The sequence below is a fragment of the Oryctolagus cuniculus genome, chromosome 6 (assembly GCF_051225735.1).
Source record: "Oryctolagus cuniculus isolate XC-2025 breed Fujian yellow rabbit chromosome 6, ASM5122573v1, whole genome shotgun sequence".
NCBI classification, from domain to species: Eukaryota; Metazoa; Chordata; class Mammalia; order Lagomorpha; family Leporidae; genus Oryctolagus; species Oryctolagus cuniculus.
In genome coordinates this window covers 51,637,588-51,709,676 of record NC_142872.1, presented here as the reverse complement: position 1 = coordinate 51,709,676, position 72,089 = coordinate 51,637,588, and the positions used below count along the sequence as shown (strand labels likewise).

At 41.7% G+C, this 72,089-nt stretch overlaps 1 long non-coding RNA gene across 1 annotated transcript; it reads right to left on the bottom strand.

Annotated features, from left to right (window-relative positions):
• Positions 1-41,259: 41,259 nt before the first annotated feature.
• Positions 41,260-70,162, bottom strand: LOC149126139 (uncharacterized). Its single transcript, XR_016235467.1, has 3 exons — positions 60,373-70,162; positions 44,449-44,544; positions 41,260-41,595 (listed from the first exon to the last, which is right to left on the bottom strand). It is a non-coding gene; the product is annotated as an uncharacterized LOC149126139 (long non-coding RNA).
• Between the last annotated feature and the right edge of the window lie 1,927 nt (positions 70,163-72,089).

Sequence of the window (72,089 nt, the reverse complement as noted above, 5' to 3'; positions counted from 1 at the left end):
GAGCAGAAAAATCCTCCAATAGCAACAGCTTCTATTCCCACATCTGCCTGCCCTGAATAGTATCAGAACAGGGTGATGTACAAGGGTACTTCCAAAAGTTCGTGGAAAAATATAATTAAAAGACAAGTTTATTCTGATGTCAAAAACGTTTAAATTCATACACTCAAAGATCTTCAAAAAGTTCATGGACAATGAATGTTATGAAAAAGCCACTCACAGATTTAAAAAAAATTTTGCACCAAAATAAACTTAACTTTAATTCTATTTTCCATGAACTTTGTGAAGCACCCTCGTACATACATTTCAGCCTCAGTAAGACACACCAACCCCAAAATGGGTTATAAGTGCGGAACATCCCTGCATTTCCACAAGTCTTGGTCATTCTCCCTATAGAGCTGTTTTCATACTGATCCCTTGGTCCTCCAAACATTCTCATTAGGAATAAAGATAAAAATCACTTCCAAAAACAGCAGAGTCAGGGGAAGGCAAGTCAGCTGCAAAAAGGTGTAGCAAAGAGAAACATGTAGTGTTACTATTGGACACCACTTTCCAATGTGGCAGATGTCTCCAGTATTTTACCTGCTTTAAGAACATAACCAGGAGATGTTCTGGGGAGCAGAAAGCATTATTTTTTATTAATAGTGACAGAATGAATACATTCCAGAATGGTGGAGGAGACGCTATTTTTAAAAATGTGAAAATTTCCTTATTTCTGATTCTCACGTTCCATCCGCCTTCCTCCTAAGTTCAAGTGTGTTTTGGTGGAGCAAACACCATTTCTTAAGCACAATTTTCTTTCTGATAAAACTCTATTCTTATGCAGTTCCTTTGCTTCAGTTCTGATAAGACTCGAGTTAGTTCTATCTGAGTATACAATCCAATTTGAACTTTTAGTGATCGTGGAAATATAGATATTTCTTATTTTCAGTGATATCAGATTAAGCTGTCATACTTAAGCAGCCAAGGTGGAAGAATTAAAATCACATTATGAAATGCAGAAACTATTTATTCACTTGAACTCTTTCTCATGGATGCTTTAGAGACAAGTACATCAAAGTGTTGTTTATAATTAAAGAAAATTACCCCAAAAATACATCCTGTTGCACATGATTTGTTATGTCTCCTGATGTCTGTCTTTAAGAAAAAGTAATTAGGTTTATTTCAATAGACTTGCCTGCTTGCTGTGATGATGTATGCCAGTTGGAAGCTCAATTTTTAAGTTGATGGTGCTTAAATAAGAAGAATGTTGCCATGGTTCCAAGTCAAAAGGTTCAACCTGGGTCTTTTTTAAGATTTATTTATTTACTTACAAAGGGAGAGACAGGGAGAGAGGGTGCACTCACTCTTCCACCCTCAGGTTTATTCCCCAAACAGCTGCAATACTCCAGTATGCATGCCAAAGTCAGAAGTCAGGATCTCATTCTGGGTCTCCCCTGTGGTGGCATGGGAATAAGTACCTAGACTGTTTTTTGTTCCTTTCCCAGACACATTAGCAGGAAACCAAATTAGAAGCAGAGTAGCCAAGATGTGAATAGGCACTCTGTTAGGGGATGTTTAGCAGCTTAAGCCACTGCAACCACAATGCCTACCCCTTGGTTTGATTTGTTTTGTTTTATTTTGTTTTATTTGAGTTTTAGTTTTGGCTTTGACCTCAACAATGCAACACTTGCCAAAAAACTAAATGCCCCTTCTCATGACATAAACATTGGGCTCTGGTCTCCTCGGGATCAGAGTCAGACCAAAAAAAAAATAATAATAATAATAATCAAAACTAACAGAAATCCAGGGATGCATATTTGATCTGGCAGTTGAATAGCCACAGAGAATGCCACATCCTGCATCAAAGTGTTTGGGTTTGATTCCTGGCTCCAGCCACTAATTTTAGTTCTCTGCTAGTGTGGACCCTGGGAAACAGTGGTGATGACTCAAGTCTGGGTTTCTACCACCCACGTGGAAAATATGGATTGAGTTTCCAGGTCCCTGGCTTTAGCAGGCATTTGGGAAATGAACCAGTGGATGCAAGTTTGCTTTTTCTCTCCCAGTCTCTCTTTCTCCTGATTCCCTCTTTGTCTCATTCTCCCCTTCTCTTGCCCCAACTAAATAGTTTCAAAAACAAAACAAAAAAATAAGTCCAAGACTGAGGAGACCAAAGGACAAACATTTAGGAGTCTCATACTAACTAGTAGGCAGGAAAGAAAACAGAAGGAGTCTGTGTATTATGTGAACTTGACCATGTCTAAGACCAACTCTATGATTCTGAAGAGAGATCAAGAATGGCAGCAGGGAATCCAGGTTGATGCACTCTTGCAGCAACCCCTGAAAATGAGCCTTTATTATGAGAAGGGTCACATCAGAAAAGATAGGCTTATTTTCCCTACTCTGGCCCCTAGTGCTCTTCTCTAGGATAATTCCTGTGAAGATTAACAGTGATTCCCCTTCTTTTCACCTCTCACAGAATAGCCTTCTGGAACTGATTCCTAGAGGTCACAATAAATCCATTCAAAGTTGCTAAACTGCAACGGTTCTGAAAGTGACTATTATCTGCAAAGCATCCAGAAAATAAACCTCCTTCCAATAACAAAACAAGCAAGAGCTAACAATCTTTTCTTCCCCCTACCTCCCTTTTTAAGTTTTTTCTATATATTAGACAATGGTAAAAGAAAGTTCCACATTGGCTATTTTTGTCTATTAACACATCCTCTTCACCTCATTCCTTTGAGAAGCTGCTCTTATCTCCAATCATATGATAGTGATAGAACTCTCAGTCCCAATACCATGTGGCCAGGGCCATGATTAAGGGCAAGAAGATCAGATCTAAATAATTAGAGCAACCTATTCACCAGACCAAATCATTAGTTCAGAAGAGGATATGATAAAAGTAGAACTGGGGTGGGCATTTAGCCTAGTGATTAAGATAACTGCATCTCACACCAGAGCACCTGGGGCACCCGCAACACCAGCATCCCAGACGGGTGCCAATTCGAGCCCCAGCTATTCCACTTCTGGACCAGCTTCCTGCTAATGCACCTAGGAAAGCGGGGGAGAATGGCACAAGTTCTTAGGCCCCTGCACCCATGTGGGAGACCTGGGCAAATCTCCTGGCTCTTAGCTTTGGCCTGGCCCAGCTCTGGCCATTGCAGCCATTTGGGGTGTGAACCAGCAGATACAAGATTCTCTCTCTATCTCTCCCTCTCTCTCTCTGTAACTTTACCTTTCAAATAAGTAAAATAAAAATAAACAAAATATCTGGCTCTGATTTCTGCATTACTGGCATACAGCAGTGATGGCTCAAGTGATTAGATTGTTGCCATACTCACTAGATACCTGAATTAAATTACTAGCTCTCAGCTTTGGCTATGGCCCAGTTCTGCATGTTGCAGGCATTTAAGGAGTGGATCACCATACAGAGCTCTTTCTCTCTGGCTTTCTCATCCCTCAATATGTTTCTGTACCTCTCTAATAAATTTTTCAATTAAAAAAAAAAGTAGGCCAATTAACACTATGTCAACACAATTTTTTAAATCAATAAATCATTTACATTTCAAGTGCGAGAAAGTGATACATATAAAGTAGGGGCTGGCACATCATCTTCTCTGTAATGTATGCAAAAAAAAAAAAAAAAAAAGATTGAGCTAAGAGAAGAAGCAAACCAAAATAAGAGAACAAGATCATCATTTGAGTCCCTGTCAGACCTTTACGAACCACTTCTGGAGACTGTGATTAGATTAAATATGAATAGATATAGATGTATAGATAGACTTATTATATTTCTCTTTGGCTTCCTTCTCTTATTTGACTTACTTGCATAATCTAGAGCCCTGACTTAATGAGGTAGCTGCTATTATTTCTTCCTCTCAAAAATGAGAAAACTGAAACTTAGACTAAAATAACTAACCCAATGGCAAAACCTGGGTTCAAACCACATTCAGTAGGACTCCAGAGTCAAAGCTTTTAATCATTGAAAAATACGATCACACTATGTATTTTCAGAGCACAAGGAGAAACAAAATTTCTCTTAAATCATTCTGTAGGAGAAATAGTCAAGAATTAATAACACAGTGTAAATTTACAGGTTCAATGTGATTCCAATCAAAAGACCAATGACATTCTTCTCAGAACTAGAAAAAATGACGCTAAAATTCATATGGAAACAACAGACCCTGAATATAGATAAAGCAATCTTAGACAACAACAAAAAAGCCAGAGGCATCACAATATCAGATTTCAAGACATACTACAGGGCAGTTATAATCAAAAGAGCCTGGTACCAGGAAAAAAAAATAGACATGTAGAACAATGGAACAGAACAGAAACTCCAGAAATCAATCCACACATCTACAACCAACTTATCTTTGAAAAAGGAGTTAAAATCAATCCCTGGAGCAAGGACGCCTCTTCAACAAATGGTTCTGGGAAAACTGATCTCCACATGCAGAAGCATGAAACAAGGCCCCTACCTTACTCCTTACACAAGAATCCACTCAAAATGAATCAAGATCCTTAATCTATGTCCCGATATCAACAAATTATTAGAGGAGAACATTGAGGAAACTCTGCAAGACATTGGCATAGCAAAGACTTCTTGGGAAAGACCCCAGAAGCATGGTCAATCAGAGCCAAAGTTGATAAATGGGATTACATCAAGCTGAGAAGCTTCTGCACTGCAAAAGAAACATTCAGCAAAGTGAAGAGGTAATGGGAAGAAAGAAGCAGAACAGGAGAAAATACTTATAAACTATGCAACTGAAAAAGGATTAATATCCAGAATCTTGGGGCCGGCACTGTGGTGCAGTGGGTTAAAAGCCCTGGCCTGAAGCACCGGCATCCCATATGGGTGCCAGTTCTAGTCTCGGCTGCTCCTCTTCTGATCCAGCTCTCTGCTATGGCCTGGGAAAGCAGTAGAAGATGGCCCAAGTTCTTGGGCCCCCGCACCCACGTGGGAGACCTGGAGGAAGCTCCTGGCTCCCAGCTTCGGATCGGCACAGCTCCAGCTGTTGCAGCCATCAGGGGAGTGAACCAATGGATGGAAGACCTCTCTATCTCTCTTTCTCTGCTTCTCCTCTCTCTGTGTAACTCTGACTTTCAAATAAATAAATCTTTAAAAAAAATTTCAGAATCTATAAAGAGCTCAAGAAACTCCACAACAACAAAACAAATGATCCAGTTATGAAATGGGTAAAAGACTTGAACATACATTTTTCCAGGGATGAAATTCAAATAGCCAACAGACACATGAAAAATTGCTCAGCCATCAGGAAAATAAATATCAAAACCAGAATGAAGTTTCACATCCCCCCAGTTAGAATGGCTCTCATACAGAAATCAACACACAAATGCCTGTAAGGATGTGGGGGGGAAAGCCAGTCCCAGAAAGACACATACCATATGTTTCCCTGATCTGTGGTAACTAATAGATTACCTAAAATGTAATGCATTTGGAGTGAAATAGACATTTTGAGATTTGGTGAATATTTACAGCTCTTGTCCCTACTCTTGAGGAACACTGATTTTTTTCTTCATACTGTTTGTTGAACTCTTTACTTACTATGGAGTTAATCTTATGAGCATAAAATAAACTGAAAATAGATCTTTGTAAAAATTAAGAGTTTGAATAGGAGAAGAAGGAGGACGCATAGGGTAGGAACTATCAATATGTTCCTAAATCTGTATCTATGAAATACATTAAATTTGTATACCTTAAATGAAACTTTTTAAAAGAATAAATAGCACAGTACAAAGAACAGTATGCTATTAGTATGTATAGAGCATTTTTTAGTAATATATACTGTTCATTTTAGCATCTAATTTGTTCTTCCCTACAGTTCTGTGAAGTAGACAATGCAAGGTTTTTTATTACTCCAGTTTGCAGAGACAGACAGTATTTAAGAGTCATTTTAAGATCACCTAAGTATGTGATGAGTAAGGAATAAAGCCCAAGTACTCTAATACCCATATCTTACATCATTTCTTCTTCACCATACTAGTTTCTTACTATGGCTTAACTTGGGTAGGAGAAGCATTGTTATGGGGATTGGAGGAAGAGCTAAAATCACTCTCTCAGTGCTGAATTACTTGGGGAATATCTGAATAAAATTTTTAACAATATGGAATTTTTTTCCAAAGTAGTCCTTAGAGTCATGCAAACCTATGTACTCAGTAAATATAAGTAGAATCTTACATTCACCAATATATTCTTCCAGTTCTTTTATGACTTCTAAATTTGATTTGAAGCCATCTAGAACACATTCTGATGAAAATGTTTAATGAAACTGAATTTTCCCTATCCATTCAACTGATCAGTTTACCAGCATCATTTATAGGCTAATCTATTCTTTTTCCCAAGTAAATTCATATATAACCTGTTTTGTTTATACTGGGCTATTTCTGCAATCTTAGCAGGGAAGAGTATAAAAGACAAAACAATATGGGGAAATGGAGAATTTTACATCTGTGCAAGTATTCAAGTATCAATTGATAAATAAAAAAGATTTAGGTCAATGGACAAACTAGAAATATATGTAATACATGGCCAAAAATCTTAATTTGTAGGAATTGATACTAATACAGAAAAATAGATGTCCAAGTTAAAAAAAAAAAAAGACAATGATTAGTAATAGCCAATTCACAGAAAAAACACACACATTTGCAGAACACTTAATTTTTTTAACTTTTATTTAATGAACACTTAATTTAAAAAAAATAAGATTTATTTATTTGAAAGTCAGAGTTACACAGACAGAAGGAGAGGCAGAGAGAGAGAGAGAGAGGTCTTCATCCACTGCTTCACTCCCCAGTTGGCTGCAACAGCCAGAGTTGCGCCAATCCAAAGCCGGGAGCCAGGATCTTCTTCTGGGTCTCCCATGCGGATACAGGGATCCAAGGACTTAGGGCATCTTCTACTGCTTTCCCAAGCCATACCAGAGAGCTGGATTGGCAGTGGAGCAGCTGGGTCTCAAACCAGCACCCATATGGGATGTCAGCAGCACAGGCTGCAGCTTTACCCACTATGCCACAGCACCAGTGCCCATGAACAATTAATCTTATGATTGTATCTATGAATTACAGTCAAAAATAATAATAATAATAATAATGTTTTCTAATGAAAACATACTACAAAAGTAAAAAAAATGTCAATTTTGGCAATTATATAGGGAAATAAGCACTCTCATGTACTCCTAGAGACTGTGTAATAATAATTGGTACCTTTGAGGAAGACAATCTGTACCTAAAGCATTAAAGTACTCCTGTACCCAGAAAATCTATTAATTTTACTCTCAGGAATTTTTCTAAAGAGATAACTACAAATGTGAGCCATGCTATTTCACACATGTGAAATTGTTCATTATCCCATTTATCAGACCCAATTATGGCCAGCGCCGCAGCTCACTTGGCTAATCCTCCGCCTGCGGCACCGGCACCCCAGGTTCTAGTCCCAGTTGGGGTGCCAGATTCTATCCTGGTTGCTCCTCTTCCAGTCCAGCTCTTCGCTGTGGCCTGGGAAGGTAGTGGAGGATGGCCCAAGTGCTTGGGCCCTGCACCCGCATGGGAGACCAGGAGGAAGCTCCTGGCTCCTGGTTTCAGATCAGCGCAGCACACCGGCCGTAGTGGCCATTTGGAGGATGAACCAGCGGAAGGAAGACCTTTCTCTCTGTATCTCTCTCTCACTAACTCTGGCTGTCAAAAAAAAAAAAAAAAAAAAAGACCCAATTAGCAACCTCAAAACTGCCCTTTGGTTAGATAAGCAATTGTTTATGCTTACAATAGCATATTTTGCAGGACTGAAAACTTATCGTTCATTCATTCAAACCAAATTTCATGTAGCACTACTATGTGTCAAGCTTCATTCAGGGTCTTGGGAATACAGAGACCCAACTCTTAAGTACCTCCAAGGCTAGTGGGAGAGACAACCAAAAACCAGATCAGAACAAGAAGCTTCAACTGTGATCAGTGCCTAGATGGACAAGTACACTGAGCAATAAGTGCTTCCAATGGGGAATAGATAAGTCAGGTAGATCAGAAAAGGCCCTCAAAAGTAAGATATTCATAACTGAGGTCAGACAGATTTACCTGAGGGAAAGAAGTGGGGTCCAGACAAAGGAATTGGCACACAGCTGTCATGTTTTATGCTGTGTATGTTTGTTGAAGAAGGTACACAGATGTGGAAAAAGAAATTACTACAAGAGCTTATAACATTATACTACTTTTGTAAATGTGAATGTATATGTGTGTTACATGCACATGTACTTAAACACTAGAAGGACTATGAACAAAATACTAAGAGTGATAATATCATACTGGGCTGATGTTGTCCCTTTCTCCCTGTTTCTTGTGTTTTATTTTCTGTCTTAATTTTGTAAGTAAAAAAATAAAGTGTAAAGCAGAATAGAAAACTGCATATTTAGATAGTACTACTACCCCATCTCCAAGTATAGGCTGTCTTCATATCCAAGCCAAACCTACCAGCTCTAAGTTATCTTAACCAGAGAAGGTAAGAGAAGCTATAAACTCCAGGGTAAGTCGTGTTTTTTCACTTGCATATCTTTAGTTACAAATGACTATTTACCTGTCAGTTGGGCTGAGAACACCCATAGGTTTTCCTTTGAAGTGAACCTCTTGGATTTAAAGAGATTTTTTTTTAAGCTGTTGAAGTTTTGCTTGATCTAAAGTCTCGGGGACGTTTGAAGTTGTGACTTAATGGAAGATTATTTTTATTCACAGTGATCAAGCAGTTAATGAGATAAAGTAGTGAGGAGACAAGCTTAATAGAATATGTGGTTGCACCGCATGTTAATCTTTATAAAAGGCAGAATGAAAATAACAGGAAACCAGGAAGAAATTGGGACAGATGGCTGAACAGCTCAAAGATAGGAAAAACAACTCTTCCCCGCATAGGCCTTTCAAAAGCGAACCCCTCTTATGTTGAGTTCAATGGATTAAAAAGGCAACAAAGAATGAAAAGATGCAAAGCCAGGACTGAAATTTTCCTGGTGGCTCTTCTCCTGAGCCCTTCATCTAACCCTGCCTCAATCCCTTTCCACTCCACCCTCCTCTGAAGGGCAAAATGCATCTGAAGCAAATACAAGTTTTCAATATGGAAAGAACATAAACAATAAAGAAAGTCACCATCTGCATCAATGGCCCATTAGGCACCATTTTAACCTCCATAAGACATAACAAGATGAGGGGGAATCTCCAGTCTAGGCGGACTCAGCAGCAATGCACTGGGGAGGCTGTTGAAGCAGATGGCAGATAAGAGGGAAAGAATGCTACTTGCATTTGTTCTCGGTGTTGAGTCAGTATCCTTGTTCGGTGTTGGGGTTACTGACTGAGTTTTCTGTTTCCTTGTTTTGATTCGTTGTTGGGTTTTTAGTTTTGTTTTTGTTTTTTGTTTTGTGTTGTTTTGCTTGTTTTCAGTCCAGGGGAAAAGAAATTCAGACTACCTAATTATCAATTCAAGTCGGAAAACTGATAAGGTCTAAATAACCACAGGAAGAAGAGAAAAATCTATCATCAGCAGGTATCTGTTTAGGGCACTGATATGGAGGTGCAGCCAAGTGCAGATACCTTTACTATTTCTAAGGGCCAAAATGTGAACTAATTTTGTAAAAGTGGCAAAGCCATATATCCCATTGGGTCCTCCAAGAGTCCACTGCATGTTACTCTTCTGGGATGCTTATTTAAAGTGCAAATTCCTACTTGCTCTCCAGCTATTGATTCCTTAGGACTAGGGTATGTCACAGAATAATCTATGCTTTTCAAAGATTTTAAACATATTTACATTCTGTATCTCACACTGAGTGTCTTAAGTGTTTGGGAATCTGTATTTCTGCTTTGGGTCTTGTTACCAATGGTTTGAGAACTGAAGGTAATGTCAGAACGAGCTTTATAAGTAGAACTCAGAGACAGACACCTGGATGGAAGCAATAACCCCATAAGGAAAAAGCCTTGGTTTCTTGCCAGAATACCTAGGTTCGACCTCCCCAGGAATTCAGTTAGTTGGGTCTTTGTGGATCATGTGAGTAATATAAAGTCAAGAAAGGGCAACCCTGTCCAATAATCACAAGAGAGAATTCATTATCACCCCTTCTTGGAACTCAGACTAAGGTTAGCTCCTGGTCACTTCCCTTTGACAATAGAAGATTTTATTTTCTTTCTGTTTGCCTTTTTAATGGAGAAAAAAGCCCTTCCAGAGAAATCTATGTACAGGAGGTCTCAATTCCTATTCTTCACCTGAAGAGAACATCAGACCTTATCCTCCATCCCCCTGTAGGCTGGGGAGCAGGACTCTAGATTACTATCCCTCACTGCAACACAGTTTTAGTGCCCAATAACCCATCCACATTGCTGCTCCCCTTTCCAGTTTCTGACCCTGGGAATTTTCCTCTCTTTATCACAAGCTCAGTTATGCATTCTAATGATTTTTGCTATGTTTTATGCAGCATTTCTAGGGAGTCATGCAGTGGGAGGGTTTTTCAGGCTACGTTGCCTTATGGTTTCTGGAAATAGAAGTTCTCCCAACCACACCCTTAGCAAACACCAAAAATGATTCGTATCCACACACTAAAGTTTGAGGACATTGTAATCCTCAGCAAGTAATGAGACTTTGTTATATAACAGCAGTTAAAAAATATTTTCATATTTATTTATTTCATTTCATCCTTACAACAAGCTTGCAAAATAGGTAGAACCAGTACTTTAATTTTTCTGATGATAAAGCCTAGTTAGGCTGAATTTCTCGCCCACAGATATAAAAGTAGTTGAAAACAAAGAGCAAGGACTAGACCTCAGATCTTCTGACGCTTGATCATCTACATCATACTACATTGTGCCCAAGGTTATTATTTGGATTATCAGAAAATCATTATCTGTCACAAGACCCCAAATCAGAGATGTTCACATCATTTTGAAGGACTTAGAGTTATATTTTCTTTGAACCATTTGGTTCTGGGTTTTCCTTCTCATGTCAAACACTGAAGCCTTGTGTATGGCCACAGTTTTCTCTAAAAGCAGTTTCTCCAACTAAATACACATGACAATCAATTTTAAAATGATATCTATGGTGGGTTGATAAGATTTATAAGTATGCACTTTATTTGTAATAATTTTCCTCCAACTTTGTAGGAATCATATGTTGTTGTGTCCATGCATGCTCTCCCCAGGAGGGCTCTTCCGCAAGGAAACATTCCTGTCTTCTGCCTAACCGAAGGAGTTTTTGTAATCCTCAACTCTAGATTATGGGATTTACTTGGATTTGAAGATCACTTTTCAACACTTTCAGGAGCACCCAGTGGGCTGCCAACATCCTTCAGAGTTCATGGTTCAAGGAGTTGTGAACTCACCTGGAGACATCAGTGTGTCTTTGTTTCCGTGTCTACACTGCTGTTCATCCCACAACCACATCCAACTCACCAACGTCTGAGTACCTACGATGTGCCTGAAAATCAACCTTAAGATGTCTAATATTCAGTCTATATTTTCAGATTCTGTGGGGGAAATTTTACTATGCAATTAACATTGCAGAGTTTCAGACTGCTTCAAAGGGCCTTTTAGCAGACAATTATACAACTAAATTTTTTTTTGGCTCTGTCCAGTGTTAACAGAGCCTTCCTTTTCTACTTGGAGTTATCTCCTTGCCTCCTATCTTTAGGGTTTTCAGAGAATAACTGTCTTCCCTGTAGAAGACATGCCAAGAATTTTTGCTCAAGCATAAATTGCCATGAAAACTTAAAAGAATTTGTTTAAAGAGAAGTTAATTAATTTTATTTTAGCATTGTTGTTTGAATGCCTTTGAAATTGCTGCTTTCTTTTCCTGTAGGGCCACGCTGATTTCCTTCAGTCCCTTTACAATATGGTAATTTTCATGAAAGTAAAAACACTTCATCTGCATTAATATTCTAGAACTGTACTAGTCTATGCTGCCATGATTAAATGGGCCAGTAAACCTAAGTGCCCACCAGTACAAGGACAGGGGAACCTGTAACTGTACATCCATTCAACAGAAAACTCAACTACTACCCAAGAATGAGGTAAATTTATGCTGTGTGTGCTAACGTGGGAAGATCAAGTTATGATCAAAATCAAATTAAATTAAATGTAAGAACTATGAAAATATTTTAAAAATCAAATTCTGTAATGTGCAACAACATGAATAAAACTGGAGGACAAAAATGTTACATGAAATAAGTCATGCATACAAATACAAGTACTTCATGTTCTCACTTATATGTGGAAGCTAAAATTGAACACTAAGAAGTAGAGAATAGAATGGGGGCCAGGACCTGGAAAAGATATAGAAGAAAGTGATAAAAGAGGGTGGTTAACAAGTACAGTAGCACAGTCAGATGGAGGGAATAAGTTCTGAAGTTATACAGCACAGCAGGATATCTGTGAGTAAAAATAATTGAATTATTTCAAAATAACTACAAAAGAGAATTTTTTAATGTTCTCAACATTAAGAATTGACAGAAAATTCAGGGAAAATGGAATTAAAAGATAAGTTTATTTTAATGCCAAAAAAACTAGAAATCCCTGCATAGTTTTTATTCATAACAGACATTTTCCATAAACTTTTGGAAGTTCCCTCTTGTGTGTCTGAGGTAATATATATACCAATTGTCTTGATTTGATCATTACACACTGCATGTATGTATTGAAATGCTACACTATATCCCATAAATATGTAGACTTATTATGTGTCAATTAAAAATACACATATAATAAAAAAGAGGCACAATGTTTGCTTCCAATCACATAAATCTTAGAAGAGGAAGAAAGAATATAATCAATGCAGTAAGAGATTCCCACTTTTCAAAGATATGCAAACCTGGGGCCAGCACTGTAATGTAGCAGGTAAAGCTGCCACCTGCAGTGGCACCATCCCATATGGCTGCCAGTTCAAGTCCCAGCTGCTCCACTTCCGATCCAGCTCTCTGCTATTGCCTGGGAAAGCAGTAGAAAGTGACCCAAGTCCTTGGGCCCCTGTTGGGAGACCCAGGAGAAGTTCATGGCTCCTAGCTTCTGATCATCCCAGCTCTGGCCATCACAGCCATTTGGGGAGTGAATCAACAGATGGAAGATTTCTCTCTCCCTCTCCCTCTCCCTCTCCCTCTCCCTCTCCCTCTCCCTCTCCCTCTCCCTCTCCCTCTCCCTCTGCCTCTCTGTGACTCTTTTAAAGAAACAAATAAGTAAATCTTTTTAAAAACTATGCAAAACTACACCAGTGTATAAAGCAAAATCTGAAATCATTCAGGCACAATGTTTTTTTTAACTTTTATTTAATAAATATAAATTTTCAAAGTACAGCTTTTGGATTACAGTGGCTTTTCCCCCCATAACTTCCCTCCCACCCACAACCCTCCCAATTCCAGCTCCCTCTCCCATTCCATTCACATCAAGATTCATTTTCAATTATCTTTATATACAGAAGATCAATTTAGTATATATTAAGTAAAGATTTCAATTGTTTGCACCCACACAGAAACACAAAGTGTAAAGTACTGTTTGAGTACTAATTATAGCATTAATTCACATTGTACAACACATTAAGGACAGAGATCCTACATGAGGAGTAAGCACACAGTGACTCCTATTGTTGACTTAACAAATTGACACTCTTGTTTATGGAGTCAGTGATCTCCCTAGGCTCTTGTCATGAGTTGCCAAGGCTATGGAAGCCTTTTGAGTTCGCTGACTCCAATCTTATTTAGACAAGGCCATAGTCAAAGTGGAAGTTCTCTCCTCCCTTCAGAGAAAGGTACTGCCTTCTTTGATGCAGGCACAATGTTTTTTAACAATTGTATGTGAACCAAGATTTTCCATGGAACCTCTTGTCCTGGAATGAAAAAAATCCTCAGTGGAAAAGAATCAGCCTTTCTCTAGATATCTGGACTTTTGTCTGGCAGAAAGTTCTAAAAGTCAACAAGTTTTCCAAAAGTTATATTAAAAAAACATTTTTAGTAGTATAATAATTATGGCATCATGGATATAGCAATAACCTGATCCCTTCATTTTGAATATAATTACATTTAATCAACAACTTTATGGTCCTCCAATACAGTGTTTCAAAAATGATCTATCAGCTGGCACTGTGGCATAGTGGGTAAAGGCACCACCTGCAGTGCTGGCATCCCACATGGGTCCCAGTTGGAGTCCTGGCTGCTCCATGTCCAATCCAGCTCTCTGCTATGGCCTGGGAAGTAGAATATGAGCCAAGTGCTAGGCCGCCTGCACTTGCATGGGAGACCCAGAAGAAGCTCCTGACTTATGGCTTCGCATCAGCCCAGTTCCGGCAGTTGCAGCAAATTGGGGAGTAAACCAGCGGTTGGAAGACCTCTCTCTCTTTCTGCCTCTCCTTCTATCTCTGTGTAACTCTGACTTTCAAATAAATAAATAAATCTTTTAAAAAAAATAATCTGTGGTGATGAAGTTTTTGCTGTTTGTTTACTGAATTCCATTGTATCTGAGGCTGACGACAAAAAGTGGCTGTCCTAGCTCACCATGCAGGTTTTACATCAGAAAGCTGGAGTATAGATCTTGATCAACAAAAAAGGTTGCCTTATGTCTTATGAGGACATTAGAGCAGTAATACTTGCTCTAACAGTGTCTAAACACCAATTCTCAATTTCTGTTATTTTCTTGACCTAGACCAGTAACAAACATTGCTGGCCTACAGATCATGCATTTTCTTTCTTTAACTGTAACTTTAACCCTTTCTATGCCATGGAGTCATACCTATAACTGATAAACAATAGTCCTCTTGTCTTTTTCAAAAACTAAGAGAAAATAACAGGAAAAAAAATGAAACTACCACAGTCATTAATATAAATAGCTTAAAATCCACTGATCAAAAAATACACAATTTAAACAAAAATGTTTGCAGTTCCTTTTTTAATATTTTGGCTTGGTTTAATGTATAAGTTTTTTAACATAGCAAAGCTAATTGTTTTTAAAACTGTTACCATTCGCAACTACTTTGTGAATTTATAATTTTCTTGATTTACAAATTCAAATGTTCATTACAAGTAGATAAATAAATTACAATAAATCTATAAATGGAAGGTTACTCAGCAATAAAATGAATAAAGGAGGCTGGCGATGTGGCATAAAGCCACCACCTGCAGTGCTAACAACCCATATGTGTGTGTGCTGGTTTGAGATCCAGCTGCTCCACTTTCAAACTGGCTCTCTGCTATGGCCTGGGAAAGCATTAGACGATGGTCCAAGCACTTGGGTCCCTACAACCATATGGAAGACCTGGAAGAAACTACTGGCTCCTGACTTCAGATCAGCCCAACTCCAGCCGTTGTGGCCATTTGGGGAATGAACCAACAGATTGAGGACTTCTCTCTTTGCCTCTGCCTCTTTCTCTGCCTCTCTGTAACTCCACCTTTCAAATAAATAAATAAATCTTATAAAAAAAAAAGGATAAAATGTGGCCTTAACTAGAAAAACATGTTATTGTCACTTAGCATATAGCTGGTTAAATGTGGGGAAAAAAATCATGATTATCTGTTAATTCAGAAAACAACCTTCTAAAATTCAATATCCATTCAGGCATTAAATCTAAAGTAGCAAGATATTGGGTGGTTCAGTTGGCTTCATTTGGTCATTCCACAGTATATTCAAAAATCATAACACTTTGTAGCCCATAAATATGTACAGCTATGATTTGTAAATATATAAATAACATTAAAATTTTTCAGAAACTAAAGTAGCAATCCAGGAAAGAAAAAGATACTGCCTTAATCTGATAAATAGTATCTTCAAAAGAAAAACCTACAGCAGGCAGAATATTTAGTGATTAAAAAGTCAGAAGCATTTTCTTTCAAGTCAGAAGCAAGCCAAGGCTGTCTAACCACTAGTTACATCCAGCATTGAACTAGAGGGCAGACAACTCAATAAGAAATAAAATGCATAACTATTAGCTAGAAAGAATAACTGTAATTATTCATTGACAATGGCAGTATGCACATAAAAATCCAAAATATTCCATGGAGAAACTATTAAGACAAATAAAAATAATTGAAAAGGTTGCTAGATATAAGATCTTTTTTTCTAAAGTTATGCTACAATCTATCAACATACTATTAAAAAATTTCAAAGGAAATATACTATGGCTTCTGCCTCCTCCACCCCAAACAAATCAAGTGAGAGTGAGAGTATAGTCAGAGGAAAGGAATGAAAACTCGTCGTTCATGCATAAAAGTCAGACTTTTCTGAGGCCAACACCTTGGGCATCTGGAGGATAACTGGCAGATCTGTGTTTTTGGAAGTTCATTCTAACTGCAGTAGATTGGCAAGAGCAAGCAAGTCCACAAACTCCATCTGGGCTACGAATATATTTTTCAAACATCTTAAAAGCTGCTACTATCAAAACAATACACTGCTTAAACAGGATTAAAATTCCATTAACAAAAATAAAATTTCAGCTGGCGCCGCGGCTCAATAGGTTAATCCTCCACCTTGCGGCGCCGGCACACAAGGTTCTAGTCCCAGTCGGGGCGCCGGATTCTGTCCCGGTTGCCCCCTTCCAGTCCAGCTCTCTGCTGTGGCCAGGGAGTGCAGTGGAGGATGGCCCAGGTGCTTGTGCCCTGCACCCGCTTGGGAGACCAGGAGAAGCACCTGGCTCCTGGCTTCGGATCAGTGCGATGTGCCGGCCGCAGTGCGCTGGCCGCGGCGGCCATTGGAGGGTGAACCAACAGCAAAAGGAAGACCTTTCTCTCTGTCCTCTCTCTCACTGTCCACTCTGCCTGTCAAAAAAATAAATAAATAAAATAAAATTTCACCTTTTGATAAGATTAATACAACCACAAAACAGTAGCCTGATGTTTATGAAAAGATGCCGAGAGTCTAGCGGATGATAAGGTTATTAGGTATCCACAGTAGGTGACAGCTAATAGGAAAGCTACTAAAAGTTTATAAATTACAACAACCACCACCAGAAGCAAACTAATATCTTTTGGGCTCTCTAATAGCCTGGTAGGCTATTATGTCCTGTTTCCTGTTTTGGTCGTTTTAGCCATGTTTTAAGAGGTGACTTTAGACATTATCATCGAGAGAGTTTATAGTGCAGGCACAGATGGTCATAAATTTTTTTCATGCATGAATGCATCAAGACCTATATTCCTTCCCTTTGTATCTCAATGGGCTCTATGACTGCTCTGATCAATAGAAATTAGCTGGCTCCGTGATTTTCTGAGTTCAACCTTTAAGGTACAAGCAGCCTCCATTGCTACCTAGCAGTACTGAATCATCATGAGGAGTCTTTCTAATCCTGAGGCCATCAAACTGTGATGAAGCCCAGATACTCTTGTGAAAAGACAGTTGCCAGCCATTTAAGACCCCAGCTATTAAAATCATCCCAGGCCAAGAGCCAGACATGTGGGGGCTGAAATCACTTTGTAGAGAAAGTGCAAGTCAAGCCATCCCCACTCACTGTCCCAGTGTAACCACAAGCAAGATCCAAGGAAGGACCACCCAACTGAGTTTAGACAACCTATGAAGTCATGAGACTCTGTAATGCAATCATAATTGTGTATAATATCATATATAATATCTTTTTTTTTTTTTTTTGACAGGCAGAGTGGATAGTGAGAGAGACAGAGAGAAAGGTCTTCCTTTTGCCGTTAGTTCACCCTCCAATGACCACCACCGCTGGTGCGCTGCGGCCGGGGCACCACGCTGATCCGATGGCAGGAGCCAGGTGCTTCTCCTGGTCTCCCATGGGGTGCAGGGCCCAAGCACTTGGGCCATCCTCCACTGCCTTCCTGGGCCACAGCAGAGAGCTGGCCTGGAAGAGGGGCAACCGGGACAGAATCCGGCGCCCCGACCGGGACTAGAACCCGGTGCGCCAGCGCCGCTAGGTGGAAGATTAGCCTATTGAGCCGTGGCGCCGGCCTAATATCATATATAATAATACAATGTGATTATTTTAAAGATTTCTGTAAACAGTTACAGTGAGAGGGAGAGACAGAGAAAGGGAGAAAAGGGAGATCTTCCATCTGCTGGTTCACTGCACAAAAGGCCGCAACAACCAGGGCTGGGCCAGGTCAAAGCCAGGAACCACGAGCTTCATCTGGATCGCCCATGTGGTTGCAGGGACCCACGCACTTGGGCCATCTTGTGCTGCTTTCCCAGGCACATTAGCAAGGAGCTGGATATGAAGTGGAGTGGCAGAGACTCAAATCAGCACCTACAAGGGATGCTGGTGCTGCAGGCAGTGACTTAAACCACTGCACCACAGCACCAGCCCCTGTAGTAAGTGATTTTAACCATGAGATGACTGGAACATGAGATTTCTCCTTCACGGGCCATTTCCTATCATATGAGGGATGATTAAGGGGCAAATATATATTTTTAGCTTGGAGAAAGGAACACTTCAGAACAGCTTCATTCTCCAAAGGATAATTCAAAGACAAGATCAGATGTTACCAGAGAAGTAGGCAAACATTTCAGGCTCCTAGGAGGAAGAAGAGCCCAGAAATCCGTGTGGTCCAAAAGGGAAAACAGCACCTCTCTCTCTCTCTCCTCCTCTCCTTCCCCCTCTCCCTCTCTCTCTCCCTCTCTCTCTCCATGTCTGTAACTCTGGTGCCCAGATAAATAAATAAAGCTTTACCAAAAAAAAAAAAAAAAAAATAGAAACTGTGACTAGGTTGCTGTGGTCCTATCACATGCTTGAAAGGAAACAATTAACTTACAGACAACAAAAAGTAGACTCTCATTTTTATTATTATAAAATACTGACTTAGGAGGCAATCAAATTCATAGTCTTGCCTCTAACCAACACAACGCTTAAACAAAAGATGCTTCATGGAATTTATAGATGTACTTTATTATATTTATAATATACTTTATTATATAGATGTATTTATTATAGATGTACTTTAGTTTTAAGGCATTCGTGGACATAGATTACACAAACTCTATTAGGAACCTCTTCCAATATTTAAACAAACAAATGTGGAAAAACTTCAAGACCGGCAAGACGGCTGTTGATTAACACCTCTGCCACCTGTTTCCTTACATTATTAACTCATTGTAGTCCGGAAACTACAAGTCATTTCACTGGACTCTGTTCTTTGTGCCACAAAAAGCTCTGTAAGGAGGCAGGCATTGTGGCAAAGAGGATTAAGCTGCCACCCGCAATGCCAGCATCCCATTTGAGTGCCAGTTCTGTTCCAATCCAGCTCCTTGCTAATGCACCTGGGAAAGCAGCTGACAATGGCCCAAGTGCTTGGGCCTCTGCTACCACATGGGAGGCCCGGATGGAGTTCCTGGCTCCTGGCTGCAGGCTGGCCCATCCCTGGCCATTGTGGTCAATGGAGAATGAAAAGCTCTTGGTTTCTCTCTCTCTCTCTCTCTCTCTCTCTCTCTCTCTCTCTTTCTTTCTGTAACTCTTCCTTTCAAATAAATAAATCTTAAAAAAAAAAAAACCTCCATAAGATGCGGTCTTATAGCTGATTGACAGATGAGAAAACTGAGGCCCAGAGAGATTAAGGAAACTCCATGTGCACAGCCAATAAATCCCAAACTCTTACCCACCTGGCTATCGCCTGGACAGAGTGAAGATTTCCTCCTGAAAGCATTGACTTTTGTTTTAACTGGAAAGTTCCTGGGAAGCTTTGTTTCCAGAAATGCTTTAGTTTAATTTTCCTATGAATTATTCATTTGTGATGTTAAGAAAAACAGAAAGGAAAATAGATTGAGGATGCAGTAGCCCTCCATATGTAGAGGTGATAGATGACTGGGGGGAGAAGGATCCCTATGTACAGATTAAGAAAAAATGCTTAAGCCGGCGCCGTGGCTCAATAGGCTAATCCTCCACCTTGCGGCGCCGGCACACCGGGTTCTAGTCCCGGTTGGGGCACTGGATTCTGTCCCGGTTGCCCCTCTTCCAGGCCAGCTCTCTGCTATGGCCAGGGAGTGCAGTGGAGGATGGCCCAGGTGCTTGGGCCCTGCACCCCATGGGAGACCAGGAAAAGCACCTGGCTCCTGGCTCCTGCCAGGATCAGCGCGGTGCGCCGGCTGCAGCGGCGGCCATTGGAGGGTGAACCAGCGGCAAAAAGGAAGACCTTTCTCTCTGTCTCTCTCTCTCACTGTCCACTCTGCCTGTCAAAAAAAAAAAAAAAAAAAAAAAAAATGCTAAAAAAAACTTCCCAGTGTTTCTCCCCAAAATATAGGTTATTTCACACATCAGACAAATGTTGTTTAGCATAGGGCCACCTTATTGAAAACTGCATTGACCCAACGAAAACAAGATATGAAAAACAAAGTTAATCCCTGTTATGCCTCTTAATTAAAAACAACAAAACTTTAAAATGAATCTAACCTAGAAATTAGATGAGCAAAACACACTTGTTATATTCAGGAATTGGATTAACATATCAGGCAGCCTCTATATATCTACTCAGAAAAAAATGAAAATTCATTCATTCGTGGGTTCAGCCTGGGTGTCTATCATCAAAGTATTCAGACTAGAAAGTACTGAGAGAGAAAGCAACTGGAACACCTAATGGATATATTTACAAACCTTCTCTAGATGTGGCTGGTTGCACGGCTGACTGTGGAGCTGTTCTCTGCAGGGTTTGGGTAAAATGACCCTTCAAGGTGGTTTGGTATCTTCTGAGTGCAGGGCCGTGTTTATACCCAATCCTAGAGCAGACAAGCTTCACTAACCACAGAAGTTGGGATAAAAGCCAGATACATCCCACATGTCCCAGTGGTCCTCCTGCCTTCTGGCAAACTCCAGGACCAGATTGGGAAATCTGTGCCCAGTTTAGGGGCCAAGTTTGGTGTGATCCGAGGATGATTTATATGGCTTTGGGTGGAGTCCACATGATATGAGCTACTTTGGCCAAGTTTAGCTTTGGAGTTTCTGACTCATTTGAAGGAAAATGTATCAGATGGAGACAGATGGGCTCCCCAACAGGGACCAAACAAGTCTCCTCCAAATCTTGGGGGACCCAAAAAACAACCCAAATTCCCCCCTTCCCATTCAAAGCTCTATACACATACACACACACACACACACACACACAACTCAGGTGGTGTCAGGGAGAAGAAATTGAACATACAAGTTCTTTCCAGGATTTGACAAAAATAAAAATAAATTACTTTTAATTTCTGAAGCAAGAAAGGCTGGATTGATTTTACAAGCTCTCCTCTAAACAGCAATTTACATGCTGAAATTGTAAAGCTAGGGGTAAAATATCCCTTCCTGATGATTTGAAATCCGTTGATTAATTTCAAGTTGATGACCTTGTTCCCCAACAACAATAGAACTTTAATTCATCTCCCTCAGACTGCCTCTAACTAGTTTTCAACAATCACTAAACAACCAGCAAGTAGTGGGCTATCCGACCGATGGAATCCTGTTAATAAATACAAATTAAATGAACCATATCAAAAGAACCTGATCCCAATACCAAACTAACCACATATTTTCTATGCATTTAAGAGAAAATTAAATCGTCATGACAAGAATCTCTGATACTTCAAAGCAGTGCTGTTCGACAGAAACAGAATGCAAGAGCCAGCACTGTGGCGTGGCAGGTAAAGCTGCTGCCTGTAGTGCTAGCATCCCCTATGCGAGCCGGTTCGAGACCTGGCTGCTCCACTTCCCATCCTGGTCTCTGCTATGGCCTGGGAAAGCAGAAGAAGATGGTCCAGGTCCTTGGGCCCCTGCACCCACATGGGAAAACCCAGAAGAAGCTCCTGGATCCTGGCTTCGGATCGGCACAGCTCCAGCCATTGCAGCCAACTGGGGATCCAGTTGCATCCAACCAATGGATGGAAAACCTCTCTCTCTCTCTCTGCCTATTCTTCTCTCTCTGTGTAACTTTGACTTTCAAGTAAATAAAATAAATCTTTAAAAAAAAATAGAATGCAAGCCACAAATATAGGCCATATGTAATTTTCAGTTTTCTAGTAGCCACATTAAAACAAAGACAAGTGAAATGAATTTTAAAGTATAATTTTATTTAACCTGATACATACAAAATATAATTTCAATATGCAATCATCATAAAATGGTGAGGTTTCTAATTCTCTTCCCATACTAAGTCTTTAATATCTAGAGTACATTTTATACTTACCAGCACATCTTAACTTAATCTCTCCACATTTCTTTTTTTTTTTAATTTCTTTATATTGCTAACAGTAGCTCAGTGTTAAGCATGTTAGAAAACCTGAAGGAATAAAAAAATTTTGGTTTACACAAGCATGTATAAAAATATCTATTCAGATAAATATCTGGTAATTACACCGCCAGCTTTAAGAGTGCCAAAATAATAATAAATAAATCTTTCCACATTTCAAATGCACAGCAGATGTATGTGACTGCTAGCTACCTATAAGATAGTGCAGGACCCTAAATTTATTTCAGTAAGCAAAGTAAGTTCATACTTAACTCAGATACAAGGTACAAGAATATGAAGAACAGTTTTGATTTCACAGCTGTGCAACATGTGGGAAGTAGGAGAGCAGCAGGCTCTAAGAACTTTGAGAACACATTTCCCAAGCTGCACTACCATGTGCCTCATTTTCCTCCTACTTAAGCCAAGGCTAAGAGCTCTAGCATCTGACTTTGTGGGTTAAATTAGTCAACACAAGTACAGTGCTGGAAACTGAGACTTAACTGTCATGATCAATCAACCAATTCTAGCAAGAAGAGACTGAGGATGAGGTAAGCAATGAAGATGAGGACTGTTCCTCATTCATCACAGAACCAGAACCTTCCCTAGTGCTGGTACCAAGTGGAGTTAATGAACATATTCATTTTTTCTTTTTTTTTTAAGACCTATTTATTTACTTGAGAGGCAGAGTTACAGAGAGAGGTCTTCCATCCTCTGGTTCACTCCCCAAATTGCTCCAACAGCCAGAGCTGGGCTGATCCAAAACCAGCAGCTTCTTCTGGGTCTCCTATGTAGGCTTAGGGACCCAAGAACTTGGGCCATCTTCTACTCCTTTCTCAGGCCATCAGAAAGGAGCTGGATTTGAAGTGGAGCAACTGGGACTCGAATTGGCACCCATATGGGATTCCGGCACTATGGGCAGATGCTTAACCTACTATGCCACAGCATCAGCCCTGAACGTTTTAAGATGTTGGGATAGAGTGGTCCACACTGTAATACACTGTCCAGACTCTACTTTTAGAAATTAAAGCAGGCAGGTATTATGGCCTAATAGTCAAAACATAGGGGCATTCTACATCTAAGTGCAAAGTTCAATAGCCAGCTCCACTTGGGACTCCAGTTTCCTGCTAATGCACACCCTGGGAGGCAGAGATGATGGCTCAAGTGATCAGGGTTTTGCCACCTGTGTGGGAAACATGGATTGAGTTCCCTTCTCCTGGCTATTTAGGAGCAAACCCATGGGTAGGAGTACACTATCTATATCTGTCTGACGAAGGAAGGAAGGAAGGAAGGAAGGAAGGAAGGAAGGAAGGAAGGAAGGAAGGAAGGAAGGAAGGAAAGGAGAAGGGAGGGAGGGAGGGAGGGAGGGAGAAATAGCCACTTTATTTAAAAGAGAGATGGCCATGCTGCCATCCAACAGTCATGAGTTATCATCGCCCTTTGGGGAATGCCCCCGCTGAAGAGCCATGTCTTGCTAAAGTCAAACCCTTTTGCCAGGGTGGTTCATTTATAGCACAAAGACTGTCGGACAAGCTCTTTAACTCTCAGAAAGACAGCTCTGAAAGCCTTCCCAGCTCTGCAGCGCCTCATCTGTGTACATGTATCCTTGGGCATACATCAGGGGTCAGCTTCTCCCTCCACTCCCATCCTGTCTCCTTCTCCTCCCTTCCCCTGGGGTCACCCCAAATCACTCCCCAGTCAACATCTGCATGTGCACACACAACACAGAGAATGCCACCTGATGATAAACAAGAACTATGTGTCGAATCAAGAGTTAAGACAGTGAATAAATAATATTTACCAATGATTTCTCAACAATTTCTATTAACCAGATCAATACACGTGTTGCCAGTATACCACACATCATGAATTCTCTCTTTCAATCATTGCTTCAGCAGCTCATTTTTTCCAAGATACGCAACCAAGCAGTGACGGAAGAAATGAGAACAGCTGGGAGCGTTGAGACTTTTTCAAGAAAGCTTCTTTCTTCTTTGGGTTATCCAAGACCTGCACACTACAACCAGACACATGCCGGAGTGAGCCCGAACCACTGAGTTCTCTCGCAACTCGGACTTTCAAATTCTTAAATTTGCCCTTTACTTAAAAAAGTCAATGATTTCACCAAGAAAGTTTGATTAGTTTCTTTTACTTTCTGTAATGAAGTGCCATCCTTTTTACACTTGAAAGGATCTTTGTAATAATGCAACATTGATCTTTTGAATACAGATGAGCTAACCTAGATAATAGGATTTAGAATCTGAGAGACTGGACGTGCGATGATATTTAAGCCTCCAGTGCCATCAAGAGGAATTACGGCATAAAACATCTGTTTTCTGAAATTTCCTGATGCCTCATAAAGGAATATAAGATCATGCTTCATGCACATACTTTTTCTTTTATTCCACACCTTAAAAGAAGTCAATGTAATATCTCCCCAGATGCCAATCACCCTGTGCAAATAAAGAAAAAGAGATTTAGCTCTAAGATCTGTCTTGTCCAGTCTTCAGCCATAGGCCTCAAAGGTCTAAAACCAGGATTCAAATCTGATGCTAGAAAGCAGAACTAATAAAACAGAAAAATTGGGAATTCACACAGACATTATTTTGCACCAGGCTTGGTTAGAGGCTGGGGTTAAAAAATGAATTAAAGACTGTTCAAGCCCTTGAAGAACTGACAAATACAGACAGGAGAGTGAAGCTTTGGAAAATGAAGCAGATTCTCCTGGGAGCAATCTAGCAAGGCACTCTTTTTCCATCTCCTCATTTCTTGGGGGAAAAAAAAAACAGAGCCTTTTTTATGTACCCACCCTCCATCAGAGGCTGAACAGAGATGTCTTGATACAAAGCCTCAAACACAGAGGTTGGCTCAGATCAGTCAGGGCCAATGCCATATTATCTGTTTATGATGCAATATTAAACTTAACAGAACAGAATTAAAAAGAACTGTCGCTCCCCGTCTTCGTGGAGGAACGACACAGGACCCTGCGCTGTTCTTTTGTCTGCTCGGCCCTCCCCGGGTTTGCTGCTGGTTCTTCCCGGGTTGGCTGCCGTCCCTTCCACCTCCGTGGAAGGGCGGTTCCCCCTGCCACATTCCCCACTTCCGCGGGGGAGCGGCACACCGCCGGCCGGCTCTCTCGGGGGCTGCACAGGATTCCCCTTAGATGTTCCTCGTGCATGTTGTCTCTCTCCTCCTTTATAATCCTTCCACCAATCCCAACTCTGCTGCCCACACGCCGAGTACGCTGCTCTCCTCCAATCAGGAGCAGGTCCTACAGTTTATTGGTTGAACTGGAGGCAGCTGTGTAGAAGCTGTTTCTCCCTTCTCAGCGCCATATTGTGGGAGAGCAGATGCATAGAATAAGTCTTAATTCCAGTAACAGTCTAGTCCGAGTTGCTCCCCACAAGAACCATCACAAAAAGTCCCAATCCAGCAACAAGGGTAGGAGGTTGGATGCTATTGTTCTCTCTACTTAGGCTTCTAAGTCAAATTATCCAGATTTTTTTAAAAAACTTGAGTCCAGGGACTGTATTCTGATATAGTGGGTAAAGACAACTACCTGTGATGTTGGCATCTCATATGGGCACTGGTTTGATTCCTGGCTGCTCCACTTCCAATCCAGTTCCCTGCTAATGGCCTGGAAAAAGCAGTGGAAGATAATCCAAGTGCTTAGGACCCTGCACCCACATGAGAGATCTGGATAAATATCCTTGATCCTGACTTCATCCTGGACTAGCACTGGCCATTGCAGTCATTTGGGGAGTGAACCAGAGGATGGAAGACTCTTCTCTCTCTCTCTCTCTCTAAGTCTGACTTTCAAATTAATAATCAATGTTTAAAATTATAAAACTAAATCTGTATATATGAAACTTGTATAACTTACATAAAGTTTATACACACTTTTTTTAATTTTTTTTTATTTATTTGAGAGGTAGAATTACAGACAGTGAGACAGAGAGATACAGAGAAAGGTCTTCCATCCGCTGGTTCACTTTCCCAAATGGCCGCTACGGCTGGAGCTGCACTGATCCAAAGCCAGGTGCCAGGTGCTTCCTCCAGATCTCCCATGTGGGTGCAGGGGTCTCAGCACTTGAGTCATCTTCTACTGCTTTCCCAGGCCACAGCAGAGAGCTGGATTGGAAGCGGAACAGCCGGGACAAGAACTGACGCCCATATGAGATGCCAGCACCGCAGGAGGAGGATTAACCTACTGCACCACACACACACACACACACACACACATACTGTTTTATATATATATATATAAAATATATATATATAAATATATATATAAATATATATATTAATATATATAATATATATAATATATATATATATAAAACAGTCCAAATCTAGGGTGAGGCACTCTAAGTCATATACCCTATCAAGTACTAAGTATAAGATATCAACTATAAAATATTTATAGATCACAGAGCTCAGGGTGGGCTACATTGATGAAAGAATCTTTCAGATTTCTGTAATACAGCAGCTGACAGTCTGCACTCTTGTTCTACACCAGGCTGAATGAGAAATATTTTAGATGCACTATAGCATTTACCCATAAGAATGATCTGAGAGAGCTACCCCTGTTTCACTCATGAGAAAACTGAAGCTCAAAGTTAGACAACTTACTCACAATTTTACAATTGTTAGATGATGGAACTGGAATTTAAACTGCAATTTGTCTGGCCCCAGAGCCTGGACTCTTCAACAACTGAATGGTCCCAAATACTTGACAAAGAGCTAGGGTGGATCAGAAAAGCATGGAGCCAAGAATGGAGACTAAGACACCCAGTCTGGCCCATCAGAAAAGAGAAATTGAAAGAAAATAGGCAGATATGGGGATGGAAAGTCCACTTTTGGGGCAAGGTGGCATGCCAGACCTGGGAATAACAAATAAAGCCAAAGGAAATGAGGATAGTACACAGGAGATCAAAGCAGGGGTATACTTCCAAGAATGCCTGCAAGAGTTCCCAGCACCTCAACTGCAGGGTGAATTAGCACTCTCATCGAACCCTGCCAAGGAAGAGGATTAGTCCCAGAGTTGGGCCTTCTGCTCTGCCTACATAGAAATTCAGTTACTTCCACCATCACAGTCAGAGCTGTGTACTTCAAAGTGGGTGTCATGGGATTCTATCCCTGTGACATATTTTAAGATAAAAAGAAAAGATAGGAGGGTAAGAGGAAAGGAAGAAGAGGGGAGGAAGGCAGCTTTAAATTCCTAAGCCCGAATAGTTTGAGAAATCCTCTCTGCAACAGAAATGTTGGATGACATATAATGAACATTAGAATAAAACTGCATTTAAAAAGCAGTGATTTTCCAAGCTTAATGACTCCTGAATCCCACAAAGTGAATAGTTGAGAGGTATACAAGGTCTGAGGACTTCAGGGCCTTTGCAGGAGAAAGATGAGCATCATGGAAAGTGCAGAGGGCCTAAGAACAAGTCAAAAAGAGGGACAAAGACAAATGAGAAGGCATGACTGAGGACAGTTGAAGATTCAATTTCAATGAATCAGCACCAAATCACAAAGGAACTAGAGAGCCTGAATGGACAGAAAGAGGGGTGTTTCCCAAACCAAGGCATCATAACTGAAGCAGCAAATATGGATACCCTAGTCCCACTGGAGCCAAATGTTAGGGAGGGTGGGACAGAGCATAGGGGCTGAGGCTGTGTTTTTGGCTAAATGGTGATAGATGTGGTAGAAAGTGACAGGGCTCTGAAGTCAGACATTTGCATGTTAGCTTCTGGGTAACCTGTGGGAAGGTGCTTAACCCTTTGCCTTCTCTTTCTGTTAACACAGCCAACAGCACCACTCAGGTATCTTCTCTGGCTTCTGTTCTCTGAGCAAGTGGTTCTGCAAGGGGGGGGGGGGGGAGTACTAAAGAGAAAATGTGACTTGCCTAACACTCCTTAGCCAGGAAGCGTCACAGCTAGGCTTGAAAGTCTAGACGAAGCTGCATCCTGAATTCTTAGACTGTTTTCCATCTTGAATGATTACATTATGATTCCCCCATTCAGGAACCACCTCTCTTGACCGCAGTACTATGCCCTACCTAAGATATTTTAGGCTTCATCCCTCAAGGGCAAGGAAGACTATCGCTCATCTAGTCCCCACGTGGACTCCCTAGCTCACTCCCTCACTCCCTCTCTCATGCTGCACCTGTCGAAAAACAAGCATCTTTTAAAAAATAGATTGGGTACTGTTGGAGAAACACAGCCAACAGCACCACTCAGGTATCTTCTGTGGCTTCTTTTCTCTGAGCAGGTGGTTCTACAGCTTCCTGCCCCACTGCCATTACCTTTGGCTAGCACCTGTCAAGTTCCTTTGCACTCCAGTCACCTCACCACTCCAGGACGCAACAGAGCGAAGGGCTTTTTTCTCTGCTCTCCCCATTTTCCCAGATTTGAACCCCAGGACGCCTGGGTGAACAGCTCTGGCTCTTCAATAGGTAGAGAGCAATTCTCCACCGAGGCCCGAGCAATGTGGTTCCCCAGAGCGACTGGCTGTGGTAGCAAAAGGCCCAGCAAGCGGCACCTCTGAAGGGGAGCCTGCCAAGAAAGCTCAACTGAGCCTCGGCTTTGACTTGTAAACACAGGCTTTGAAAGAGCAAAGTTGTGAGTTTGTCTCCACTAAAGCAAACTTCCTCTGCTGTTTGCTTTGGGCATTTTTGCTGAAGTATCTGCAGAACAAGAATGGATTTCCTGTCCGTTGCTCCAGCCTGTTTGAGTTGCATCCAACTCAGCTGCCACCGCTAGGCTGAAGAGCAGGCGTCCAGACGCGCCGGGGTCAGAGCCCGCTGTCCAAAGGGCTTTTACTTCCCATTCCCCTTCTCTAACGCAGCCTTTCACCCTGCCCCGGAACCAGGCGGTGACTCTGCAACTTGCAACACGACTCTCAGGAGACACCGTGGAGCACGTGTTTGTAAATCCATGGCCAACCTCCAATGCCTGCCCAGCGTCCTGCTACATTTTGCACCCTACATCAAATCATGCTAAGCACCTCCAAATGAGGGAGTGACTTCCTCACAGTACTGTCCGAAGTTAAACTTATCCCCATTTAGCCAGCAAGATACAGATCACTGGCCTGAGGTCCTTTTCCCAAGGTCAGTCCCAGGCTCCCCCCACTTTCAAAGACGGAGCTCTCGCAGGTGCCAAAATTCCCATGCCAGCTAGGCCAGGCAATTTCCCTAAAAGCCGCAGCAGGCAGATTTACACTCAGGCTCATTTTTTTGAGATATGTGGTTCCTCCACTCTATCTTTCATTTTTTTTACTTTGAGACAGGCATAGGTATTAAATTTTCATTTTCCTTTTTATTGTAACAAAAACAGTACAAAGGTGATTACCAATGTAGGGACTACCTAAAGCCACAGAGAAGAGGACCACTACTGACTGTCATCAGCGCACAGGAGACTGTGCACACTAGCAATACCGAACTGCCCAGTGCTTCCAAAAACGCCAAAGTAGGGGGAGGGAGGACAGATCTTTAACCTGAACTCTGCATTTAATTGTTGGCAACTAATTAAAGGTTAGAGCCCACATATAACAAAGCAAATATACACAAAAGATACTAGAACACCTTTGTGCTTCGGCTTTGCATTATTCTATCAGAAGGAGTCAGTTGATTAGCTCTAAGTGAGTACCTCTAGAACTCACAGGGAGTGGGGGTTGGGGATGTTAGGACGAATTCCAGAAGCAGTACCTGCAGCTGTGAAAAGGATATATCAGAGTTTCTGTGATCACAGGGTTAAGAAAGTCAGGGGCCGGGCGCCGTGGCTCACTTGGTTAATCCTCCACCTGCGGCACCAGCATCCCATATAGGCGCCGGTTCTAGTCTGGCTGCTCGTCTTCCAGTCCAGCTCTCTGCTGTGACCTGGGAGGGCAATGGAGGATGACCCAAGTCCTTGGGCCCCTGCCCCCACGTGGGAGACCAGGAAGAAGCTCCTGGCTCCTGGCTTCGGATTGGCGCAGCTCCGGCCATTGCAGCCATTGGGGAGTGAACGAACGGACGAAAGACCTTTGTCTGTGAGTCTTCCTCTCGCTGTCTGTAACTCTGCCCCTCAAGTAAATAAATAAAATCTTTTAAAAAAAGAAAAGGTCAACTCAGTTCTATCCTCAGAAAAAGCTGGCTGGATTCTCCCTACTTAATAGATGTGGAGAAAGATTACACGCAAGGATTTTCTGATAGGAAGAACAGAACTTGTGTCCTATCTAAAGGGTACTGGAGAGTTTGGGGGGAGGGTGGGTTTATGTATTAGCTTTGTGACATTTCCAATTAAATGCAAAATCAACAGAACATCTTCTGAAGGGGTCACAGTGGTAATGAACATTCACCTTAGTTTGTTAGCACACTATTAGAGCACAAAGCCCTCAAAACAGCAAAAAGGAGGATAAATCAACTGCTACCTTTATCAGCATAAACAAAGAGATAAAAATAGGGTATAAAATTTTAACTATCTTTCCCCCATTCTACCTGAAAATGTGAAATTCCCCTGTGCTTCAATAAAGAAAAAAAATGCATCCAATGAAGTCTAACAAATGTGCCATCTGTTCAGAAAGCATAAGGCAGGCATTTTTTACATGTGACATCACTGCCCTCGTGTGGTCTACAAAAATAATACCGCTATTTTCCAAGGAGATTTGAAAGGTTATGACTGAAAAGTATTCTTTTCATAAACATAAATCATTTATAACATAGAAAAATACATGAAGAAACTTTCATTTTAAAGAACACAATTACATTTATAATAATAAAAAACCACTATCCAAATCAGACTCTGGGCTCTGGGTTTCACTCCACACTGAGTTTTCTTACAGAAGGGAAAAGAAATCAAGAAGAAAAGCTCGTTAGAAACCAGACAGCAAAAAGGTATAATTCACAACCTAATGATTATCTCAATCACTTCCCTGTCACAGTGCCCATACCTAGTTTTCTCAATGCCCTCCTGTACGGCTCCTGTAACGGAGGGGGGCAAGAAGACCTCTTACTTCCCACACTCATTTACTGCTCCACACCATTGATTCTGTAGTACAACTCTAGGTGCAGGGTTCTAGTCCATGTTGCCAATGTGATCCTAGAGATAATTCCTGTACTAGCAGGCAACCTCCAGTGTGGTGGCAAGAATTCACCACCTGGATAGAGAGTAAGAAAACTTACCCAGTGTAATAAGTGAGACAGAATATTATATACAGTTAATCAAAAATGGATCTTAGTAGAGAATGGGACTGGGAATGTGAGAGGGAGGAGGAGGAAGGGTGGGAGGGCAGGTATGGTGAGAAGAACACTATATTCCTTAAGTTGTACTTATGAGATGCAAAAGTTTGTATTCTTTAAATAAAAGGTTTCTTTGCGGAAAAAAAAAGACTATTATACCTAAAGCTACATAAATCGTACTTCTGTTTGCCTCTACCTCTGTAGACTGTAGGGTGACTTAATGAACAACAGTTTATTTTTTTAATTTATTTGACAGGTAGAGTTAGAGAGAGAGAGAGAGAGAGAGAGAGAGAGAGAAAGGTCTTCCTTCTGTTGGTTCACTCCCCAAATGGCTGCAACGGTCGGCGCTGTGCCAATCCAAAGCCAGGAGCCAGGTGCTTCTTCCTGGTCTCCCACGTGGGTGCAGGGGCCCAAGCACTTGGGCCATCCTCCACTGTTTTCCCAGGCCACAGCAGAGAGCTGGACTGGAAGAGAAGCAACCAGGACTGGAACCCGCGTCCATATGGGATGCTGGTGCCGCAGGTGGAGGATTAACCAAGTGAGCCACGGCACTGACCCTGAACAACAGTTTAAATAAAACAGGGTCTCACTCACACTCAGGATAGAAATTCCTGTAGTTCAAACTACTTGCAAATGGGGATAATGCTGTCTATTTAATCCTTTTTCCCTGAAGAAGAGCTACAATGCAGTAACAGTTTCTTACCTTGGGCAAGTGAACTTTTCCCAAGATAAACAAAACTCTGTAGGCTTTGGTCATAATGTTCTAGTTTGAATTTAGTTGCAAATGTTAGATTTAAATTTCATGAATGAGATTATTTAGGCAATTATCAATTATCTGAAAATTTAGTGAATAACTCAATATTTGCATATACAGTTGCTCCAATAAAGGGTCAAAATCAGGAATCTGGTCACAAAAGAATATATCCTCTGGCCCTCCACGGGGGAACCTGAAACAGCTGCCAGGTCTCTGTAGCTAGAACCATGTCAGGGAATGTTCTCTAACTGGCCATGGGAGTCCCAACCAGCTGTACCCAGAACACTTCCAGACAAGACTCAACTTCCAGCATTCCCACAGGACCAAGCGAAACCCTTACTGTCCAACTAGTGAGCAGAGGACAAAATAACGGGTCTTTGTTTTATTTCATGTCGGGTACATCTGCTGTTCTGTGTGGATTCACATCAGAGGTGGATCTGTAAAGAGGAGACAGCAGTGTCTCAGAAACTTGCCCAAACTCTGCTACTCTTTAGCTGTGTGGTTTCAGAAGGTTAATCCACGTCTGAGCTTGATCCTCATCTGTAAAATGGGGTAGCTTCCCAACTCCTTTTGTTGGTGTGAGAAGGAGTGCATGCTTCACAAAACGTTAGCGTAGTTCCTGGCACATTATACGCACAATTTAGAGAATAAGACATCTGGCAATGCAGATAAATGAAGCTGGCTTTGGAGGCCAGTTCATTTTTATCCCAGGGTGAGAAAAGTGCTGAAGCAGGAGAGGCTCTGCGTGAGATTTAGACTTAGAGACTGTGAGGACTGCAAACTCTCCAGGGTCAAACTCACAGGGAGGGCTGGGAGTCCGAGGGTCTGCCCAACACGACCTCTAGCTATTTGTCGAACATTACTTGCCTTGTAAGTTGCCAGGGGCCGATATCGATTGTTTCCTTTCCCTTCTGAGCCATCCCAGGGGCTGTGCTGACAAGGGTGAATGACGACATGATGGCTCTTAGCAGGTTTTGGCACCACCATGTTTCTCTGGCGGCTGCTCCAGTCCTTCCACACGAGGGTGAACATACATTCCTGCCCGAGTGTTTAACTGTGATCTCTCTAGCACCTCTGAAAAGCAAGCCCATGACCTTCTTTATCTCTTCCCTGTCAAGAACTGTGCAGATGGGTTAAGCTTCCAGTCCCCAGTCTCCCTTCAACTTAGTGTCCATTGCCTACTTAGTATTCTAGACCCTTTTTAGACCAATTCCCAGCAGGAATCGTGGCCCTTGATCCCTCAACACTTTTTCTCTGAGCATCAGTTCCAACTGCTTTGTACAGAATCACTCTTTCAGTCACTCCACTGTCACTTTTTTTTAGCCCCCTTGACTGTCTTGTCTGTATCTTTTGTAACAAAAATGGAAACTGGTTTTAAGGTCTCGGTTTGAAATTGGAGTTTTTTTTTTTTTTAGACAGCTTTATTGTGATATAATTTACATATCATAAAATGTACATTAGAGTGTACAATTAAATGAATTAAAGTTAGAGTAAGATCATCACAATCCAATTTTAGAATATTTCAGTCAACCTAAAAAAACTCATGCATGTTTACACCCCATACACATCCCTAATCCAAAAATTGATATCTAAACGTCTCCAAAATCTGAAACTTCTTGGAAACAACATTATACCACAAGTGAAAAATTATATACCTGACTTACTTCTGATACTTCAAGGTAAACTAGCTATGTTTCATGTACAGAATTACTAAAAATATTATATCAAATCACCTTCAGTTTAGGTGTATAAGGTGTATATGAAACATAAATGAATTTCATATTAAGCTTTGGGTTCCATCTCCAAGTATCTTATTAAATACATGTAAATATTCAAACCTTTGGAAAAATTCTAAATTAGGGGCCGGCACCGTGGCTCACTTGGTTAATCCTCCACCTGCGCCGCCGGCATCCCATGTGGGCGCCAGGTTCTAGTCTGGCTGCTCCTCTTCCAGTCCAGCTCTCTGCTGTGGCCTGGGAAAACGGTGGAGGATGGCCCAATGCTTGGGCCCCTGCACCCACGTGGGAGACCAGGAAGAAGCACCTGGCTCCTGGCTTCGGGTCGGCGTAGCTCCGACTGTAGCGGCCATTTGGGGGGTGAACTAATGGAAGGAAGACCTTTCTCTCTGTCTCTCTCGCTGTCTAACTCTATCTGTCAAATAAATAAAGAAAGAAAGAAAAGTCTGTGGGGAGCAAACCGGACTAGACTGAGTTACTGGAATTAAGACTTATTCTATGCATCTGCTCTCCCACAATATGGCGCTGGGAGAGAAGTAAACAGCTTTCGCACAGCTGCCTCCAGTTCAACCAATAAACTGTAGGACTTGCTACTGATTGGAGGAGAGCAGCGTACTCGGCGTGTGGGTAGCCGAGTTGGGATTGGCGGAGGAGGACTATAAAGGAGGAGAGAGACGGCATGCACCAGGAACATCTAAGGGGAACATCTGAAGGAACACCTGTGCAGCCCCCCAGAGAGCCGGCCGGCAGTGTGCCGCTCCCCTGCGGAAGTGGGGAATGTGGCCAGGGGGAACTGCCCTTCCACGGAGGTGGAAGGGTCAGTAGCCAACCCGGGAAGAACCAGCAGCAAACCCGGGGAGGGCCGAGCAGACGAAAGAACAGCGCAGGGTCCTGTGTCGCTCCTCCACGAAGAGGGGGAGCGACATAATGGTGCCGTGACTCGGATAGGAAACCTGACTCGGATAGGAAACGTGACTCGGATAGAAAACCTAGAACGGATAGCAAACTTAGGAGGGAAGAAACGGGAAAAACTGGGAAAATACCGGAGAGAGAGCCTAGGGAAAAGCCGGACGAAAAGGGTGCCGGAAGAAGCTATTGAAAGCCTAGGCATAGACTCAGATACGGACTACGGACTACGGGGGGAAGCTGGGAGAAATCTCTAAGGTCGAAAGCGAAAGTGAAAGCTAGAACAAACAGACTCGGACGCGGACTGTGGGGAGAGGCCAGGAGAAATGAGGGAGGAGTATTGTTGGAGGAAAGCTTGGGGAAACATACCGGGTAGAGAAAAAATGTTAGGGAAATTGAAGCCGCGGGGGGCAGGCCGAGGCGGATACGAAAGCCACTTTGGGATTCTCAAGTTAGCCCGGGAATAGGGGACGAAAAGTTGAAACCAGAAGCTGAAACGTAAGCCAGATTGGGATCCGTCTGATTAGCCCGGGGAGCAAAGGACGGGAAGCCAAACCGTGGGGCGGAGACGTATGCTGGGTTGAATTCGCCAGGCTAGCCCGGGGAACTTAGATTGAATGCTAGTGGCGGACACGTAAGCTACGCTGTGTTACTCGCGGAAGCCGCCGCGTGCAGAGAGAGCACGGGGCGTGAATAGATAGGGAACGGGGCTGGCGCGAGGCCGTGGTGCAGACGCGAAGGGCGTGGAGACCGCGGAGCGCGCGAAGCCAAGCCGCGCAAAGCCGGGAAGCTGCGCAGATGAGAGAGGCGCGGGCTGAAGCGGCTCAGCCGGGAAGCCGCCGAGAAGCAGCCTCGGGGCGGGCAGCGGGAAGCTGCGGGGATAAGAGAAACAGAAGTTTAGAAGTAAGATGAGAGAAATAGGAATGCTGGAAGATAGAAGTAAAATGGGAGAAATAGGAATGCCCGGAGATAGAGAAATAGAGAAATAGAAAGGCCTCCCTACAACACTGCAATGTGAGAGCTTGGATTCGGTCTGCCTGATTAAGTGAGGCGATGAGCACCTGGGCGGCTAGCAGCTTATGCGCCGCAGGTCACCGAAGACAGGCACGAATTAACATCAGTAAGGCCTCCCCACAATACAAAAACCTCCTCACAACATGGCGAAGAGAGGACCCGGATTCGGTTTGCCTGATTGATAGGACTTGTAAGAACCTGGGCAACTCTAGCAAGTAGAGCAGAGTGTGTGCCGCGGGACACCAAAGACAGGCGCGTATCAACGCCAAAAAATAAAAAGAAAGGGGGATCTGTGGGGAGCAAACCGGACTAGACTGAGTTACTGGAATTAAGACTTATTCTATGCATCTGCTCTCCCACAATATGGCGCTGGGAGAGAAGTAAACAGCTTTCGCACAGCTGCCTCCAGTTCAACCAATAAACTGTAGGACTTGCTACTGATTGGAGGAGAGCAGCGTACTCGGCGTGTGGGTAGCCGAGTTGGGATTGGCGGAGGAGGACTATAAAGGAGGAGAGAGACGGCATGCACCAGGAACATCTAAGGGGAACATCTGAAGGAACACCTGTGCAGCCCCCCAGAGAGCCGGCCGGCGGTGTGCCGCTCCCCTGTGGAAGTGGGGAATGTGGCCAGGGGGAACTGCCCTTCCACGGAGGTGGAAGGGATAGTAGCCAACCCGGGAAGAACCAGCAGCAAACCCGGGGAGGGCCGAGCAGACGAAAGAACAGCGCAGGGTCCTGTGTCGCTCCTCCACAAAGAGGGGGAGCGACAAAGTCCAAAGAATTTCAGATATGGAATACTCAACTTGTAGTCCTATGCCCAGATTTTTGAACATGCCATATAAATGAACACAAAGTCTGTGTACTCTTGTGTGTGGGCAAGCTGAGTTGTTACATAACCAGTACCACAGACATTTCAAGAGAATTCAACCTTCTGTTCTAATTTCCTCTCCTGTTAGAGATCCACACATTTTTTCCCTACATTTTTCTTTTTTTAAATTTTTTATTTATATAAAGCAAATAAATTTAATGTATTTCATATATTCAGTTTTCAGAACACAGTGATACTTCCCACCCTATCCTCCCTTCCTCCCTATCTCCTACCTTCCTTTCTTTTAATTTTTGCAATGACATACTTTCAATTTATTTTATAATCACAAACATAATCCTACACAAAATAAAGAATTCTACAAGTATTAAATAGAAAAACCACTGTTCCTCAAGAGTATAGACAAGGGCTATAAACAATAATCAAAGCTCAAAATGGCAGTTCTGCTCATACACATTTTTTATACACATTTCTTGACAACTCTGAATCATTTCTACATACAAGCTGCTGAGCTAAGCCTGAGGACGCAGTGGCCTAAAAACTAGACCTGGTCCCTACTCTCAGAAAGTTACACAATTATTTATTGTACCCAATTAAATGCAAAGTTATCAATGTGATATGCTCTACAAAAGAGACAAAAATATTTTTGTCTGAAATAACAATGCAGTTTAAAATATTTACATATTACTAATAGAGTTAGCCTCTTGAAAAATATAGACCCTAGGAGCTGGTGCTGTGGTCCAGTGGGTTAAGCCATTGTCTGCAGTGCTGGCATTCTATAAGGGCACCAGCATGAGTCCCAGCTGCTCCACTTCCAATCCAGCTCCCTGCTAATGCACCTAGAAAGCAACAGAAGATAGCCCAAGCTGTTGGGCCACTGCATCCACTTGGGAGATCCAGAAAAAGCACCTGGCTCCTGGCTGTGGCCTGGCCCAGCCTAGGCTATTAGGGCCATTTAGGGGGTGAACCAGTGAATGGAAGATCTCTCTAAGTTTCCCCCCTCTCTCTTCTCTAACTCTGACTTTCAAATAAATAAATCAATCTTTAAAAAAAAAAAAATAGACCTTCTAGTCAATTTACATCCTAGAAGTAAGACAGGGTGTTCAGTGCAAACACTATCAAAATCCCAGCAGTCTTCTCTCTTCTGCATAAATTCACAAACTGACCCTAGAATTTTTTGGAAATGCAAGACATCCTAAATAATGAAAACAATTTTCTTACAAAAGAATAAACTTAAAGAACTCACACTTTCCAATTTCAAAACATAATACAAAGCTACAATAATATACACTGTGTGAGGTGGGGCTGGCATCGTGGTGTAGTGGTGTAGCTGGTGAAGCCGCCACCTGCAACACCAGCATCCCATATGGGAGCCAGTTCAAGTCCTGGTTGCTCCACTCTCATCCATCTCCCTGCTAATTCACCTGGGAAAGCAGCAGAAAAAGGACCAAGTTCTTGGTCCCCTGCATCCACGTGGGAGACATGGAAGAAGCTCCTGTCTCCTGGCCTTAGCCAGGCCCAGCCTTGGCCATTGTGGTTATTTGGGGCAGTAAACCAGCAAATGGACAATCTCTCTCTCCCTCTCCCTGTCTCTGTAAATTAGACTTTCAAATAAATAATTAAATCTTTTAAAAAATATAATAAATAAATACTGTGTGGTGTTAGCATAAAGGTAGACTTATACATCAATGGAATGGAATGAAGAATCCTGAAAGTCATTGATTTTTGAGAAAGGTGCAATGATAACTGAATAAGGAATAATATTTTTAACAAATGATGCTGGGACAACTTGATATCCATATGCAAAAACTAACTCAAACTGGATTAAAACCTTAAATGTAAAAGTTAGACTATAAGACACCCAAAATAAGCAGGTGTAACTATTCACAATCTTGAGTTATGCAATGGATTCTGAGATATTACACCAAAATATAAGGAACAAAAGAAAAAATTGATACTTTATCAAAATTTGAAACATTTTTGAATCAAAGGATATTATCAAAAAAGTAAAAAGACAGCAAACGAAATGGGATAATATATTTGAAAACCATATGTCTGAGAAGGAACTAGTACCAGAATATATAAAGATATCTCACAACTCAAAAACAAAAATACAAATAACCCAGTTATAAAATAGGCAAAGAGAGGCTGGCACTGTGGCATAGCAGGTAAAGCTTCCACCTGTAGTGCCAGCATCCCATATAGGTGCTGGTTCGAGTCCTGGCTGCTACACTTCTGATCCAGCTCTCTGCTATGGCCTGGGAAAGCAGTGGAAGATGACCCAAGTGCTTGGGCCTCTGCACTCAAGTGGGAGACCCAGAAGAAGCTCCTGGCTCCTGGCTTCTGATCAGCCTAGATCCAACCACTGAGGCCTTTTGGGGAGTATACCAGTAGATGGAAGACTTTCACTCTCACTCTCTTTTTCTCTGCCTCTAACTCTGCCTTTCAAATAAATAAATAAATCTTAAAAAATCAATAAATAAGACAGGCAAAGAACTTGAATAGACATTTCTCCAAAGAATAGGTACAAATAGTCAATAATTATAAGATTTACTATTAATACATAATTTCATTTTACAGAATAAACACTGTTGTCATTTCATATCAATTAGGACAGCTATGTTAAAAAAGATATAAAACAAGAAGTCTAAGCAAGGATGGACAGATTTGTAACCTTCATACACTGATGGTAAAAATGGTGCAACTGCTGGGGAAAACTGTTCAGTAATTCTTCAAAATGGTGAATATACAGTTTCTGTATGACCATCAATTCCATTACCTGGCATTTAACAAATAGAGTTGAGAACGTATGACCGTGAAAAGTAAAGAAGTCCTTCACTAGCTGGTACATGCTGTAACACAGGTGAACCTTATGATCATTTTTCTGTGCTGGCATTGTGGCACAGCAGGTAAAACTGCCACTCTGACTCCGGCATCCCATATGGATGGCCCAGTTCAAGTACCAGTTGCTCCATTAGCTCCCTGCTAATGGCTTGGGAAAAGCAGGAGAGAATGGCCCAAGTTTTTGGGCCCCTACCACCCATGTGGGAGACTCAGATGAAGTTCCTGGTTCCTGGCTTTGGCCTGGTTCAGCCCTGGCCATTGCAGTAACATGGAGAGTGAACCAGTGGATAGAAGTCCTCTTTTTCTCTATCTCTCCCTCTCTCTCTTAAATCTTAAGTAAATTAATCTTTAAAAACACACACACACACACACACACACACACACACTTTCCAAAGTTGGAGGAAAAAGACAAAACATACTGAGGCTGGCGCTTTGATGTAGTGGGCTTCTGCCTGTAGCGCAAGGATCCCATATGGGCACCGGTTCTAGTCTCGGCTGCTCCGCTTCCAGTATAGCTCTTTGCTATAGCCTGGGAAAGCAGTAGGAGATGGCTCAAGCACTTGGGCCCCTGTACCCACTTCGAGACCCAGCACAAGCTCCTGGCTCCTGGCTTTGGAGAAGCCCAGCTCCAGTCACTGCAGCCACTTGGGGAGTGAACCAGCAGATGGAAGACTTCTCTCTCTGCCTATAACTCCACCTTTCAAATAAAATCTTAAAAAAAAAAAGACATACTCTATGATTCCATTTGTATGAAACATCCAAAATAATCCATAAAACACAAGGTAGATTAATAATTGCTTAGGAGTCAAGGAAGGGGGTATAGTAGTGATCAGAGATTGGAGGAGATAGCTAAATGGTAAAGGCTCTTTTTTAAAAGGGGCTGATGAAAATATTACAGAATTGTGGTGATAACTGCCCAGCTATGTGAATATACTAAAAACTATAGCTTGTGTACTTTAAAAGTACATATGAATCATATCTGTACAAAAAATGAGTTTTAGTCACTATAGACTACATTCAAACTATTCTGGGAACATAAAAGGTTCTCATAATCCGAATGTGCTCCCCTTTCCCTTATGCTTAACAGTTATTACACTCCAGTCTCTGGACCCCAAGTCCACCTCTCCAAATTCTGCTTTGTGATGCTTCTGCTCAGATTAGGCACCTCACATTTTCACTACAGGGAGACGAGAAGTCAGGAAGAGAGGAAAACTCCACCTCCTATCTGCTTGCTCTTCCCATCACTACAGCAAAGGCACTAGGCTTCAAAGCATAGTCGGTTCTACTTCCAGCTTCTCTCAGCACTCCAAGAGCCATTCCCACAGTGCTCTCTTGAAAGAGACCAGCAAAATCCAGACAGCGCCCCCTCCTTGGAGGTCTCCCCTCCTCTGAGGTGTTGATCTAATCCCTAAAACATCCTGTTTCTCATTAGGTGTAATGGCTGTTTCCCACAGTTAGTGTCACTGTGATACCTTATTGTTCCCTTATAATTCTGTCATCAGTCTAACCCTGTCATCACCTCCATTTTAAATTCCTCATATTGAAATGCTTTGTACAGTTTCTTTTTGCTTAATTGAATCCAGACTGATGAATCCCATCTCACATACATATTAAAATATTATGTACCATTTTTCTTCATATAATAGCATACTATTGATATAACCTGCTTTATATTATAAGCATATTTATGAATGTATTTCAGAATCACTTTGTATAATGCCATTACAACCTTTCTGTGGTAACTGGAGCCATTCCATCTTCTCACATGATGTTGTTCACTGCTCTAAATTTGTCGAAAGTATACTGGCCTTTTGAGAAAAGTTAATTGCACTGAATTCTACTTAGATTCATTTATTTATTGAGCACCTACTCTGTGACAATATCAAGTGTTTGGGGGACATAATATAAGTAAGACATAGTCTTGCACTAGAGGAATTTGAATTTACTGGAGAGAAAGACACAGCTAAGATTATACAATTGTTTTTTTCCAAGGAATTCCAGTTTTAAATAATCTGTCCTTTTCCCTCAGGTACACGAATTCTCTTAAGTTTTTATTTCTGAAGACAGTGTCATAATAAACTCAAGTCTCTATTCAGTCAGTGTGGCGGAACTTCTTATCCTGCTGCTCATCTTCTTCATGAGAAGAGGGATTCCAGTCACAGTTCATACTGGTTCTGAGGAAGGAAGGAATTAGGAGAGTACAAAAAATTTAATCCATTTACAGATGAAAGAGTCACAGTTTCAGGGACATATAAGGTTTATCAAGCCAGAGAACAAACAGAAACACAATTATACCCAATGCTATACTGGTATTCAGAGAATTATCCAAGCCAAACTCAACCTTGACTCTGGGAATTTTGAATGGACCCCTTTGTGGGACCAGAGGCCTCTTCCTTAGTATCTTGCCAGGATACTTTTCTTGCTGGACATTTTCCTCAGGGATGACAGTCCCACATTTTACTTACATCTGGGAGAGTCCCAGAGTCCAAGAAATAATTTATTCATGGCATTTTCCTTAAGTATGTTTTCTTCGTAAGTTCATAATATATTCAAAAGGACAAAAGAAAGGAACTAAATGATCTTATTGGACTGAAGGCTACTAAAGCACCAACTCATTACTTTAAAATTTGACAATGCAAAGAAAAAAAAGGTCAAGGTAGGTTACACCCTGCTAGAGTAAATTTAAAGGCAACACAAATAGTCATAATGAAAAAAATGTTAATGCATCTGAAAGTCAGAGTGACAGAGAGAGGGAAAGATAAAATGATAAAGAGATCTTCCATCTGCTGGATGCTCCCCAAGCGGCCACAATGGTCAAGGCTGGTCCAGGGGAAAACCAGGGGTTTTGTCTCCTGCATGGATGTCAAGGATGCAGTCACCTGGCATCATCATTTGTTGCTTTCTCAGGAACATTAGCAGGCAGCTAGGTCAGCAGGACACCCGGGACTGGGTGATTTCATCACTGAATTCTACTGAACAGTTAAAGAACCACCAGTACCAACTTTTCTCAAGTTACTCCAAAAAAAGTGAAGAGGTAGGAGCCGGCATTGTGGCACAGAAGGTTAAGCTGCCACCTGTGGTGCCAGTGTCCCATATGAGTGCCTGTTGGAGTCCTGACTGCTCCACATCCAATCCAGCTCCCTGCTAATGTGCCTGAGAAAACAGTAGAAGATGGCCCAAGGACTTGGGCCCCTACCACCCACATGGAAGACCCAGATGGAATTCCAGGCTCCTGGCTTAGGCCTGGCCCAGACATGGCCATTGCAGCCATTTGAGGAGTGAAATCAGCGAATGCAAGATCTCTCCCTCTCCTTTCTTCTCCCTAAAACTATGCTTTTAAAATAAATAAATCTGGTGTGGAAACTGGAGAAGGAAACAAAAAAAAGGAGAAAGTCACACAACAATATCATTGATGAACACAGATACAAAAATCCTCAACAAGATGCTAGAATATTGAATTCAACAATGCATTGTGAGATAAGCATTTCACCTAGTGATTAAGATGCCAGGTTGCAATGCCTGCATCCCATATCGCATTGTCTGAGTTCAAGTCCTAGCTCCGCTCCTGATTCTAGCTTTCTGCTAATGCATACCTTGGGAGGGAACAGGTGATGGCTAGAGCAATTGAGCACATACCATCCAGGTGAGAGACCTGGATTTAATTTTTGGCTCCTCACTTCAGCCTAGATCCATCCACTGTGGGCATCTGGGGAGTGAACTAGCAGATGAGAGAGATCTCTCTCCTTTTTCTTTCTCTCTTATTCCTCCCTCTCTCTTTCTAATTTACTTTCTCTTATGGCCTTCAAGTTAAGTAAATAGGGGCCAGTGTTGTGGCATAACAGGTTAAGCCACCACCTGTAACACTGGTATCCCATGTGGGCGTCGGCTTAAATACCAGTTTCTCTACTTCTGATCCACCTCCCTGATAATGTGCTTGGGAAAGCAGCAGAAGATGGCCAAGTCCTTGGGTTCCTGCACCCATCTGGGAAACCTGGATAAGGCTCCTGGCTTCTTGTTTCAGCTTTGCCTAGCCCTGGCCATTGTGTCTATTTGGGGTGTGAGCAGCAGATGGAAGATCTCTTGCTCACTCTCTCTCCCTCCCCTTCTCTCTCTCTATAATTCTGCTTTCCAAATAAGTAAAAATAAATCTTTAAAAAAAATGAAAAAATAAACATAGCCTTTAAAAGTATAGATGCAGCAAAAGTATTTGATAAAATTCAATATCCCCTTATGATAAAAACTCTGAACAAATCAGGCATAGAAGGAATATAACTCAACATAATAAAGATCATGTATAACAAGCTTACAGCTCATATCATACTAAACAGGAGAAAGCTACAAGTTCTCTCTGTAATACCTGGTACAATACAAAGACGGCCACTTTTACCACTTCCACTCAACACATACTAGAAGTCCCAGATTGAGTGAATAATCAGGCGTAAGAAACAAACAAAAGATGTCTAAATCATAAAGGAGTAAGTTGGAGCCAGCACTGTGGCATAGCAGGTAAGGCTGCCACTTGCCATGCCAGCAGCCCATATGGGCACCAATTTGAGTCTCAGCTGTTCCACTTCCAATCTAGCTCCCTGCTATGGCCTGGGAAAGCAGTGGAAGATGGCCCAAGACCTTGGCCCCTGCACCCACATGGGAGACCCTGAGGAAGCTCCTGGCTTCAAATTGGCTCAGCTTCGGCTGTTGAAGCCATTTGGGGAGTGAACCAGTGGATGGAAGACCGACCTCCCTCCACCCTCTTTCTGCCTCTGCCTCTCTAACTCTGCCTTTCAAATAAATAAATCTAAAAAAAAGAGTATAATTTCTGTATATTTCAATAGCAAGTTATCTGGAAAAGAAATGAAGAAAGCAATCTCATTTCTAATAGCTACCTAAAATTTCTTCCTGGGGCTGGTGCTGTGGTGTAGCTAGAAAAAAATATTTTGAATACGTTCACCCCAAAGAAATAGTGTTTTTTTTTTTTTTAAAGAAATAATGTTCAAAGAAAGACATGCCAGGCCGGCGCCGTGGCTCACTTGGTTAATCCTCTGCCTGCAGCACCGGCATCCCATATGGGCACTGGGTTCTAGTCCCGGCTGCTCCTCTTCCAGTCCAGCTCTCTGCTACTCTACCTGTCAAATAAATTTAAAAACAAAAAAGACAGACATGTTTACTCAGATTTGAACATTACATCATATGTGTGTATGTGTGTGCATTGAAACATCACATGGTATCCCATAAATACAATTTTTCTATGTCAATTAAAATTTTTAAATTTAATCTTAACAGAAGACTCCTCTAGGGATCTGACCAGCCAAAGAGGAAAAACCTAATAATACTGCTATTTGGGATACCCTAATGAGGTAGTAACTGAAGTCACCCTATTGTGACATTCACAGTTGACAATCTCCATTTTCACTTGGTTTCTAGATTTCTGTGTCCTTAAAAATGAGCAGACTTATATGATTCTAACTAAATGACGTTCTGGAAAAGGCAAACCCTGGAGACGGTGAGAAGATCAATGGTTGCCAGGGGCAGGGGGTGGAAGGGATAGATAGATACAGCACAGAGGATTTTAAGGTGGCAAAACCATTCTTTATGAAACTCTAATGGTAGACATATGTCATTAGATATTTGTCAAAACCAGTAGAATGTACAATACCAAGAGGAAATCAAATGGAAAGTAAGGACATTGGGTGATAATGATGTGTCAGTGTAAGGTCAGCAATTGTAACAAATGGAACACTCTGAATCCTGTCAAGAGGCAGGGAAGCCTGGGTGTACGTGGAGGTAAGGGCGTGTGGGAAATCTCTGTACCTTCTGTTCAATTTTGCTGTGAACTTAAAACTGCTCTAAAAGATAAAGTCCAATAATTTTTTAAATGAGCAGTCAAGAATCACCATTCATTTAAGGAAATCTTATAACATTCAAAGAAGAAAACAAGCAACCATACAAACCAAAACCATGCTCACAAATGCAAACACACACACACACACCATGAAGGAACACTACATAGAAAATGAAAACTGCAGGGGCTGGCATTGTGACAAAGGAAAGTCACCACTTGTGATGCTGGCATGGCATATGGATGCTGCTTTGAGTCCTGAATATTCCACTTCTAATCCAGCTCCCTGCTAACGGCCTAGGAAAGCAGCAGAGGATGGCCCAAGTCCTTGAGCCCTGCCAACCACATGGGAGACCCAGAAGAAGCTCCTGGCTTCTTCCTTGCCCAGTCCTGGCTCTCTATTTTTCTGTAACTCTGGCTTTCAAATAAATAAACAAACCTTGAAAGACAGACAGACAGACAGAAAGCAAGAAAGAAATCGATAGGGGGTCGGTGCTGCTCACTGTGTTGTGGGCATCCCATAAGAAAAAAAAAGAAAAAAAAAAAGCACTGTTTAACTATGAAACAAATATAGGACACTTTTAAATTTAACCTTAATAAGTCCTTTAAAAACATGATAGTGGGACCAGCGCTGTGGTCTAATAGGGTAAGCCTTCACCTGTGGTGCCGGCATCCCATATGAGCACCGGTTTGAGTCCTGGCTGCTCTTCTTCCAATACAGCTCTCTGCTTATGGACAGGGAAAGCATTGGAAGATAGCCCAAGTTTTTGGGCCCCTGTTCCCATGTGGGACACCTGGCAGTAGGTCCTTGCACCTGGCTTCAAATCAGCCCAGCAGCCATTATGGTCATTTAGCCCAATCCAACCAGCGGATGGAAGAAGAGCTCTTTCTGTGTCTCTCTCTCTGTGTAACTTTGCCTCTCAAACAAATATTTGAAAAAAAAAAATGGTAGCAAGAATAAAAATCTGAACAGCAGGATTGAAAAACAAAGTTGAGGGAACCTCCCAAACATGAGAGATAAAATACAAAAAAATGGAAAACAAAGTGAAGATAAGAAAATTAGAAATCTAATCAAGAGAAAACTAAAAATGTTTTTAAATTATTTTTCAGAACAAAAGAACAGAAATTTCCAATTGGAAAGGGCCCAAACAAAAAGCACAATGAATAAAAAATACTGAAGGTCTCACTTTTTGCCACAACATAAACTGAGAACAATAAAATTTTTAAAGATTTATTTATTTATTTGAAAAGCAGAGTTACAGGGCCGGCGCCGTGGCTCAATAGGCTAATCCTCCACCTTGCGGCGCCGGCACACCGGGTTCTAGTCCCGGTTGGGGCGCCGGATTCTGTCCCGGTTGCCCCTCTTCCAGGCCAGCTCTCTGCTATGGCCAGGGAGTGCAGTGGAGGATGGCCCAGGTGCTTGGGCCCTGCACCCCATGGGAGACCAGGAAAAGCACCTGGCTCCTGGCTCCTGCCAGGATCAGCGCGGTGCGCCGGCTGCAGCGGCGGCCATTGGAGGGTGAACCAGCGGCAAAAGGAAGACCTTTCTCTCTCTGTCTCTCTCTCACTGTCCACTCTGCCTGTCAAAAAAAAAAAAAAAAAAAAAAAAAAAAAAAAAAAGCAGAGTTACAGAGAGGCAGAGAGAGAAAAAGAGAGAGAGATGTCTTCTATCCACTGGTTCACTTCCCACATGGCCACAATGGCCAGAGCTGCACTGATCTGAAGCCAGGAGCCAGGAGCTTTTTCCAGGTCTTCCATGCAGGTGCGGGGGCCCAAGGACTTGGGCCATCTTCTACTGCTTTCCCAGGCCACAGCAGAGAGCTGGATCAGAAGTGGAGCAGCTGGGACTCGAACTGTGCCCATATGGGATGACAGCACTGCAGGTAGCAGCTTTACCCCTATGCCACCGTGCCAGCCCCCAATAAAATTTATTCAGCAGTGAAGAATTTACTGAAAACATCCTATATATAAATGCCATCACCTAGTAAAAGGAATCAAAGTTCCTTGGACAAATGACTGATACAAGATGAACCTGGAACATCTTGTGCCAGAAAGGATGGAGATACTTTAAAAATTGTTGAAAATGAAAAAAAAATAAAAATAAAAAAAAGAGAACCCAGCCCAACATGGGCTGATCAAATTAAAACAGTGACAGTAATAGATACAAGTCATTGAATAAAACAAAAAGCTCATCTGGTGGTAGAACGCCAACTAATAAAGCAGGTAAACCATGGAATTAGAAAAATCAACATTCAGAACCCATTGAAATAATATGAGATGACAATACTGTGGGCAAAAGGCCAAGAAGAAATAAGGTAATTTACATATTTATATAATCTCAAAACACTGCCAGCAAATTATCAATTACACAGGGAAAAATAATGACTTTACCATGGAGAAATTTGGCAGACATCCCTTAACCTTAACTATGGGATCAAAGTTAACACCACCAATAATGGAACAAATAAATATCATGGCTATCCCAACATGCACTGAAAAGGACAAGACAAGTATGACTTGGTATTCTGCCCAAAATGTGTGACCTAAAACTAATTGTGAAGAAGCCTTTTTTGGATAAAGTCAGAGGGACATTCTACACAGGAATTGGGCCTATATTCTTTTAAAAACTTTTATTTAATGAATATAAACTTCCAAAGTACAGCTTATGGACTACAATGGCTTCCCCCCCATAACGTCCCTCCCACCCGCAACCCTCCCCTTCCATTCACATCAAGATTCATTTTCAATTCTCTTTATATACAGAAGATCAGTTTAGCATACATTAAGTAAAGGTTTCAACAGTTTGCTCCCACACAGAAACATAAAGTGAAAAATACTGTTTGAATACTAGTTATAGCATTAAATCTCAATGTACAGCACACTAAGGACAAAGATCCTATATTCTTAAATAATACTGATACCTAGAAAGATAAAAACAGTAGCTGATGAAAAAATAGAGACTTCATAGATGACAACTAAATGCAACACAAGATCTTAATTGGATCGTTTTTGTTTGCTTGCTTTTTTTAAAGATTTATTTATTTGAAAGTCAGAGTTACACAGAGAGAGGAGATGCAGAGAGAGAGAGAGAGAGAAAGGTCTTCCATCCGATGGTTCACTCTCCAATTGGCCGCAACATCTGGAACTGTGCCGATCTGAAGCCAGGAGCCAGGAGCTTCTTCCAGGTCTCCCATGTGGGTGTAGGGGTCCAAGCACTTTGGCCATCTTCTACTGCTTTCCCAGGCCATAGCAGAGAGCTGGACTGGAAGTGGAGCAGCTAAGACTTGAATCGGCACCTATATGGGATGCCGGAACTTCAGGCCAGGGCGTTAACCTGCTGTGCAACAGTGCCAGCCCCTTAACTGGATCTTAAGCCAAAAGATTAATAATAATAACCCTAAAGAATATTATTGGAAGACTTGTCTAAATTTGATTAGACTATAGTTTAAGTGGGGATGTTATATTTATATTGAATTTCTTGATGTTGATCATTGTATTACAAGAATTACTTTGTTCTCAGTGAAGTCTATGACTTACTCTTAAGTGCATCAGGAGAAACAGTGACTTGATCAGCCCTTGTCCTGACTGTTGATGTACAATTTAATACTTTATCCCTTTTAGTATTTTTTTGTTCTAGTTAATACTATTGGTTGAACTCTGTAATTAACACACAATTATTCTTAGGTGTTTAAATATAACTGAAAAGTGATAAGAGTGGGAATAAGAGAGGGAGGAGATGTACAATTTGGGACATGCTCAATCGGACTTGCCCCAAATGGTGGAGTTAGAAATGTGCCAGGGGATTCCAATACAATCCCACAAGGTAGCATGTACCAATGCCATCTCACTAGTCCAAGTGATCAATTTCTGTTCACAATTGATCATAATGATAGGATTAAGAGTCAAAGGGATCACACAAACAAGACTAGTGTCTGCTAATACCAGCTGATAGAATCAAAAAGTGAGAGAACGATCCAACATGGGAAGCGAGATACACAGCAGACTCATAAAATGGCAGATGTCCTAAACAGCACTCTGGCCTCAGAATTAGCCCTTAAGGCATTCAGATATGGCTGAAGAGCCCATGAGAGTATTTTAGGCATGGAAAGCCAAGACACTCTGGCAAAAAACAAACAAACAAACAAACAAACAAACCACCCTAAATGAAAGATCTCTGCGAGGGAGATACCAGTAGAAAGAACAGGCCATCAAAGAAGGAGGTACCTTTCTCTGAAGGAGGAGAGAACTTCCACTTTGACTATGGCCTTGTCTAAATAAGATCGGAGTCAGCGAACTCAAAAGGCTTCCATAGCCTTGGCAACTCATGACTAGAGCCTAGGGAGATTACTGACACCATAAACAAGAGTGTCAAATTGTTAAGTCAACAACAGGGGTCACTGTGTAGTTACTCCTCATGTAGGATCTCTGTCCTTAATGTGTTATCCAATGTAAATTAATGCTATAACTAATACTGAAACAGTATTTTACACTTTGTGTTATGTGTGGGTGCAAACTGATGAAATCTTTACTTAATATATATTAAATCGATGTTCTGTATATAAAGATAATTGAAGATGAATCTTGATGTGAATGGAATGGGAGAGGGAGCAGGAGATGGGAGGGGTGCGGGTGGGAGGGAAGTTATGGGGGGGGCAAAAAAACCATTGTAATCCATAAGCTATACTTTGGAAATTTATATTTACTAAATAACAGTTTAAAAAAAGGTTTATGGAAATAAACTCAGACTTCTTAAGGTACTGTGAAAAAAAAAGACACATAAGTTATGAAAACTGGGGCAATTTTCACACATTTTTTAGTAAAAGAGTTCTTAGTATTTTTTTGCAAATATTTTGAAAGTTCATAATTTCATTAAGATAAAAAATTACCTACTCCCCAAATAGATATATACAGAATTGATAGGAATAAGAGAGAGGGATGTGGTATGAAATAAGTAAGATTCTGACATGACTTTTTAGCCCTTTAGAGTTGTTTTAATGCCTTTTCCCTCTTGCTACAAGTTCTCCTATTTAAATTCTTGTTTATAACACTATTTTAAGAGATAATCCCCAGTAAGCCAAAAAATTGTTCACACCCTTTTGGAAATACGCAAGCCTTAGAAAACAGACATTTTGGTTTCGATTTCATAGAACATTTATCTTATACTGTGCTGAAAGCAACAGTAAAAAATTAGGAAGAGCCACAACTTATAAGGCCAATAACAGAAGAGACACAAAATACATTGTGGTACTTTCAGACTTTAACAGTATTTTTTCCCCGCAGAAACCTTTTACTTAAGCACTACAGACTTCATGCATTTCATAAATACAACTTTAGGAATATAATGATTCTTCCCACTGTACCTGCCCTCCCACCCTTCTTCCTTCCCCTCCTATTCCCATTCTTTGTTTTTACTAAGAACTATTTTCAATTAACTTTATACACATGTGATTAACTCTATACTAAGAGTTCAACAAATTGTATGAAAAGAAAAAAAAGCTGTTCAACAGTCAAGACAAAGGCTATTCAGACATTGCATCCTGAGGTGTTAATTTAATTAGTATGTCTTAGCAAATTTCCAAAGATTAATTGTATTCATGGACATTTACCATAGCATGTTGAGCAAAATAAAGTATAAACAAATATAAAGCAATCCAATTTTATGCATGTTTATGTAGGTGCCTGTTGATTATGTGTAGATATGTGAGTATCTTAATTATGTTATCCTCTGATCTGTATTTAACATAAAGGGGCCTGTGCTGTGGCACAGTGGGTAAACCCACCTCCTGCAGTGCAGGCATCCCATGTGAGTGCCGGTTTGACACTGCTGCTCCACCTTTTTTTTTTTTTTTTTTTTTTGACAGGCAGAGTGGACAGTGAGAGAGAGAGAGAGAGAGAGAGAGAAAGGTCTTCCTTTGCTGTTGGTTCACCCTCCAATGGCCGCCACGGCCGGCACGCTGCGGCAGGCGCACCGCACTGATCCGATGGCAGGAGCCAGGTACTTCTCCTGGTCTCCCATGGGGTGCAGGGCCCAAGTACTTGGGCCATCCTCCACTGCACTCCCTGGCCACAGCAGAGAGCTGGCCTGGAAGAGGGGCAACCGGGAAAGAATCCAGTGCCCCGACCAGGACTAGAACCCGGTGTGCCGGCGCCGCTAGGCGGAGGATTAGCCTAGTGAGCCGCAGCGTCAGCCTGCTCCACTTCTGATCTAGGTCTCTGCTATGGTAAGGGAAAGCAGTGGAAGATGGCCTAAGACCTTGTGCCCCTGCACCCACGTGGGAGACCTAGAAAAAGCTCCTGGCTCCTGCCTTCGGATCTAGCCAGTTCTGGACGTTGTGGTCATTTGCAGAGTGAACCAGTGGATGGAAGACCTCTCTTTCTGTCTCTGTCTCTGCATCTCTGTAATCCTGCCTTTCAAACAAATAAACAAATCTTTTAAAAAAAATTAAGATGGCAAAAACTGTCTCAATAATTGAAAAGTATTTAGCATATGGTGAACACTATCAGTATCATTATTAAAAATAAAGACTGGATACAAATAAGAACAGTTGTTAACAATGATTATTTCTTCATGGTAATACTGTGAGGTTTTATTCTGGCGTGCGTGCGTATGTGTGTGTGTGTGGTTTGCTTTTTAAAAATTTCCCTTCTTCTCTATAGTATATCTAATACTTGTCGGTTTTTTCTTAGAGAAAAAATAAATTTTTCCATTCTAATAATTCTAGTTTTATCTGAAAACTAAAGGATCAAAAACCAAGTAGCATCAATGTTCAACTGTAGGCATCCAGACACAGTTGTACATTTGAACAAACAGGTCTGATGTCACTGACAGCAGTAGTTAAGTCCCAAGAGAGCATAACTGTTCCCTTACAAAGACTGAAAGGTTAGATATGGAAAGAATGGGGCAGTTAAATGTGTGTGTGTATATATATATATTTATATATATTTGAAGAAGTTTCTTAAAGAGTACAAAGACAACATAAATCTTTGACAAAATTGGTCATTAGATATGCATTAAATGCAGAGTTCAGAAACATGAATTTAGCTTGGTTGGGGATTAAAATTAAGGAAAAGGTGGTTCGCTTATTAATAAATGTATTTCTGCTTTACCCACAGAATGAAGTTTTCTGAAAGAATCACACTATTCTGTGGAAACCCTCCAGGCTTAATTCTGGACATTTCTGAGATTAGAAAGTATCAACAAGCTACTGACCAAGGACCATGCATCCCATGTCAAACCAGATGGACAGGTGGAAGGCTGTCATCACTTCTCAATTCAGTTTAATTCTTTGCCTTCTTATCATTTAAAGGGTCAAATCTAGAAAGGTTTTCACTCTTGGGAAAAACTTCTTCTAATAAATATATCACACAGAGTCCCTCAGAACTGACCCAATATTTTTTTTTTTAAACCCACAAAAATGCAGCCTGGCACACTAAGGAAATAGATTCTACAGTGGTCAAACTTCCCAAGTTTTAAGCTTGCATTCCGTAACTCCCTTTCCGCCAAGAAAAGGCTGAAAGAACATTTTCCTCCAGTATGAGTATATTCCTTTTTTTTAACTTTTATTTAATGAATATAAACTTCCAAAGTACAGCTTATGGACTACAATGGCTTCCCCCCCATAACGTCCCTCCCACCCGCAACCCTCCCTTTTCCTACTCCCTCTCCCCTTCCATTCACATCAAGATTCATTTTCGATTCTCTTTATATACAGAAGATCAGTTTAGCATACATTAAGTAAAGATTTCAACAGTTTGCTCCCAACACAGAAACATAAAGTGAAAAATACTGTTTGAGTACTAGTTATAGCATTAAATCTCAATGTACAGCACATTAAGGACAGAGATCCTACATGAGGGGTAAGTGCACAGTGACTCCTGTTGTTGACTTAACAAATTGACACTCCTGTTTATGGCATCAGTAATCACCCTAGGCTCTTGTCATGAGCTGCCAAGGCTATGGAAGCCCCCTGAGTTCACTGACTCTGATCATATTTAGACAAGGCCATGGTCAAAGTGGAAGTTCTCTCCTCCCTTCAGAGAAAGGTACCTCCTTCTTTGATGACCCGTCAGTATGAGTATATTCCTAACACTGGATAGTTCACTTCATTCTGACTTTACTTTGAGGAACTGGTTATTTAAGAGTCTAATTTCCTCCGATCACTAATAAACGTGGAATGAAAATATTCCAGTGTCATCTGGGACTACACAAGTCAAACCCAGATATCATTATTGTTCTCTTTCAGTTTTCATGGTTTTCAATTACAAAAACTGAAAATCATCAAGGATGTTTAGCAACGATTCTTAGAAATACACAAGGAATCATGGAGATTTTTTTCTTTGGCACTAACAGAAAAGAACTTCCTTTGCAAAGCCAAAGACTCTCGTGCTTCCAAACTCTTAAAAATGACCCGGAAATCACTCTAAAATTTACTTTTGAGAAGTATCAGGTTTTTATTGACCTTTTGAAATCCAAATTTCTAGTTAAGTATAAACTCATCTGTAAAGACATCTGAGGGGCTGGTGCTGTGGCATAGCAGGTAAGGCCACCGCCTGCAGGGCCAGCATCCCATATGGGTTTCAAATCCCAGCTGCTCTACTCCCTACCCAGCTCCCTCCTCTGACCTGAGAAAACAGTAGAAGATGGCGTAACTGCTCAGGCCCCTGCACCCACATGGGAGATCCAGAAGAAGCTCCTGGCTCCAGATCAGCACAGTTCTAACCATTGTGGCCATTTGGGGAGTGAACTAGAGGATGAAGACCTCTCTCTCTCTCTCTCTCCCGCCCTCCCTCTCTGTAACTCTGCCTTCCAAATAAATAAATACATCTTAAAAAAAAAAAAAAAGACATCTGAAACTTCTGTAAGGAACAATAACAACTTTGACAGATTTTTCTTCTTTTTTTTTTTTAAAAAAAGATTTCAAAGTCACAGTTACACAGAGAGAGAAGGGGGGCAGAGAGAGAGAGAGAGAGAGAGAGAGAGAGAGAGGGAGAGGGAGAGGGAGAGGGAGAGGGAGAGGGAGCTAGGTCTTCCATCCACTGGGTAGATCGGCCTAATAGGCTGCAACGGCTGGAGCTGTGCCTATCCAAAGCCAGGAACCAGGAACTTCTACCAGGTCTTCCACACAGGTACAGGGGCTCAAACACTTGGGTCATCTTCCACTGCTTTCCCAGGACATTAGCAGGGAGCTGGATTGGAAGTGGAGCAGCCAGAACTTGAACTGGTGCTCATACAGGATGCTGGTGCCACAAGTGGAGGCTTAACCTACGACACCACAGTGCCGGACCCAAAATTTGTCATTCTATAATCCATTCAGTCTTCTACATTCTTACATTTGTCATATTAGTCAACTTTTCATCACTGTATCTAAGTACCTGAGTTACTTATAACTGAAGGAGTTTTGTTGTGGCTCACAGTTTTCAAGGTTCACAGTTCAAGATCAGAGAGATGCCATTAGTTTTACTCTCTGGTGAGGCTAGAGGATGGCAGCAGCAGAACACAAACAGATAAGTCACAGGGTGCGTCAGGAAGCAAAGAGAGCAGCTGGGCCCAACTCAGGCTCACATAACCTACTTTCTTTCAAGCATGCCCCCTGATGATCCATGGACCTCCCACTAGGATCACCTTCCTGACACTACAATTGGACTGTTTCCAGCCTTTCTGTATAGTCAAGACTTTGGGATTCATCCACCCGCATGAGTTGAGAAACCATACCCTATGTGAACCACAGTACTCTGTATATCATTTCTTGTACCTAAAAACTGCCACTGCTTACCCTCTGCACTATGAATTCAGTGAAAGCACCAGAATTGTATTCCTTTGAGTCAGCCTGTATTGCTGACCCAAGGATCACAAACCTTGGCAACATGTGTAATAATTCAGATGCTACATGCTTCTTCAGTTTGTCCTTGTCACCTTTACCTTGATATGATTTAAATTATTCATCCACGATGTTCCATCTCACTAAAATTACTGATTAGGAATATGGTCACATACAGAATTAGTCTGCCTGGCTGTCAGGGTTTCCTAAGCAGCTCATGTCCATTGAGATGAGGTATGTATAAATTACAGAGTGAGGATTTGCTTATAATAGGGACCTACCAGAATAATTTGAGCAATAAAGACTTTGAATAGCTAGTAGGTTTATAGAATTTCTCTAGTGTAATTAGGAAAGGCATTGTTGTGTAATGAAGAAAATTAATTAGAACTAAATGTTTAGGGAATGTGTGGTTAGGTAACCAAAGGCATATTTGCAGCCTAATTGTTTTTTGGCAGCTGGAGGCATTTTATACCCTTTCAGGATGTTTAGTTAATGGATATTTTAATATGCCCTACTGTTTGCTTTCCCTTAAATTTAAACTACTTCGATATAGAAAAACAGTTCATCAAAGGCTTAAACCAAGAATATATCCCATTGGAAAAATGCCTCCATTATCTGGTTTATTTGATCACATGTCTGTCAAATGTTAATTATTTTTAGAGGATGTCCATAATGAAGTTAATTGGCATGCTCTCCTGTACCATATAATTATCAATTTCTGCTGTGTGCTTATAAGCCACACATAAAAAAATTAGAAAATATTACTATAACTTAACCTGTAGCCAAATCACAAATATTCTTTCTCAAATCTTCTCTAAAGCAATTTTGTAATCTTTGGAAACATGGTAAATTTTAAATGGGAGAAAGTATTTGCAAACCATCTACCAGTTAGAAGCTAATTACCAAAATACATTAAGAATCCCTACAACTCAAGAGCAAAAGTCAAACAACCTGAGAAGGCTATTTAGACTGGTGGTTAAGATGTCCATGTCCCATATCATTTCTAAGTTTGGGGGCCGGCGCTGTGGTGCAGTGGGTTAATGCCCTGGCCTGAAGCGCTAGCATCCCATATGGGCGCCAGTGCAAGACCCGGCTGCTCCATTTCCAATCCAGCTCTCTGCTGTGGCCTGGGAAAGCAGTAGAAGATGGCCCAAGTCCTTGGGCCCCTGCACCCGCTTGGGAGACCCAGAAGAAGCTCCTGGCTCCTGGCTTTGGATCGGCACAGCTCCAGACATTGCAGCCATTTGGGGAGTGAACCATCGATGGAAGACCTGTCTCTCTCTGTCACTCTCTCTCCCTCTCTCCCCCTCTCCCCCTTTCCCCCTGCCCCCTCTCCCCCTGCCCCATCTCCCCCTCTCTGTCTCCCCCTCTCTGTCTCCCCCTCTCTGTCTCCCCCTCTCTGTCTCTGTGTAACTCTTTCAAATAAATAAATAAATCTTTTTAAAAAATCTTCTAAGTTTGATGCACAGCTTTGACTCCTGACTCAGCTTTATGTTAATACGGACCCTGGGAGGCAGGCGTGATGCTTTCCAGCAAGTGGATTCTCTCCACTCTTGTGGGACACCTTGATTGCAATTCTAGCTCCTAGCTTAGGCCTGGCCTGGTACCGGCTGTTGCAGGTATCTGGGGAGTAAACCAACGGATGGGAGCTCAGTCTTTGTTTGTCTCTCAAAAAAATAAATTTTAAAAAATATTTAAGTAACCTCATTAGCAATAAGCTAAAAAATCAATTTCTCTAGGGGCTGATGCTCTGGCACAGAGGGCTAAGCCACTGCCTGCAGTGTTGGCTACCAATATGAGCACTGGTTCAAATCCTGGCTGGTGCACTTTTGATCTGGCTCCCTTCTAATGTGCGTGGGAAAGTAGCAGAGGATGGCCCAAGTCCTTGGGCCCCTGCACAAATATGGGAGACCTGGATGAAGCTCCTGGCTCCTGCTTCAGCCTTGCCCAGCCCAGGCCAATGCAGCCCTTTGGAGAACGCACTAGCAGATGGAAAGATCTCTCTTTCTTTCCCTCCCTCTGCCTTCAAATAAAAAAAAAAAAAAAATCTAACAAAATTTATTTTTTTTTGAAAGGCAGGGAGTTACAGGGAGGCAGAGGCAAAGGTACATACACACAGAGAGACAGAGAAGAGAGAGAATCTGCTGGTTCATTCCCCAAATGGCTGCAGTGGGTGGAGCAGGGCTGATCCGAAGCCAGGAGCCAGGAGCTTCTTCCGGGTCTCCCATTCGAGTGCAGCGGCCCAAGCATGTGGGTCATCTTCTACTGCTTTCCCAGGTCATATCAGAGAGCTGGAGCAGAAGTGGAGCAGACCGGACTTAAATCGCCACCCATATGGGATGCCAGTACTGCAGGCGGAGCTTTAGCCACTATACCACAGAATCTGCCCCTAAATAAATTTTTTTAAAAATTATCTAAAGAAGACATATAAATGACTTAATCATCAGGTAAATGAAAATGACATCACATCATACATGTTAGGATGATTAATACAAAAAACACTTTGGTGAGGATGGGGAGAAGTCGAAACCACTGTACATTATTATTGTGAATGTAAAACAGTGCAACCCTTATGAGAAACAGTAGAGAGATTCCTCAAAAAAATCTAAAAATAAAACCACATATGATCTAACAATCTCTCTTCTTAGTATTCAAAAGAAATCACAATCTTAGATATTAGCACTGCCATATTCACTGCAACACTATTCACAATAGTCAAGTTGTGGAAACAACCTAAATGTCCATTGAGAGATTAATGGATAAAGAAAATGTAGTACACACATACAAGATATTACTCAGCCTTTAAAAAAAGAAATCTTGCCATATGCAAGATGAATGAACCTAGAAGATATTACATTATATGAAATAAACCAGTCACAGAAGGAAAAATCTGCATGATTGCACTTATATGAGTTACCTAAAATTGTCTAACTCAAACAAGAGTGATATTTTCCACGGGCTAGAAGGAGAGGGAAATGCGAGTGCTGATCCACTGACAAAGCTTCAGTTACACAAGGAGTAAGTTAGAGGGATCTGTGGTACAATATTGTCCTTATAATTAACTATACTGTATTGTATACTCAAATTTGTTTGGAGTTTAGATTTTGAGTGTTCCTACCACAACAAAATAACATTGTAAGAAAAAAAATTAGAGTGAAGAAGGTTTCAAATTCAGTTTCAAATGTGAATGGGGCCGGCGCCGCGGCTCACTAGGCTAATCCTCCGCCTTGCGGTGCCGGCACACCGGGTTCTAATCCCGGTCGGGGCGCCGGATTCTGTCCCGGTTGCCCCTCTTCCAGGCCAGCTCTCTGCTGTGGCCAGGGAGTGCAGTGGAGGATGGCCCAAGTGCTTGGGCCCCGCACCCCATGGGAGACCAGGATAAGTACCTGGCTCCTGCCATCGGATCTTGATAGTTCCACATCCACAGGATATTACACATAGAAGACACTATGTCTATGAATCAACATACTGAGATTTATATGTTGTCAAAAGCATATGGAGCAGGCCTTTAGCTTAGCAATTAACACGCCTGCATCCCAATTTGGCATACCTGGGTTTGATATCTGGCTCCATCTCCTAATTCCAGCTTCCTGCTAATGCAGACCCTAGGAGGCAGCTGTGATGGCTTAGGTAAGTGGGTTTCTGCAACCCAGTGAAAGACCTCCATTGATTTCCTAGCTCCTAACTTTAGCCCTGCCTATTCTCAACTATTGTGGGCATCTGGAGAATGAAACCAGCAGATAGGAGTTTTCTTTGTCTTGCTCTGTCTCTCATACAAATAAAAACAAATAATGTGAGAGCTCGATTGAGGATGCACTTAAACACAATTTAACAACGATTTCATAACCTTATCTCATAGATAGGTGTAACTGAAACTTAGCAGTTGTTTGCCATTATAGCCGCTGTTGCGTTAAATGTAACAGAAAAGATAAAACTTTCGATTTTGTACCCAGAAAGTGGGTAACTTATCATGTTTATCCTGCAACCCACAGCCATCTGCAGCTGTATTTGTCTTTTATAAAATTAATAGCCCATGTGGTTCTCAGAAAAGATAGAGTTTGGAAAGCAAACTTCCCACCACATGGTGAGCAGTTAGAAACAGCTGGCCCCATGGCCAGGAAGGATCGGACTGCTGCTGAAGTGTTTGCCATGGGTCATTGACATCTTTGCAACACCAGACCAGCCCACCAACTCTTAACAATATTATAAAACCCATGAGCAGGTGGTTGTTGCTCCACTCCATTGCTTCACTCAAAACATTTCCTGAAGATCTTATCAATGAGCACAAATAAGTGAAATATATTTTTTAAAAGTTTCAGATAAAAACTAAATACAGCCACACATGTGACTTGGTAGTTTCAGAGACCGTGTCTTACCCACGAGAATTACATTGTTGAAAAGTCTATCAGGGGGCCGGTGCCGCAGCTCACTTGGCTAATCCTCCGCCTGCGGCACCAGCACCCTGGGTTCTAGTCCCAGTTGAGGCACTGGATTCTGTCCCGGTTGCTCCTCTTCCAGTCCAGCTCTCTGCTGTGGCCCGGGAGTGCAGTGGAGGATGGCCCAAGTCCTTGGGCCCTGCACCTGCATGGGAGACCAGGAGGAAGCACCTGGCTCCTGGCTTCGGTTCGGGGCAGCACGCCAGCCATAACAGCCATTTGGGGGATGAACCAACAGAAGAAAGACCTTTCTCTCTGTCTGTCTCTCTCTCACTGTCTAACTCTGCCTGTCAAAAAAAAAAAGTCTACCAGGGGGCCAGTGCTGTAGGCAAACCGAGTAAAGCTGCTGCCTTCAGTGCCGGCATCCCATATGGGCACTGGTTTCCCAGCAGCTCCACTTCCAATCCCACTCTCTGCTACGGTCCAAGTCCCTGGGCCCCTAAACCTGCGTGGGAGACCCGGAAGAGGCTCCTGGCTCCAGGCTTCTGATCGGCGCAGCTCCGGCCGGTGCGGCCATTTGGGGAGTGAACCAGCGGATAAGAGGGCCTCTCCCTTTCTCTCTCTGCCTTTCAAATAAATAGATCTTTTAAAAAAGAAAAGTCTACCACCTTGAGAAGTTATGATGCCTGAAATTACCCGAGAGGCAGTATACTAAGCCACCTTCCCGATCAACACACACAAATCATTCACAAATTATAGTTCCAGAGAGAACACCTAACGAGAGAAAAGCTTAAGCGAACACCTTAAACTTTACAAAGTGCCTACTACAGCTGAGAGCTTTTATGGAGTTACTTCCGTTTTCTTCCCACAAATACCACCATTTTACTACTGAGGAAACTAAAGTGCAGAGAAGTTACCTACCCAAGGGCAAACATCCAAGCTGCTTGTGAGTCGGTGTCATGATCTGTGCTCAAACTCAGGTCTCTCCGACCAGAAAGTTGATGTTCTCTCTCCTGTGAGGGCCAGCGCAAAGCTGTGGCTGAGAGTGTGGGCTCCGGAGCCAGCTCACCTGGGCTTCCATCCTAATGCTACGCTTGCCAGCTGGGAGACTTAATTATCATCACTTTACTTCAGGTTTCTCCACTTGTAAACTGGGTTAACACTATCCAGTGAGTCATATTAATGTAAAAGGATTTATTCAAGTGCTTAGAAATGTACTTAGTGCTCACTGGTATTATTTCAAATGGTGATTCTGGAGATAAACAAGAAAAAATATACTTTGATGGGAGGCAGAGAAATATGATCTAGTTGTAAATCAGATGAAGGTAGATCATGATGAGAGAAATAAATGGGACGTTCTTGTCTACCTAACTAGGAGGATGGGAGTGAGGAAAAGCTTCCTGAGAGAGCATGGATGAATGAAACAGGAAAAGAACATTAATGAAGACAAACAGAAATCAGAGTCGTCCTGTGGATTGGAATACGCTGAAGTTTGTTATTTTTACTGGCTTGTTGCTGTTGTTTACTACTCTTTAAACAGAAAAGACATCATTTTGTTTGAACCATCCCAAAAGGAATTGTATATAAAATAAAGTCTATACAACTTGAACTCCTATGTGGGATTATTCCACTCTCTCAGCTCAGGCAAAGGCTTCAGGAAACAAAGCAACAACTTTGATTCCTAAATGAGCATCAGTCCCCGTGGTTCAGTTACTCAAAGCTTCCAGCAGCTTTGGGCCTAATAGTTCATGCTGCTCAGCTGGGTTCTGAGCCTGGGGCTCCCAATGACTTTTCAGAGAGCTTCATGATTGGTTTGCTTCCATGGGATTTGGATCAAGATGAAAAATGAGCCCAAGGTTATTTGGAAACTGTTCATATTTAAGAAACAGTCTCAAATAAACAGTGCTCTATAAATACTGTATAATAATCCTATAATAAGTTCCTACTTGCTAATGTTTATCATGGGGGAAAAATTAGAAATGGGAAGACCCATATTTCAAGTTAGGAAATTGAGGATAAAATCCAAATCGTTTGGAAGAGTTGAAATCATTGTACTCAGAGGGGAATAGCAGTTCATAAGGGAAGGAAATTGCATTTGAATTTCCCAGCACTGTGATGAAAGTATTCTGTCTAGATAATACCTTTTCCTGACTGAATATCCCTAGCCTCCAGTACCCAACCCACCAACCCCTGCCCCTACCAATTCATTATCACAGCCTGCATCGTTCTGTAGTTGCAGGGATGGGGTAATGCAGACTGAAGAGCATCTGTCTATCTTTAATGCATAAAGCAGAAACCAAATGCAACAATTTCTGGAACACTTAACTAAAATGTCTTTCCAGTCGTCACCCATCACAACCCTTTTGTGGCATTTGTGCCAACCCTGACTCCTCATTCTGGCACAGAGCTGCCCTTCAGGACAGGCTCTGCATTAGCTAGCCAAACCAGCCATTTTTCATGGCAGAACTGCTGGCTGAAATATCAGCATGTACAAAAGCAGCTTGTGATACAGTGAGGAGCTGAGACAGAAATGTAATAAACAATGTTTTGAATTACATTTTGGACATTTAAAAATGCCCTGGGCTCAATTTCATAAGGCATTTGCATTTGTAATGAAAAAAAAAATCCATCACTGAGCTTCCACTCTCAGGTTAACAGGCCCTTTTATGTTGTAAATTTTTTGCAGGAGCAATTACAAATTGTACACAGATTCATTATTTCTCAAGTACTTTATCAGGACATTTCCCCATACATCTAATTTGTCCTGTCTGAAATGTAACTTGACATAAGGGATTTTCTTAATTGCTTTTGAAGCCCTTCCAAGATAATCGACTGCTTTTTGGAGCATGATAAAAGACTGTAGACAGTATTGCCAGTCTGTCTTAGGATCATTTCCTGAAGTTTCTAGGGAAGAGATAGGAAGGAAAGGCAACATTTGCCTTTTAAACTATTCAGTATCTCTCTTTTAATTTGCTTTCTATTTACATAACTTTGCTAGCATCTAAGATTAGTAAAAGAAATATATCTGCCCCATTGCAGCAATGCTGTCACTTTGGGTGTAGACACAGTCAATATTTACAAAAGATAAAAGTAAAATCTTTGTTTTTCTGAAGAGTTTTAACCAAAGATTAGAAAAGATGAAACCAAAAATAAAATAACCAAATTTTGTGAGAGAAGGAATCCTATTAAAAGCTGGTATTTCTGCAGTCTTCCTTTAACATTTTTAAGCAAATGACAGAACATACATTCATTTTAAGAGGATGTTTTTATCTTGAGTCAAGCTGCCAGTTTCAAAGGTTTTTTTTTTTTTTTTTTTAGTAACAAAACAAATTGCATGATGGTCTCCCATAGACTACACGTCCAATCTTAATCTCCAGGATCTCAGATTGCAAAATGGACTTTGTAGATATCATCAGTGTTATCAACCTTAAGGTGTGGAGACGCTCCTTTATAATTATAATAAGGGGATATCAGACATGCATCCCTAAAATGTGTGAATCATCCTGGCTAAGGTCAGAGATGAAACAGAATCGTGAATTTTTTTTTTTTTATACAGCCAAAACAAATTTATTTGCAGAGGTAGCCAACAGTCAGCATGCTCACTGACCCAACATGTGGGAGAGGGCTGATAGTGAAAATCTAGAAGTTGGGAACAGTCCTCAGTTTACACCCATAAGGAAAAATACGGATGCCCATAGGTTTGAGGAACTGAATTCCACCAACAACCCCAAAGAGCTGGAAACAGCTTCTCCCCTAAAGCCTCCAGACACCTGGACTGTAGCAGAGTGTGTTTCAGATTTAGGACCTACAGAACTACAAGGTTTACAGAAAATGGAATTACACATGATCTTAGCCAAAAGGCCAAGAAGTGATGGAAAATGGAATTAAAAGATGTTTATTTCAGTCAAAAATTTGACCTTTTTTTTATTTGACAGGTAGAGTTAGACAATGTGAGAGAGAGAGAGAGAGAGGAGAGAAAGGTCTTTCTTCCATTGGTTCACCCCAAAAATGGACGCTATAGCCGGCGCTGCGCCGAAGCCAGGAGCCAGGTGCTTCTTCCTGGTCTCCCATTTGGGTGCAGGGGCCCAAGCACTTGGGCCATCCTCCACTGCCCTGCAGGGCCACAGCAGAGAGCTGGAGTGGAAGAGGAGCAGCCGGGACTAGAACCGGAGTCCATATGGGATGCCGGCGCCAAAGGTGGAGGATTAACCAAGTGAGCCACAGCGCTGCCCCAAAAATTTAAACTTTCGTATATGAAGTACCATTAAAACGTTCAGGGAAAACACGTATTATGAAAACACTATGCCTGAATTTCAAATTTTTGAACTAAAATAAATACTTTTTGCCATGAAAATTTTGAAGTACCTTTGCACACTTGAGTTGTTTAAGGCACTGCATCTGTGATAGTTTAACAGAGAACGAGTATGCTACACACTGCGTAATACCAATTTTCATGCCCAGATCATCCTTGAAGTGCCCAAATACAGAGATGTATTATTAATTTTATTATTATTAGCATGTAGTCAGCACTGCCCTAAGCAATGGATACTCAAATGCTATTTGCTAAAAATCAATTTAAACTATATTTCATGAAAGATATAAAAATTTTCATCTCATTTCAAAAAGCTGACATTATTAACTTAAGAACACTGATTGAGCATTGAGTAAAGGATGAAAATTAATAGCTTTGTTTTAGATCAACAACGTTAATATGCCATGCTGACCCTTAATCATTTCCCAAGAATTGCTCTTGGCAGGAATCAGAGAATTGATTGTTCTCTATTTCAAAGCTCAGCCTTAAGAGTCTGTAATGAGAAAAGTCCACAGGAGTTCAAGGAATATTTAGATCTTTACATCAAAAAGATACTAAAAAAATGACAGGAATCATAACTAATAACAGCATCATTTTTTCCAGGTGAAGGCAGCTGATAGTAATTGGCAAAAATAAAATGGCTAGTTAAGCCCTTCATTTGTATTAAATGATGCCCTTATCTAAAATATTTAAGTTCTAGTTGAAATTAATTAACTTTCCCAATAATGACAAAAAGAACCATGATTCAAGTGAACCTAAGGATCACAAACTGCTGTATTAGGTGTCAAACTAAAACAATTTGACACTTTCAGTTCATGAAGTGGGTCAGGAGGAAGTTCAGGATCCAAGTCAATAAAATCAGTAATTGGTGCTCTATATTGAGATACTAGAATGAATACATGTTATCACATTTTGTTCTCCCCAAATCTCAGTGGAAAAATAATTTTTAAATGAGACAAAATATGGGGCCAGTGTCGTGGTGCAGTGGGTTAAGCAGCTACCTGTGACACGGCCATCCCATATGGGTACTGGTTTTGAGTACCGGCTGCTCCACTTCCAATCCAGCTTCATTCTAGTGTGGCTGGGAGAAGCAGCGAAGATGGCCCAGGCATTTAAGCTCTTGCCAACCATGAGGGAGACCCAGGTGGAGTTCTAGACTCCTTGCCTGGCCTGGCCCAGCCTCAGCCATTGTGGCCATTTGGGGAATGAATCAACAGAAGGAAGATCAATCTCTCTGTGTCTCCTTTTCTTTGTAACTCTGCCTTTCAAATAAATATACCTTTAAAATTAATAAGACAAAATAACTGGTACAGAAAGAACAAAAAAGGAGACAACAGCAACAAAATTTTGGAAGTCAGAGAGCAAAGGGACTTACAGTAAAGGACCTGGCAAACCCAAAATACTGACTTTTAGCTAGCAGTGTGGAAAGCTGAAAATTAAACTAATTTACTCTGAAAATCTTCAAAAGCATCAGGTGGTACCAAATGCCTCTGAATTTTTGGATGAAAGGGAAGGGATAGAGTGAAATTGAATTCCCAGAGTACCTCACCATCACCACCAAACTACTGGACTTCTATCCTTTGGAGAGACTAACACAGGTGAGTTCTGAACTGTGATGGAGTGAGGTAAACGGGCAGGTTGAGGATGGATGTACTGCATTGAAAACAGGATTGCATTTGTATAGCAAGGCTTAATGCTAGTTGGAGAACTTCAAATTATGTTATCTGTTATGTATTATTTCTCTGAAAGCTACTAAGGCTGTACAACCAAAACTAGAAACCATAATAAAGTAAGAGAAATGTAATACAACTTAACAGGACATCCAACACTGAAGAAACAAAGGAAGTTCCGGAACAGGAGCAAAATAGACAGGATATACAATGTGACAAGTCCAGACTGGAGCAAAATGACTAGACAATAAGCCTAAGGCTAACAACCCCAAGATGGATTATGCAATTCTATCACCTTATTTATTTTAAAATTTATTTATTTGGAAGCCAGTTAGAGAGAGAGAGGGACAGTGAGAAAGATTATCTTCCAAGTACTGACTCACTCCCAGAGATGGCCACAATGGTCGGGTTTGGACCAGGCTGAAGACAGGAGCCTGGAACTCCGTCCAGGTCTCCTATATGGGTGCAGGGGTCCAAGGACCTGGGCGCATTAGCAGGGAGCTGGATCAGACATGAAATAGACAGGATTCAAACATGCACCCATATGTGATGCTGGCATAACAGCTTAACCCGCTGTGCCACAACACCAGCCCCTTTATTTGTATTTTTTTAAAGATCTATTTTATTTATTTGAAAGACAGACAGAGTTACAGAGAGAAGTAGAGCCAGAGAGAAAGGTCTTGTGCCCACTGGTTCTCTCTCCAAATGGCCACAATGGCCAGGGTTGAGCTGATCTGAAGCCAGGAGCTTCCTCCGGGTCTCCCATTCAGGTACAAGAGTCTAAGCACTTGGGCCACCTTCCCATGCCATAGCAGAGTTGGATCCGAAGAGGAGCAGCTGGGACTCAAACTGGTGGTGACCATATTGGATGCTAGAGCCATAGGCTGGGGCTTTAACCTGTTGCACCACAGTGCTGGCCCCAGCCTCTTTATTTTTAAATATAAAAATGCCAGATGAGTATGGCCCAGCTATCTATTCCAGCTCTGTTCTCCATGCTGTGATGCCTGGAGTAAGTCACACACATTAGGAAGAATAGTATCAGAAAAAAAAACCAGCCAAATGTTGCAAGGGTATGGAGAAGAGATTATTGAAATGAAGAATGAATGAATGAAGAATGGATTATTGAAATCAATAGTTATGTGGCTCTCTTTCTCTCCGTCTCCTGATTTCTCTCTGTCTCTCTCTCATCCTCTCTTGATCTCTCTTACACTCTCCATCTCCTTTTCCTTCTTTGCCCCTTTCCTCTGATCTGTCGGGTTTCCCCCAATAAACCCTTTCCCTTAAAAAAAAAAGTCAATAGTTAAAAATCGTTGAAACCAATGAAAATGGAAATACTACATAGCATAACTTACGGCATATAGCAAAAGCAGTACTACAAGGGAAATTTATAAAGTAACAAAGGAAGTTTATATCCACATTAAAAATCAGAAAAAAATTCAAACTACCCAACAATACATTTCGAAGTCCTAGAACAAACAAGAACAAACAGAACTCAAATAGAAGGAAATAAATGATAAAAATTAGATCAGAACTAAATAAAACAAAGCTTAAAAAAATCCAACAACTAATGAAATGAAAACGTTTTTCAAAAAGGCAAACATAATCAATAGCTAAACTTTGGCTAGGCTAAGAAAAAACAAGAAGCCTCAAAGTCACAAAATCAGAGATGAAAAAGGAGCTATCACAACACCATAGAAATACAAAGGATTGGGCGAGCATCGAGGCACAGCAGGTTGAGCTCCACTGATGATACCAGCATCCCATGTGAGCACTGGTTCAATTCCCAGAGGCTGCACTTCTGATCCAGGTCCCTGCTGGTGTGCCTGGGAAAGCAGCAGGAGACAGTCCGAATGCTTGGGTCCCTGTGCCGCATGGAAGACCCAGAAGAAGCTCCTGCCTCCTGGCTTCAGATCACCTCAGCTACAACCATTGCAACCATTTGGGGAGTAAATAAGCAGATGGAAGACCTCTGTCTCTCTCTCTGTAACTCTGCCTCTCAAATAAATAAATCTAAAAATATAAAATAAAAAAACTCTGCTATACCTATTATAAAAAAAATCATTTCGTTTTCAAAGAGATAAAATTTAATTTAGATTCTAATAGTAATTTCTTCCACAACTTTTGCTACTGGAGAATGGGATTACTTTTTTTTTTTTTTTTTGACAGATGGAGTGGACAGTTAGAGAGACAGAGACAAAGGTCTTCCTTTTCTGTTGGTTCACCCTCCAATGGCTGCTATGGCCGGTGCGCTGTGGCCGGCGCACCGTGCCGATCCGAAGCCAGGAGCCAGATGCTTCTCCTGGTCTCGAATGGGGTTACTTCTGATAGTGGCTGAAATGATTATAGTTCTATATTTAAACCTATGCAAAATAAAAAAATAACTTTACATGGGATAGTGTTTCAAGCATGTAACAAAGATATCTGAGAAATACTTATGATATGTTCTATTCTTCACACTGTTAAGTGTGTATCTCATGCTGTTTTCCTATTTTGGTACTGATTTTTTAAAATTTTTATTGTATAAACTGTTACACATTTGGGACCTAAAGCATATATACGCACACTTCAAAATAATCAAGGGGCTGGCATTGTGGTGCAGTGGGTTAAGCCACTGCGTGACACTGGCATCCCGTATGAACACTAGTTCGGGTCCCAGCTACTCCACTTTCAATCCAGCTCCCAGGTAAGGCATCTGGGAAAGCAGCAGTAAATGACCCAGGTGCTTGGGCAAGTGCCACCCATATGGGAAACCTGGATGAAGCTCCTGGCTACTGTCTTCAGCCTGGCCCAGCTCTGGTTGTTACAGCTATTTGTAGAGAGAACCAGTGGACTGAAGACCTTCCTGGCTCTGCCTTTTAAATAAATAAAATTTTTAAAGTTCAAGGAGAATGAACTTTTAAGTTTATATTGACAGCAAAAATCTTAAAAATCTATGCTAATGAATGGTCTTCAAAAAGTTAATAAAATGCTATTGAGAAAAGTACATAAAGATTTCAAATTTCTAAAATGAAAGAAATTTATCACTTAATTCCACTTTCCCAGAAAGTTTGCAGTCCTTCATACTTGTAAGCTTATAGATACCATTTATAGATATGCAGAACATAAAGTCTCACAAACTTGAATGTTTTACATACTGGGCTTATAAATGAAAATTATATATTTTCCACAGCTTAAAGGTCATCAATAATAGACTTAATAAATGAACTCCAATTAACCCACTGATTTAACGAAATCAATGCAGCCCAAAAAAAGGAATTAGTTCCTTGTTTTTGTGGATCTACTGGTACACGATGGCCTACTTAACTGTTGGTGCATTGTTCATGTGTTCTTGTACCCACACTCACTGGTCAGGACCAAGAATCAGGGGATGCTCAGCTGGTTCACTGAAGCCTATGTGATGAGAAGAGCAGGGCAGGACTTGGTTGGTGTTGCTAAAAATAGTTCTTATAGGTCAATTGAGACAATGAGTAAATGTACTGAGAATAATGGGAGCTAGCTTTTTGTCACAAATCTACAAATATGGGTAAGGGAAGCTACAATAAAACCTGCTTAAGATGAATAGAATTGGTGGTAATAATGGCAAGCTTAAGCTTTTCTGAGAAATGTTCAATAGGTCAAGATCATAGACAGTAAAACTGAAGAACTATTCCACCTGGAAGCTAATGCAACATGGTAACAATGCCATAATAATCCTGGACTATGTCAGTCTAAAAAAGACACTACTGGAACAACAGGTAAAATCGGAATAGCATTTATAATGGTATGGCAAAAATTATACCCCTGCATATACCTTAAGCATATATACCGAGGAAAGACAGGATAAATTGGTTAAATTCTGGGGCTGGCATTGTGGTACCATGGGTTAAGATATCGTTTGTGATGCCAGCATCCACAGTTCAAGTTCCAGCTGCTCCACTTCCAATTCAGCTGCCTGCTAATGAATCTAGGAAAGCAGCCAAAGATGCTCTGAGTGCTTGGGTGGAGACCTGGATGCAGTTCTACGCTTCTGGCTTCAGGATGGGCCAGCTCAGTGAACCTGCTGATGGAAGATCTTGCTGTCTCTCCCTCTCTCTCTCTAACTGTGCCTTTCAAATATTTTGAAGCAAAAAATGTGGCTTAAGGATGACTATTGGAAAATCTGGAAAGAATACAGGCATTCTTTTTGAAAAAATTTCTTCAATTATTTTAGAGTTAAGACAGAAAAAGAACAAGCTCCCATTCACTGGTTCACTCTCCAAATACCTACCATTGTGGGGGCTGGACCAGAAATGAAGCTCAGAGACAGGAACTAAAATCAAGTCTCCCTAGCTGGCCCAAGGAACTCAACTACTTGAACTATCACCACTGCCCCCACCTTGCCAGGATGTGCATTCACAGCAAGCTAGACTTAGGAGTTGGGGTAAGTAACCAAACCCACATATTTCAATATGGGATATGAGCAACTTTACCATTAGGCTAAATACCAGTCTTGAATATAGTAGGCATTCTTTACATGGTAGCAAATTTCCTGTAGGAGAGAAATTTCATATGAATAATTTTTTTAAATTATGTTAGGGATGTCTGCTTTTTTTCCCCTTTTTTTGACAGGCAGAGTTAGAGAGAGAGAGACAGAGAGAAAGGTCTTCTTTCTGTTGGTTCGCCCTCCAAATGGCCACTACGGCTGGCGCTGTGCCAATCTGAAGCCAGGAGCCAGAAGCTTCTTCCTGGTCTCCCACGTGGGTACAGGGGCCCAAGCACTTGGGCCATCCTCCACTGCCTTCTCGGGCCACAGCAGAGAGCTGGACTGGAAGAGGAGCAACCAGGACAGAATCCGGCCCCCCAACTGGGACTAGAACCCGGGGTGCTGGCGCCGCAGGCGGAGGATTAGCCAAATGAGCCACAGCACCTGCTTCTAATATCAGAATACCTGGTTCAAGTCCCGACCAGTCCACTTCAGATACAGTTTTTTTTTTTTTTTTTTTTTTTTTTTGACAGGCAGAGTGGACAGTGAGAGAGAGAGAGAGAGAGAAAGGTCTTCCTTTTGCCGTTGGTTCACCCTCCAATGGCCGCCGCTGCAGCCGGCGAACCGCGCTGATCCTGGCAGGAGCCAGGAGCCAGGTGCTTTTCCTGGTCTCCCATGGGGTGCAGGGCCCAAGCACCTGGGCCATCCTCCACTGCACTCCCTGGCCATAGCAGAGAGCTGGCCTGGAAGAGGGGCAACCGGGACAGAATCCGGCGCCCCAACCGGGACTAGAACCCGGTGTGCCGGCGCCGCAAGGTGGAGGATTAGCCTATTGAGCCACGGCGCCGGCTCAAGATACAGCTTCTTGCTGATGCATTTGAGAGGCAACAGATGATGGTTTCAAGTATGAGAGTCCCTACCATCCACACATGAGACCCAGATGGAGTTTCTGGCTTTGACTTGCTTCTGGCTTTGACCTGACCCACCCCCAGCTGTTGTGGGCAGTAAATCAGTGGATGCAAGTTCTCTTTCTTGCTCCCTATCACTCTTTCAAATAAGCAAATCTTTAAGCAAAGCAAAACTAATATAAAGCAAATTTCAAGTTTAAAAAGAAACTGCAAAAAAACATGTATTATGCTACTTTTGTATAAGGGAGGACAGTGAAAAGTACAAGCATTTACACACATGTTGTGTTAGCATATTCTTATATATGCACAGTGCTTCTAGAAACCTAGGTTTTGGTTTCTTCCAAGATAGAAAATGGGTGGCTATAGAGTAAGAATGATTTTCACTTTCTGAAACTTTTTTAACTGTCTACTATTTATGAATTGTTCTAACTGAAAGAAAAAAAAAAGCTACAGCTTTAATTTGGTGACCAAATGCAAGTGACAGGTTGACTAGAAGTATTTGGGAAACATCTACAAACAGGATATATTTACTGATTGCAATGTTCACATGCATGAAACCACCACATAGGGAAACATCTAAAAATAGAGTATATGTTTACTGATTGGCTATTACGTATGTATATATGAATCAAAACATCACATAGCACATACAATATACAATTTTATAGGTCTGTGAAATTATTTAAATAAAAGATAGAGGTAACTATTTGGTATAGCAGTGTGCCACATGTGATGCCAGCAATCCATGTTGGAATATTTGGGTTTCAATTTTTACCTCTTCTGATTACAGTTTCCTGCTACTGTGCACCCTGGGAGACAGTAGTAATGGCTCAACTAACTGGGTACCTACAACCCAAATCGGAGACTGGGATTCAGTTTCTCTTTCCTGGTTTTGGCCTGGCCCAGCCATATTTGGGAAGTGAACCAATAGATGGGATATCTGTGTCCCTATTTTTAAAATTAAAAAAAGAGGCCGGCGCCGCAGCTCAATAGGCTAATCCTCCACCTAGCGGCGCCGGCACACCGGGTTCTAGTCCCGGTCGGGGCGCCAGATTCTGTCCCGGTTGCCCCTCTTCCAGGCCAGCTCTCTGCTGTGGCCCGGGAAGGCAGTGGAGGATGGCCCAAGTTCTTGGGCCCTGCACCCCATGGGAGACCAGAAGCACCTGGTTCCTGCCTTTGGGTCTGCGCGGTGCACCGGCCGCAGCGCCCCATGGGAGACCAGGAGAAACACCTGGCTCCTACTTTTGTATCAGCGCCGTGCGCCGGCTGCAGTGCACCAGCCGTGGCGGCCCTTGGAGGGTGAACCA